This window comes from Drosophila hydei, unplaced genomic scaffold, assembly GCF_003285905.1.
Source record: "Drosophila hydei strain 15085-1641.00,03,60 unplaced genomic scaffold, DhydRS2 tig00008114-arrow-pilon, whole genome shotgun sequence".
Classification (NCBI taxonomy): domain Eukaryota; kingdom Metazoa; phylum Arthropoda; class Insecta; order Diptera; family Drosophilidae; genus Drosophila; species Drosophila hydei.
The window spans coordinates 10,977,519-11,048,462 of NW_022045827.1; the positions used below are offsets into that span (position 1 = coordinate 10,977,519).

General features: G+C 39.7%; 7 protein-coding genes across 8 annotated transcripts in view; 4 read left to right on the plus strand and 3 right to left on the minus strand.

The window, feature by feature from the left end:
- The first annotated feature begins 17,737 nt into the window (after positions 1–17,737).
- On the plus strand, positions 17,738–19,328 carry LOC111603775 (odorant receptor 33c). The gene is made up of 2 exons (XM_023321510.2): positions 17,738–18,468; positions 18,851–19,328. The coding sequence occupies exons 1-2, from the start codon at positions 17,738–17,740 to the stop codon at positions 19,272–19,274; spliced, it is 1,155 nt and encodes a 384-aa protein (XP_023177278.2). The 3' UTR covers positions 19,275–19,328.
- A 4,964-nt stretch (positions 19,329–24,292) lies between these two features.
- On the plus strand, positions 24,293–26,693 carry LOC111603756 (trichohyalin). The gene is made up of 2 exons (XM_023321486.2): positions 24,293–24,399; positions 24,926–26,693. The coding sequence occupies exons 1-2, from the start codon at positions 24,391–24,393 to the stop codon at positions 26,345–26,347; spliced, it is 1,431 nt and encodes a 476-aa protein (XP_023177254.2). The 5' UTR covers positions 24,293–24,390; the 3' UTR covers positions 26,348–26,693.
- Positions 26,694–28,465: 1,772 nt separating this feature from the next.
- LOC111603768 lies at positions 28,466–29,570 on the plus strand. Its single transcript, XM_023321502.2, has one exon. It carries the CDS (start codon positions 28,546–28,548, stop codon positions 29,368–29,370), a length of 825 nt encoding a protein of 274 aa, XP_023177270.2. The 5' UTR covers positions 28,466–28,545; the 3' UTR covers positions 29,371–29,570.
- Positions 29,571–56,995: 27,425 nt separating this feature from the next.
- On the plus strand, positions 56,996–64,254 carry LOC111603770 (protein-glucosylgalactosylhydroxylysine glucosidase). The gene is made up of 6 exons (XM_030224563.1): positions 56,996–57,056; positions 61,845–62,201; positions 62,287–62,974; positions 63,063–63,572; positions 63,630–64,120; positions 64,178–64,254. Exons 1-6 carry the CDS (start codon positions 56,996–56,998, stop codon positions 64,240–64,242), a joined length of 2,172 nt encoding a protein of 723 aa, XP_030080423.1. The 3' UTR covers positions 64,243–64,254.
- Positions 64,255–64,611: 357 nt separating this feature from the next.
- LOC111603771 (U4/U6.U5 tri-snRNP-associated protein 1) lies at positions 64,612–68,489 on the minus strand. The gene is made up of 6 exons (XM_023321506.2): positions 68,135–68,489; positions 66,763–67,796; positions 66,152–66,699; positions 65,317–66,087; positions 65,036–65,261; positions 64,612–64,976 (listed from the first exon to the last, which is right to left on the minus strand). The coding sequence occupies exons 1-6, from the start codon at positions 68,376–68,378 to the stop codon at positions 64,821–64,823; spliced, it is 2,979 nt and encodes a 992-aa protein (XP_023177274.2). The 5' UTR covers positions 68,379–68,489; the 3' UTR covers positions 64,612–64,820.
- A 241-nt stretch (positions 68,490–68,730) lies between these two features.
- On the minus strand, positions 68,731–70,496 carry LOC111603757 (polycomb protein esc). The gene is made up of 4 exons (XM_023321487.2): positions 70,471–70,496; positions 69,960–70,288; positions 69,710–69,905; positions 68,731–69,655 (listed from the first exon to the last, which is right to left on the minus strand). The coding sequence occupies exons 2-4, from the start codon at positions 70,235–70,237 to the stop codon at positions 68,759–68,761; spliced, it is 1,371 nt and encodes a 456-aa protein (XP_023177255.2). The 5' UTR covers positions 70,238–70,288; positions 70,471–70,496; the 3' UTR covers positions 68,731–68,758.
- Positions 70,497–70,602: 106 nt separating this feature from the next.
- The window catches only part of LOC111603765 (augmin complex subunit dgt2), a 986-nt gene continuing 644 nt past the window's right edge, over positions 70,603–70,944 (minus strand). For both annotated transcript variants that reach the window (XM_023321498.2, XM_023321499.2), the window contains exon 2: positions 70,603–70,944. This exon is cut by the window's right edge. In XM_023321498.2, coding sequence (XP_023177266.2) covers positions 70,659–70,944 — 286 coding nt within the window. In that variant the 3' untranslated portion in view covers positions 70,603–70,658.

Consider the following 70,944-nt stretch of genomic DNA (forward strand, 5'->3'; position numbering starts at 1 on the left):
CTCTGAACCCTTTTTATACCCTATGCGAACGGCAAGGGAGTATAATGTGTGGGTGCACACATAAGGGAAACAATAAACCGAAATAAATATATATTTGGATTAAAAGTGTTTTACTTCTCTTACTGTGCATAGAAAGCACTTAGATATAGGGTACATCGTAGTCAAGCACATCGTAGACAAGCTTCCATGTTTATTGTGCCCAAGGGAGCGCACACCTAAGCCAATGTGAATTTCACATAAATTATGTCAATCGTTGCCAATTTGTTGGGCATTATTGAGCCCAGCTGAATTGCTAGGTGAATGTCCTTGAGGCGTCAGCTTGCCCAACTCTCAACCTCATAATGCAAGAGACTGAAAATGTTTGTCTAAATTTTTTTGCTCTCTGTGGTATTTCTTAAATTAATTACTTTTTTTGTCTCCTGCGTCACGTGGCAACTGTTTAATTATGCACGTGTTGGCGGTGGCTGTAGCCCAAAAAACTTAACTCATAATCTATGCGAGCGAAGCTCGGGCAAACTTTGTGTGCCACACCCACACACGGAAGGTTACAGCTACATATTAGAGCATTCTCACACGAGACTCTTTGTTATATATGCTAAAATCTAACGAAGAACTTTAAATGAATTTTATACCCCACAAGTGCTCAGACACTGGGGATGAGTAGCAAGACAGAGACTGAAAGCCAATAAATCAATGACACATACTATGGTTGCTCTTGGCGACGCCCACTGGAGAAAAAGTTCAAGGCCATAATCCCACTTGATGCCGCCACAAATATGCCAATCATGTCATACATAATGCATGGCTTGGACAGAGCTGGAGAGAGGAGGCTAACTAAAGACTCTGAGTGTTAAATGCGCAGCAAATTGTCAGCGCATTGTCCAACAACAGGTTAGTGTCTAATATTTCGTGCTTTTTATTTATATATAAAGAAATATCTATGTTTTTTGTGCGCTGCTATCGCTAGCCAATTAGAAACTGGCAACAGCTCGTGGGACCAGTCAAAAACTTTTCCCATTAACCAAGAACTTGGAATATATTTATGTATAGAGAGTGACAAGGAGAGAGGCAAAAAGGAAAACAAAATTTTGTGACACGCAAATTAAATAATAACAAACTCTAATTGAGTTCTAGCTGAATGATTTTAAATATTAAAGATAATCCCCTTTTATATTTAATTGCGTTTCGGCTGCTCGAAAAGACAAGAAGCCATTCTTGGGCATTTAACTTATTAAATTTTAAAGCAACTTTATCAGGAAATAATAATATTTGTTGAATTGAATTTACAATAGTTTCATTTAAAATCTCATTGCATATTTCAACAACTAAATATTATTGAACTATAGCTGTCGAAAGTAGTATTACTCATATTTGGTCAATCTATGTAAATAATATTAATGGTTGGACGAGTTAGGACTGGCTACGTAGATGGGGAAAAGCTTGTTTCTTTAGCTTAGCTCTTAGTGTGGCTTGTCTTAATTTATGCTACAACAAAAATAGATATTTTCTATTTTTAAGTGAAAATACCTGTTTAGGTCAATCAGCAAGACAGTAAGTAAACCTCGTAACAACCTTATTTATAGCAGTGGTTACTTAAGGAAAAAGTCTTCTCCAGTCATTCACTTCTGCGTTTCTGAAGCTAACTTTAGTCGGCGACAAAAATCGAAACTGAAACTTGATGAATCTATTCCATTATTGACAATTTGAAGTAGCAAATGAGCGTCAACTACTGATGGAGGCGCCGCCATTTGATTGGTTTCTTTGCCTGTAGCCTTTCAGCTGGAAATCAAAAAGACATTGACAGCAATCAGTTAGAGGAAAAACAATTAATGAAATACAATGGCGTCCATAAAACGGATTGAGGCTCAAAACGGCAAAGGCTGAGATTCTTACGGAACGGGACGAACACAAAGGGGCCCGTTGCTAACTAACTTGGGCCACCAACTTCCACTGCCACTTCGTGTCTCTGACATTATAAATAATGCAGGCAATCGATTTATTGACTGATTCACATTTTGTTTGTACTGAAATAAGAACACAAACACCAAATACCAAAGTAAATGAGCAGCAGAATGGACAGCATACAGCTCCGGCCCAAAAAGCATGCGGCAATAAAACGAGTCAACAGACGTCACGGAAAAATATTCACTGAGCCCCAAGGCAAGGCTACGGGACAAGAAATGACCATTTTATGAAGTGTTTAATGGATGTTAAGTATGTGTGCTTGTGTGTGAATCGTTCTATACGTGTATGTGTGTGTGTGTGTGCCTGTGGCCTTGTTGTGCGTGAATGCGGCATTATCTATAGAACATTTGGTTGACTACATTTCTGTGCCCAGCTGAACATAGTTTCGGGAATTGAGTTGGGTTTTCTGCTTTTGCTATTGTCTTGGCATAATTACAGACCTATTGACTTGGGTTTCTATTTTTCAACTCATTCCTGCCGAGTATTTACAATCTCAAATGCATTTTGTTAATGTTCCAGCTACCTTCTCGTAAAGCAAGGTGTAAATCACCAACCTTTTTGCTATTTAAGTGCTGGCAACAAGAAAAAAAAGCAAGAAACTTAAGCAATCCCATCAACTAAAAAGCATCTCAACATGTGTTCAGTGTGGAACACACACACACTCAAATATATGTGAGTGTGTGTGCATCTCATTTAAGATGGCAACTAAGGCAGTCGCTGCAAATGGCAGCACTTAAGTCCCCCGGCCAGAACGACAAGCGCATAAAAATGGAAATGAAATGCCAAAGCCGTGCGACAGGCGACGGGCGAGCGTTACGCCGCCACCATCCATCGAGCTAACCACATTCCATCCGTCTTTGTCCCCCAGAGGTATGCACTGGCAAATGACAAATCGCTACTGCGATGAGCTCAAAATTATTGCGGCTTGATTGCATTAGAGCCCATGAAAAGCGCTGATTTGTTTAACTAGACGAAGCCACGAACAATGGGGACATGGCCAACAATATCGACTAAGGTTACAGACACTGTGTCGGCCAAAACGGCAGCCCGGCAATTAATGGCGCCAACCCGAACAGAGAAGCAGCGCGACGAACCTCAAACAAAAAACTTGGCCAGACTGCGCTCAAACTTTCGACTTTTCTGTTTAGTTTGTAGCGTCAAGTGCAAAAGAAGTTAGTTTCTTACCAACTGTTTACATATTTCGACCTTAAATATTTTATTAATCATGCTGAGTAATGCAACTAGACATTTTACCATGCAAAGGCATAGATAAACAATGAGATGGATAGATATGGATGAAGTCAACCAGGCAGAGTAGTACATGGAGTTATTAAATTTTGCATGCTTAATAAGGTCATATAAATATTAAGTAACTGCAATGATAACCCCTCTACAGTATATCTGTTAGTTGAACACCTTTAAGTATAGCAGTCATACAGGTGCACATAAAAATGTAAGCCATACAGCTAGGTTGATGCCGGCATAGACCGCTTCCATACTCTTTACGCTGCTGTGCACTTTTCGGGGCGAATCGTAAGTGCCAAGCGGCAAGTGGCATAATAAGTGGCAACTTTGACGTGAATAGCCACCGAGCGAAAGGCCGAAACCTGAATTTGATGCAGTTGCCAGCACAACATGGCAATAAAAATATATGAGTATGTACATCAGGGTAAATGCGTGTGCTTGCTATTCACTTTAGAGATATGTTTACCGCGCATAAATGTGCGAAAGACTTAGCCGACTCGTTGCAGGCGCTAAGCCCACTTTGACCTACTTGATGCAGCCTGTGAACGCGTACGGGTGTGGGTGTGGGTGTGGGTGTGGGTGTGCAACAGCACTTCAAGCATATTATTCGCACAAAAATGTTGCTGGGCCAACGAGACGTCGGCGGCCTCAACTTGTTAGCCTCCTTTTCATGACGATGCATTACACGGACAATCAACGCCTCCTTAAAAGCTCTTCACGTCCATGGCGGCGCCATCGGAAGCGGCGAAGGCAAAATATTTAAGCTGAGCATCTCGGTGCATCCGCAGCCCGTTCCTTCTATCCCTCTAGGCAAGCACCCACATGAATTTTCAATTAAAAACGCTTTTACCATTCACACATTTAACATTTTTGCTGGTGTGAGCGGGCTTTGTTTTTGACAGCTTTCGCTTCTGCTGGCCTGGAAATTAACAACTCGTGAAATATGCCCCAAAATGTATGCTTTGCTTTTTCACATTTCACATTTGGACAGACCATCCCTCTCGACCTTGGCAACCGTCAAGCTCGTGACAACGTGACCCACGGCTGCAATTTAATCACCTAACAATAAAAATAATAAAGTGACGAAAAGGAAGCAGCAACTGCCGACGTCTTTTGTTGCCTTGTTAGCACCAACAACGTCCGCACTAATTGGCCGATTAATTAGTCAAAGTTGACATATTAATGGTATGGATTATTTCTTTGCAATGAAATGGATATAAAGCCAAGTTTTTTCACTATATTTCAACATATATTATGTGGCTTATAACTTGACAGCTACGTGCGCCCCAGCTGCAAGTACGCACAAATAGTTCCCCGTAGCTTCTTTCAATTTAATGAGCCTCTTAATATGCACGACACATGATGGCGGCAAGGCGTCATTACACGGTTCGCACAGGAGCCCCACGTACGCCCATCAACTGCAATTTTAAATTACTAATTTACGGCATATACGTTACGTAAAAGAGTGCGATTTAGTGCTGGGCTCTTAAGCAGCATTTCACTATTTTTCTAAAGTCTTTTTCCAAATTTTTAAATCTGTGAAACAGAAAAGTTTGAGCCGAGCTTCTGTTGTGCTAAAAAAGTTTCAGCTGAAAACAATTTTACACTTTTCGCTGAAATTTTCACCCGACTCAACTAAGGCAACTGCACAAATTTTAGCCACGAATCAATCAGTTGGAACAAACTATTGAAGACGTGCTCGAGTAAGTCAAAAGTTGCTCTTTCACAATTTCTGATTGATCTTGGAATAAGGAAAAGTATTAACTTTTATAGAAGTCAAATTCAGAATCGAGTCTTTTATGTCTTGCTCAATATAGTTGTTCAGTAAGTCGCACATAGCGAGCAATTGAGAGAAAAATCGAAAGTGAAATTGACAGCTATGCTAGGTTTTGAATGCATTTTCCAGGGCACTCACACAATTCAGTTTTCCTTTTCGAATTTGCAAGAAAAGATATTCAATGCGGGCTTTGCCCATAGTTTGGAGCGTGTCAAAAGTTTTGTGAGGCTGCCAAGGTCTGTGCTTAAACTATCATAAAATAATCACAATAAAAACTCAAAACTTTGCCGTAGCTGCAACAAACCCAGAATAAATCGAGAGCCACCAGGGCATGTATAGTTGGCATAGGCAGGCTCGAGGGTCTGGTATACATGCACAGTGGAAGACAAAAGCCTTAACTGAATGATGTGGGGCTCATACACAAAAATTTCGCTAGCTATTATTCAAGCGCTGCCAAAGTTCAGAGGCCAGCAGCGCCTGCGAGTGGCACACAGATTGGGCCAAAGCAAAGTTTGGCCCCAGATGTGCAGGTGATTAACACGAATCTTATGAATGCCAAATGCTAACTTCTGGGGCAGCTACCATTAATTAACACTCATCTGAAAAATTGTTTAGCTCTACTAATTAATTTTTAATAATTATCATTGGCCTTTGCCAAGAGTTTTCACGTCCTTACATTTGCTCAACTTCTATAGCAGCCATTCAAGTTGAATAATGAGCCGAGTAAAATTACCTTTACACGTGAAAACAACGCGCACAGTTTTAACTGGACCATTGCGCAAAAATAAACAAACAAAAAGCAGCAAAAACTAAAACTCAATGAAACAAGCAAACACTGAAAGAAATATTTCACTTTTTGTTCTCTGCACTGCGTATCTCTAGTTTTATTGGCAAGTTGAATAACTAAGTAAACAAACTTTACAGTACGCAAATAAAAACTAGAATTATATAATATATTAAATCAGAATTTTAATATATTCAATTAATTTCTTTAAAATATTCAATATTTTTTTAATATATTCAATTCAATGGATGTATGCTTTTTCGATTTTACATTTATTTTTAACTTTTCAAATATTCGAAATGCTGCTCTGTTTATTATTTTCGATTTGTATGTGTTAGTATTATTATTATTATTGTTCTCTGTGGTTATATATTAATTTATGTGTTTGCATTCTTATTGTATGATTTGTTCGTCTTTCTGCCTCTTTAGAATTTATCTTAGTTTGATAGAAATTAGTGTAGTTTCTCTTATATATATTTCATTCAAAATATTTTTTTTTATATTCCATATAAAAACAGGGAGCTGTCACTAGAAACCTTTGCGTCAAAAATATTTTAAACAATGTTAATTTATACAATATAGTTTTTTTTATATGTATGTTATACTTTGAAAATTATAAAAATCAATACTGAATAATTTAAAAATATTATATTTATTTAAATTCAACTTATTAAACATCTTCAAAATTTTTAAATATTTATTTATGATATACAAGTTTCAATAAGAATCTTGTTTCAACGTTTTTCTGAATTAAAAAGTAATCAATTATAATGTATGTCAAATACTTATAGTTGGCTTGGTTTTAGCAAAGGACCGCCTAGTTGGAACCTCGACAATATAAGAATATATAAAACAATTCATATTCGCCATTTGGCACTTACCCAGCTGTTAGTTTCCGGTCTTCGAATTGCGTTTTCGGTTCTATTACACTTCGTATGGATTTAACTTAAACTTTAGTTGTTTTGACTTTTTATTGTTAAGCAATAATTTGTGCACTTAATATGTTTTGTAAATTATTGAGGATTATATTGCTTGTGATAAATTTAGAGCTTCTCTGGAACAGGTAACGTTTACGTCAGTGGACTTCAATTGAGTCGACAGTGATTGAATTCAAGCGATCGTTAAATCAATTTTGTTGCAATTGCTTGTACAAAAAGCAGATGTAATTTTCACTGACATATCTGACGTATGCGTAATATTTAATAAGCAGTTCCCAAAGATACCATGTATCACTCATACGTCACGTTGTCAATTTGTTTTGCTCGTCGACAGATGTATCACATACACACACCCATACACACACAAACTCACGAGAGTGGGTGGAGCACAGCACGTGCACTTGACATTTAGTGTGACAGATCTCTCGCCCCTGCATTCCCTCCGTCTGCCTCACGCACTACTTCAGCAATAAACAATACAAAAATATAGAAGAAAAACAAAAGCGACAACTTTCAACAATACATTGAGAAATGTATAAAAATTCAAAACAGATAGCAATCAGTGACGTAATAGAAATTGCCTCGAGTTTAAGGTGTCAACATACACAAAAACTGTGGCACAGTGGACGTTATTTGTTGTACAAACGGAGGCTTTAAAAGCATTTGTATTAACTGAATTTTAAGTACAAAAACAACAATTATTGAGAAGCAATTGATACTTGAGATCCTTGGCTTATTTGTTAAGAAATCCTCTGATCTCAAAATTTTATCTGTGACTTGAGTCCTAATATGATTTTATCAAAAATATCACATGCAAACGTACTCATATTTGAGTCATAATATGTTTCCTAGTAAAATGAACAGGCACAAATTATAATCAGACAAAGCGGGCAAAATTAGAAGGAAATTTGATTTTCCACATCGAATGTTTATGAGCAAATGTAAATAAAATTCTATGCATTTGCGATTTCCCATCATTGTATTCAATGGAAAGTTATGCATATATAAGTGAGGAAAAAAGACGTAATCTACTATATTCTTTGCATAATAATTTTGAGCTCGGCAGTCATCATTCGATGTTGGCATTTCCTGTGTCACTGTGCGTGCTGTCGTTGCGTGCCTAAAATGTCATTTTCTTGTCCTTGGTAGCAATTGTCAAGTGCGCGCGTCAGGATGCTTCCCCATGTCGCTCCCTCCACACAACATTCCGCTGGTGATATCGTGCGAAAAGCGCAGCTGGGTACGTCGTGCTTAGCTCAAGTGCCATTGCCAATCAATGGAAGTGAAGTGTCCAAAATGCCAAGCACAATGGCGACAATAGCGCGGCTAAAACGCACTTGCCAACTTCCTGTCCAGTCAGTTAACCTAATGACCGGCATTCATGGGCCTTGCTCTGGTCTTTTCGGCGTTTGTTTTTTATGCCTTCTTCAGTTCAATACTTGCTCTTTTTATGCCCTTTGCATGGCCAGCGTTTTTTGTCATTCATTATAACTTGAGATAATGTTTCAATTGCCGAAATAGAAATACTTATAGTGGTTTGGTCAGAAATACTGTAGCGAGGACACGTCAGCTGAGTAGTGGTGGTATTTTTTATTAGCTACGTGGCAAAGGCGCTTGCTCTAAAATAAAAACATATTTTCAACTCGAAATACTGTCAAGTTATGTCAGGAATGAAAAATTATTGCATAAATTAATTACGAGTACAGTCCACAGAACGTGCAGGCAGGCAGTCAGCCAGTCAGCCATTCAGGCAGCTAGAAAAGCAGTTGGGCAGAATGTAGAGCCTATATCCTTGCCACGACGACGATGACGGCGGCAAATAATTGAGCACGTGCCACAGGGCATAGGCAGCCCCAGTGCCACTAGTCAGCGCAGACAGCACACGCCGCGTATACGTAATATGACCTGATACGCCTTGATGTGTGTCTATATGTATGTACATATATGTACAAATATGAGAACATGCAATTAATAACATGTACCCAAACTGGAAAGCTTGACGTTAAGGTTTTTCTCGAATTGCTAGAACATCAAATTTAATTTTCAAATCAGGCAACCGTATGAAAGAAGGCAGCGCTAATTTGATGATGGCCTATGCGCTGTAATTGAATGGTGCTAATCAGGAGCTTAAGCAAATTTCGAGGAATTTTAATTTACAATTTCTAAAAACATAATACAAGGGTCGGCTCATTTTACGTTCGATAAACTTGGGTGTTTATTTTAAGATATTTTTTCTAATGGGATATCATTTCTACTCAATGAAACGGAAGGTAAAGTATAAAAGTCGCAAAATTGATTCGAAAATGGCAGGAAGCAAATGTTAGACTTACATATTTCTAATTCCATTCGATGCACAAATGTAAGAAATAATATTTAACTATTTAGCAGATTATATTACGCATACGTCAGGTGTGCCGCGATTTCTTATAATAAATAAATTGGCTGACACTCAAGTGATTATTTAAAAAGTATTTAATTTTGATGAACTTTGATGATTTGTTTCATTTCTGATTCAATACTTTTTTTGTTATTTTTAGTTTTATTTCACTTTTGTTTTTTACGGTATTTATTGTGTTTGCTTTCGTTGTGTGCTGGCCTAACCTTTAGAGGTGGGTTGATGGCGGTTGATTTTAAAAATAGCTGCCGTTGTCAAGGACAAGTTATGGTTAACTTGGAAGCCGTATAAGCGGCTAGCATTGCTGCAAGGCGATTCGCCAGCACAACAAAGAAATAATAACAAAAAACAAAAAGTTTATTTTTGTTTTTCGTATTTACGTTATTTTCTTTTATTTTTTTTTTTGTAATTGTTTTTGTTGTTGGCTTTGCTGTTCTCAATTAAAATTCATTTGGCTAAAGAAATTCAAATCAAAGCCAAGTTTTTTTTGTTGCATCTTGTTGTTGTTTTTTGCTTTCTCGTGCTAGATTCAATGAGGACTCTTCTCTTGTGTCACACTCTCACACACACAGACACACACACACTCGCAGAGAACACAAACAATTTGATATTGTTGTTGCTCTCAACACGTTTCAATGTTTTTTTTTTTTTTAATTGATAGAATAGCAAGCGCTTTGTGTACCGTTAGCTGCGATGGCTTCCATACAACTGAAACTGAAACGGAACGTTTTGTCGACGCTGGCGGCCGCACCATGTGCTTCGAACATGTTGCAAGCGATAATTGTGTTGTGTTTTGGTTCGATGCCCGCCATGCGGCGTATGCGTAATGCCGCGTTGCAGTTCCTTCACTCTAGCTGCAGCCCATACAAATTGCCAATTTAACTGAAAACTGTATAGGCTGCCCATGCGGACATACATAGGTATATGCGCAGCTGTGATACGTAATTAATTGCTTGCTAACGAAAATTAAGTATACAATTTACTTACGGAATCCGCGTGCTTTTTATCCCTACAGCTTCTTGAGCTTGGAGGCCTTATAATATAAATAGCAAGATGCATAATATATACAAAAATATTTTTTTATATTGGTATTGCGTAATTGGCGCGATACAAAATTAGAAAACCAATAAACTCTTTATGCACATACCAGTTCGAAAGCACTATTTTGCTGTAGATTATTCGAACATTCTCAGAATAAAATCTGACCATATAAACTTATTGTATAGCTCATTCTTAATGCAAAATATATACTAATTTGTAGAGAAAATATATTTCTTCATGAATCACAATAATATGATGACATACTATTTCTTGTATATCAAACCAGCCATTTGTAAGGCTCGCTTCAATCGATAAGAAATATTTCGAATTGGCTGAGTTGGGTATCAAGTTTAGTTGGCCCTACTTTAGCTTCGGCTGCTGTTCGAATGAGAGAAAAAAAACAGTTCACGTGCTATGAATTTCAAATGACTAGCGTAACTAAAGGGCACATATCCATAATTTAAGTGGGAACTGATAAGATTTTCGCCTATATATAAAAACCTCCCGAACATAGAATCTTCAATCAGAGCCATAAAAAGAAAAACCGAATTAACGTTCTTTATTGACAGTTGGCTTTCCGAGTTTGAGTCTAAAAGTAAAATAAAATTTTGCAACTTGCTTACAATTGTTTAATCACATATTTAAGTGAATACAGAATTTATTTATATTTTTGGGATTTAATGTAATTTTATTAATTCAATTTGCTCAACGTGTGTTCCTACGACCGTGCCTCAATTTTTAATTTTTCTCGATAATCATCAGCACTCGAGCCTTTTGTCTGGCCTCAGTCGAACCCTTAATTAAAGCAAGCAGCTCCATGAAATGCTGCTCAGTTCGATAGAATTTTGCAAGCACGGCGTATGAACAGAAAACTGGAACAGGACATAGGCGAGCTCCTTATCCTTGCCAAGTCACCGAGCAGCATTCTTGGCTGACACGTAAAATATGCCAAGCTGAAGGGAATTTTGTGGCATTGCTGGCATAGCTGGCAGTGTGTAAAATGAGCGATAAGCGAGCGAAAGCGGCAGCCAAGCGACAGAACCTTTTGCCCGCTCCCATATACGAAGTGCGGCACAGCACCGTCTGCAGTTTATGCGTGCTGTAGTAGTTAATAAAGCGCAAACGGAAGACCACAAGGCACTGTCACAGCAGCAGCAACACCAGCAGCAACACCAGCAGTAACAGCAGCAACACCAGCAACTGGCTTCTGCCAGGCAGCGAACAATCAATTTCACGTCAATTGGTTCATATTTTATGGGCTAAGCTGAGTGGGAACAGGATGGGAGAGCCAAGGACGAGTACTGAAACTCGTTGCTTGCGACTTAATGACCGCACTTGTGGCCAAGCGTTAAGGTTATAGTTCAAAAAGCGCTAAACTGGAAGTCGCTACTGCTGAGGCTGCTGCTGCCACACAGCCACAAAATTGAAGTAGTGTTGACTAATATAGATGCAACGCAAATGCTTGACCTATAATATTTTGTGGTTAACCAGCAGGAAGCTGGACCTAGCACTACCCAGCGAACACCATCGCAACGTTATGACATATTGATCTGCATTAAAACTTAATCATGCTACTGCCCTAAGCAGCTTGTTACGCATACAACGGGTCTGTACTGGACAAGTCTGTCAACCGTGCCAAAAGAGAGGGAGAATTTCAAATTGGATGTTGTTGAAATGCACAGCCATAACTATTATTATTGATTTACGTAACTAGTGTAATTTAATCAGCTTAAAATAATAGGCCAACTTAAGCTGTCTAAGCTACACATGCGTAGACTCTTATGTATCTTAGGCCAATGGAGCTCAATAGACAGTGAACCAATTGTAGCCGCTGTATGAATCCGCATTGAAGTGGATACGGAAAAGTTAATTTGCTGTTTACATACCAAACTGTATTGCTAAATTAGAATGAGTTAATCAGGCTTGAAGCACTGTCAACGTTGCTGAGGTAACCATTAGAATGTTATCTTATATCGTAAATAATATTATGGACATAGCTTCAAAATAGAGCTAGAAACAAAGGAGAGTCTTTGGCTTATTACAATTTATTTTCTTAATAATATTAAAAATATTTTTTATATACAATATTTGGAACATTGCATTTTAATATCTGATGTATTGCAGTCAGTCATATGAGTAAATAACGCAGTTGACTGACTGCTACGCTTTGCCTTAAGGTCAAAATTTCAAAGTTCCCAAAAGCTGTTGATTTTTATAGTTGCTGATAAAAAAGTTTGCAATTAGTTTCAGCTGTTAAAAGTGTTGTAAAACACTGATTGCTACATCTTAAATCATTTTTTGCTCAGGTAAACAGTAAACAACAAACGATTACAGTTCATACGTACTTAAAATATTTAAATTTTAACGCTGTAATAATATAATAAAATTGCACACAATTATTTAAGCTAAATACCCTAACTTTAACATATGCCTAACTTTATTCTATAGTCAATACTCAATACAATAGTTGGCATACTTTTGTATAACATGACAAAATGTTGTCTGCCAAGCGTTGCGTTTTATGTAAAATTGAAACCGGAAACAGCGCCCAAGCGCCAGCCGAGGCGGTCCGATCACAACAAAGGGTGAAGTCGGCTATGTGGGCAGGACAACTGCGTCATTGTAGCATTTGATTGATTGCCCTAAGGCCTAACATGGCGCCAGATATGTATAGTTATAGCTACATGATGCCCCTCGAGCAACCATGGCGTATGCGTAATGTGATACAGAACAAATATGCTGAGCCCGTGACCGCCATTGCTTTCCGGCAAACAGCTGTCTGTTCACCATTTCCTCCTAGCGGCCGGACTGCCAGCCAATTAATTTGCATCCTTTTACAGCAGTTCGCTTTCAGGTGCAGCAAGGCGGCGACAGTTTTCTGCTCTTGTATGTTTTAATCTTTTATTATACTAAATATATGCGAAAGACAAGAAATATACACTTAATGTGTATAAACATTCAAATTGTGTAACATAAGAAAAAAAGAATTGTTTAAGCTTCATAAATTTGTTATTCTTTAAAGATATTATCTATGCATCTATTCACTCAACCTCAACTTTTTTCGTGTTAAATATTTCTTCAAATATACAGTCGAGCTGCCATTCGTGGACTATATTTATTCGAAAACAATTAGCCGTAGATCTCTAGACATATAATTACAACTATCTGTATAGGATATACAAGCGTCGTGGCGCCAGTGAGCAGGTTTCTTTCATATTGCGAGCTGTTTTAAGTGACTTTTTCGCAGCAATTTTTGTGCATTCTAACGAGTGGCATTTTTATCATTTTGTTTACGCCCTTCGCCTTTGTTTTTAGGGTCGCTCTAGATGCTGCTGCTAATGAGCGTTTTTGACTCAAGTGTGTGTGAAGGCCAAAAGGGCTGCTTCTCGCGACTTGGTGGGACCGTCCATTAGGCTAATGGCAACTGACAAGTTTTACAAATTAGAATCACATGCGCATAGTACATGCGGTATTCTGATATTTAAGTTTATCGTTTTATTTTCACTAGTACTCTTCTAGTTTGAGTCGTAAACCGCACTTCGAGTCGAGTCGGTTCGATTCTAGGCGCGCCGCAGTGCACTATACAAATCGTTCAACACTTGGCAGCACTTAAACGCGGATAACCACATGATAAAATTAGACGATTAGCCACTGGCACGACCACAAGCACTCACACACACACACATACACCCGACACCCAACACCCATATCTCGCAACACACACACACACACGCTCTCGCATATATGTTCATATACTCAAAAGCAGACCGTGGCCAGACTAAATAAACAGCACAGCTGGCGAGACATTAAAGTTGTTATTGCTGCTTTCCCCTTTGCCACATGCCCCACGCTCGAAGCATGCCCCAAGCCTGGCGAAATAATCTATAAAAAATTGCGCTGTTGAGTTTTTCTCTGTGCGCTGTTCTTGAAAATCACTAATAAAAAATCGTTTGAAATTTGTTGAACATAACATAACCGAAAGGCATAAAGTGATAAGCCAATAATTACCTAACAGCTTGGGCCAACCGAACCGTAAACAAATATAAAGAGGGGGAATTTTCTGCTCGCTGATAATCTTTAGGTTAAAGAAAACTTTCAAATATCTTAGCATTTTGTTTTCTAGAACAAGATTTTTACAAGTATTCAACAATCTTGTGCTCTCTCAATTTTATATTTTGATTTGTATCTTATGGATACATTTAGAAGATTTAATATATGAGCATGGATAACCCTTAGAACTCAAATGCCAAGCAGTTTATAGATTCATTTGCATATCTTAGTTTTTAGCTAGAACTCCTAGTAGCTATAACTAGAGCAGGGCAACCGCAGAGTAAAGTGCGTCGCGTTACTTTGTTGAGCAAGCGGAATTTTTATAGTTTTCTTTTCTATGCCATTTCCATCAACTTGCTTGTGAGCAGAAGAGTTGCACAAAACAAAAAATATTCTGCTAAAGAAATCCTTTTTCAAGTCATTCATGAAGTGAAAACTATTTTAGGTGTGCAGCAATGTTCATCTTGCTGCTCGTGCGTATATCTATATGAATTCAAAGTATTTCGCCGCTATTAAATCTAGAATCTAGAACTCGCACTCGTGTGAACAATGCGCAAATAAAAAATATATTATATATCTACGCCTACAACTTGTGCTAAATTAAACAAATCATATTCCATACTCAGTTGTAGAGAGAGGAAGAGATCACGAGATTACTAATATATAAAAATATGAGCGTACTTTGATAACTTGATTATTCTCCAAAATAAAAAAATTTCTTTTGTAATAAAATAATTTAAAATATTTGTCACTTCCCTAGTTAAATTTAATTTTTAAAAAATTGACTACATTTTTCTTGCATATTTCCTGTGAAACATAAAACATTGGGGCGATTTCAGAAAATATTCGTTGCATTTATTTCTTTTGCGAACTGTCAACGAGGTCCGTTTTATGGTACAATTTATAGCTGCGCATTACATTTTTCTGGGTCTGGGGCTGGCGCTGGGCAAGTTGAATCACATTGTTTTAGGTTTACTGCAACCGCAGAGCAGCAGCTAAGCCAGCTAAACCTATCCACACGACTTTATGCACTGAACACGATAAAAGTTGTGCGCTCTATGAGAATTCAATTCAAGCATTGAAAATTCAGCTGGGTTAAATCTACGGAAGGGGCAGGGCGGAAGCAGCGTGTAAATATTCCCACAATTCTAACGAAATTTTAATTGTTTACTTTGGCACACAGCTAGTGATGTATCGATGATGATGTCGAGAAGCGAAATTAGTTCGATTTTAATTCAAGAAGTGTAATAAAAAAAGGCATTTACTATGAGCTTAATATTGAGCAGAAAACGTATACAGAGAGCAGCAGCCAGGCCAGAGACAGGGCTCTCCTGTTAGAGGGAATCAAACAGAATGAAATGCTTATAAATTACAATGCAAACAACACGACAAGTTGAAATTGCAAACTTGCTTATCGCTTGAATAGACAGCGGAAGGAGGAGGAAAAGCAGAAGCAACTGTTAGGTTAACCGTGAAACCTCACAGATGTGCTCGAACTCCGGCTTCACACTGGTTCCAGCTGCGATTTGATAAATTTGAAAACTGTCAGTTGTCTGATAAAATGTTACTTTTCGGGGCTGTTCTCTTTGGCAAGTTGATGTTCTCGGCCACGCGTAACTTGGCCCTTGGCACCGTGCGGCAGCAGAAATTAAATTACATTCTGCACACAGTTGTGATTTTCATTAATTTAGTGTAAATATAACACATATACCAGGCTATGTATACAAAAAAAGTTCCAAATCAAATAACTTTTTGTGCCAACTTTTATGCCGGAAACCACAAACAAAAATCGATTCGAAAAAGAAAGCACTAAAAGTTTGTTTCAGCTGCTGCTCCTACGCTCTTGCCCTAATACCTTAAATGTTATTATAGCAGAGTGTATAAAACGACAGATCTATGGAGTATATCATACCATAGCTGCTAGAATATTTAAACTCTCTTAAATCTTTCCATATCTTTGCATATTTTAAAGCGAATATTTTTCTTTAAATAGTTTACAGGGTATCGGATTGCTGGTGCTCTTTTCTACAAACGTGTCTCCTTAATTCGTTTTCCGTTTTGTATTCACTTTTGTCACGGATGCTCATTTCGGCATTACGTATACGAAGCGTGAGACGCTTGCTATGAACTTTTGTCGTAATGTTTTGACTGACGGCCAACAGCAAAACTGCCAAAGATTCTGCGAAAAAAGTGCTTAGGGAGCGAAGAGAAAAGAGATTTAGCTGCTGGCAACAGCGCCTGGCTGCAGTCAGCTAAAGTAAAGTAAGCATAAAATGCTCTTGCATCATCCGGGCTTCAGTTAGCTAGGCTGCCGTCAAGCCGGAACTAGCTTCCTCCATCAGCTAAACAATGTTGTTCCTGTCGCCTTTGTCTACAATATTTGCATGCACTGTTACCGATGCGACCATAAAAACAAGACCTTGAAAGTGGCAGAAGCGAACAACAGACAAAGTAGAAGTAAGTGTCGCTGGGCATACTTTCGCACGACAATATAAACGTGCTCTGAGACCAATACTTATCGCATGCAGCAGAACGGAATGTCTAAATGTTAATTTCAAACTTTTAGCTGCTTCCATAGACCGCAAATTAAAAAAGCTGCAACAACTTAGTTAATGGCAGTCGAATTACATTGTATGACACTCATTATGGCTCTAGCTCTATGCATTATTCAGTGCTCTCTGCTTGGCAGCGCGACAGCTGTCGACTACTTAATGTGCTCTGAATATGAATAGTTTGCGGTTTCAGCTGCTCGAAAAACGGAAGGATACTACAGTAATCGCTATTAAGTTGTACCTAGTAATTTGCTTTTCAATTGAAATACACTAAGACGGAACTCAGCTACTAAATACTAACTTCTAATAAAAGAATATTTTTTAATTTAAAAATAAAGTTCAGTTCTTCAAGTAGCATATTCATGTTAAAGAATCTTAAAGATAGAAATTACAGTTGCAATATCGTTTGAGTAATCTAAAGAGATAATTCCATTCTGGCTTAAGACTGAGATTCAATGTCCTACAATAAAGTGTAGTCTAGTTAGTTACTTAAACCAGTTTGCCTTAGTAAATAACTGAATGCAGTAGCTGAAATACATAGAATGTCTCGAGAGTATCTCTGACTAGAGGAGTTCGATTTTTGTAATATTATTATATAATAATATTTATGCAATCTAATAATATTAAGTAATTTTTCATATTTTTCCATTAACGCTAAATTAAAATGCACTAAAAATGTTTAAAACTTATCAGCTTGAAGACAATTTTAATATAATTTTAATTATTCTTATTTATCAAAGTGTATTTTGTATTCGTATATTTTTACCCGATTTACTTAAGTGTGACCTCAATAATCGCTCAGAGTTCGCTCCTAATAAAAAATATCCGATTGGCTGTTTGAATTTGCATACTAACTTGGCTCAGCTGCACGTTTAATGGCTGTCATTAGAGAAATTAATGAAAACGCATGGAAAGCATTTAAAAGTCACTTAGTGCGAAGTCCATAAAAGCTGTCATGCAGACGACTTATTCTGCTGAACGTCTCCCAACATGGTCATTGACAGTACGCGCGCCTATCGTCCGTTGTGGCGCTGCTTTCGACTGCTGGCACCGACGTTCTTTGGCGCCAGGTCACGTGCGGTTTATGTCTATATGGTGTTAATGCATTTGCTGATTACAGTGCTTTTCCCGATTCATCTGCTGCTGGGGCTGCTGCTGCCGACGACGACGCCGGTCCAGCTCTTCCAGAATTTAACAATGAGCATCGTCTGCTTGTCGTGCAGCTTGAAGCATGTCATGCAAATCTGGCAACTTCCACACATGTTGGAGATTGAGACAGCTCTCAGGCAGCTGGATGATTGTGTGCAGAGCGAAGAAGAACATCATTACTATCAGAATACGCTACAGAGACGAGTGAGCCGATTTACCCGCTGCATTTATGCAACTTATACCTTTGTCTACGTGCTCAATGTTCCTATTGCAATCCTGACTCTACTGGCTGAGCCCCGCGAATTACTTTACGAGGCCTGGTTGCCATTCGACTGGCGACGTGGTGGCCTGCACTACTACTTGGCCTTTGGCTACCAGTACCTGAGCATGGTGGCAGAGTGTTGTCAGGGCCTGACAAACGACATTTATACCCCGCTCACATTGTGCAATGTTAGCGCTCACATACATCTCTTTGGCATACGTATGTCACGTCTGGGATATAGCAAAACACCCGAAGGTCAAACAAATCAGCAACTACGTTTATATTTCGAGGACTTCAAGCTGCTGATGAGGTGAGTCGTCTGCCAAGTCGTATACTTCAAAGCTTAGGCTTCAAGCTAATGGAATAGCTGTCCTCATAAGCAATCAGTCAATCAATTAGGATAAGAAGTTTTGCATACACATATTTTACACTAATCAAATAGACTAGTGAAAGTCTGACTCCGCGACACCCGAAACCTTGCGCAGAACTTCTTTTCAATCACTCAAACTTGACAACTTGGCTGGACAGACAGACTTGACTAGACTCAATCCATCGGCCTGGCCAACAATATTTATACTTTATGATATCTGCCAAAAAACATAGATTGAGATTAAGAAGCACAAATGCTTTTTACACCATTTTCTATTTTCTATTTTCTATTTTCTGTTTTCACTAATTGTTATTTTTTTCAGAGTTTACCAACTTACCCGAGAGGTTATCAGTCCCATACAACTCATACAAATAGTGTTCTGTGGCGTGAGCATGTGCATCATTGTCTCTTATATGATTTTCTATGTGCGGGACGCAACCTCCTTTTTCTACCATATCGTGCTCTTGGCCGTTGTCTGTTTGCAGCTCTTTCCCAGCTGCTACTTTGCCAGCGTTGTGGCCGAGGAAACGGATCAGCTGCCCTATGCTGTTTTCTCAGGCAATTGGTATGAGCAGTCGAGGGGGTACCGACGCAACGTGGTCATCTTTACCCAATTAACTTTGAGACTGGCTAACCGACCCATGATGGCTGGAGGATTGATAACACTTAATTTGAATACCTTCTTTGCTACGCTCAAAATGGCCTATTCGCTGTTCGCGGTCATTGCTCGTGTAAAGATTAATTAAAGTCTTCAATTGTGTTTACCTCGAGCGGTCTTGCCTCTGTGGCTGTTATTGATCTCTACGGCTGGCTGGCATAAATATTTTCACGATTTTATTTTCATATTTTCCACACGATTCCCACACCAAAGAAGCAATTGTAACAAATGAAATTCACTAATTGCCTCGTCCCAATGCGCAAATAAACAGTTGCTGTGCTTTCAATTGTTTTCTTTCAATTTGTTCTGTTTCGTTTTAACAATTTACTCTCGAACATTAAAGCAGATGAAATGTTTACGTAAGAGCAATGCTAATTGTATTTCGTGTTATTTTCATTTTTTTATTTTCTTTATAGTCTGAAGTATCGAGAAAACCGATAAACGGGGTATAACATGGCTGGGCAAATTTATGTAGCCGGCAAAAAAGAAAAACTATGATCAATTATGGAATTATTGATAAACTCAATTTCATATTAATTACTTAATTTCTATATTTAAGTAAGCATTAAGGTCTACAGGGTATTCCTTGCTCCATCAACCCACTGCAGCTCTTACCTTTTGCACCTGTTCAGCACTCGCTTGCAGTGAATACAAAGTAATTGTAAGGCGTAGCCATAGCAATTCAGATCGTTTCACGCCTTATAGCTTTGCAGATCAATGATTCCCAATTGCTGATTAATATACTACAAGCAAGTTTATAGTTTATATTACATCAAACTTATTTAACTGCAGTGCTATAAAAGTGCAAAGTCAACTCATAAACAATTCGTCAAGGGGATTAGCAAGAGGAATGTTTTAGCTGAACATCAGAGTGACAGAGTAACAATTAATGTATATATACATATATATAAATATATATATATATAAATATATATATATAAATATAAATATATATAAATATATATATATATATTTATATATATTTATATTTATTTATTTACTCTGCTTTTCGTCCTGATTAAGAACGAATATACTTTATGTGGTCTGCCACGCCTCCTTCTGCCTGCTTTCCCATTTTGAATGAGTTCAGGGTATAAAAATAATAATATTCTTACATACGTATCACATATCTAAGCTTACCTAGTTTAGACGGCAACTTGACGTTGGGTGCTGGGTATCTGCTATCATATCACTCCCGAGTAATTATTACCTTTTGAATTTTCATGATTTATTGCAATTGCATCCCGAACGGATGCTATATATATAAACTGCAGCCAAACATTGGGTCACAGGATGCAAAATTTGTCTGTTCGCAATGCGAAAATTGCAATTTGTATGCCTGAACGCTTCTTGTGCATGTAATGAACAGAAATAGCGAGTGTAAAATGAAAGCTGTCAAAAAACCAAGAAAACATTCCGAATCGAGATTGAAATGAGAAAAATAAATGCAAGCTTTAAAATATATATTTTACTTATTTATAGGCGCAGTTGGGTACTCCTAAATGGAAAACGGAGTGAAAGAACGAAATAGCAAAAGCACAGAAATGGAAATGGAAATGGAAATGGAAACTGTGACTAGCTTTGACTCTAACCAAAGAGCCGTGCTCAGCAACTGGCTTTTGGTAGCATTAAACGCGAATATTGCGTATACGCGCTGTGGCGAGGTGGCGGGGTGGAAAGTGCAAAAACGTACAATGCCTGCCACGTTCAACATAGGCGCGATGCTCGAGGTGATTTAACTTTTCTGCTTGCCATTCATTTATTTCCTTTTCAATGGCACAAAGCACACAGAAGGCAAAAATATTGTTGGCATACTTTTGCAAGTGCTTCCTGTCGCATATCCTGTCGGTCTCTGTGTGTGTGTGTTTTTGTTTGCCTGTGTATTTATTTTAACTTTTGGTATTTTGTACGCGAGCCGTAGAGATTTCATAACAAAATAGCAAACTAAAACAAAAACGCCAAAGCACACAGAAATATGAAAAATAAATTGAAACAGCCAACCGGAATTGTCTATGCCAACTATCCCAATCTCGGTTCGTGTCTGTCAAAAATGAACGCAGGCCAACTCAATCAGCGCAGGACGAATTCGTGACACCAGTGAACCGCCAGCGATAGCCAAACATTTGCCAGCTAGCCACAGATTGAATTGCTTTCACTTTGCTCCCAAATTGTTTGCGAAATTGTAAAACGTTTTCGACCCCAAAGGGCCATCAGGGCGACCACGCAATAGCCTGGTCAAAACTCTCTCATCCCGCCAACACTTCTATGTTTGACACACATTTATATTATGAACATTGCTGCATATAAGTATATATCGCACAAACAACCTGGGGACTCACTAGAACAAAAATGAGTTCAAATCTGAGCTTGATGCTGTGTATATAAGGCAGAGTCATTAAGGCTAATAAATAAATTCTAAAGCAAAAATGTATTATATTTGTTTAATAAAGAAAAACGGATTACCTAATATAACTTTTGCAATTTAACAAATTATTTATTCAATTTATTAGTTTTCTGCTTAACAATATATTTGATATAATTTGTTTACTACTTTTCAAAGTAAAATTATTGAAATTAACGTAGAATTTACTGCTGTCTATATTATATCCTTTACAGTCCTAGAGCTATGCTTGCAATGGATTAATTTATAAATGATAAACTAACCCATTGGGATCTGATATTTTTCTGTTTTTTGACTGTGAACAAAAGTTTTAATGTGTTGGACAAAGAAATTGAAAGTTGTTCGCTTACCACAATTTGATTAAATTGTTATGCTAAATTAACAAAGGTAAACTAAATACGATCAAATATACTTAGTTATATTTAAAAAAAAATTTTAACTCACATATTTTTAATTTTAATATTAATTGCCTGAAGTAAAAGTTTGTAAAACGTTCTCATAAAAGCTCTGCGAGGCACAATATCTTTTTGTTTATTAATTTATTTGGCTGCACTTGCACTGCAAATATTTGTATGCAGTATTAAAAGTGAAAAGCGTAATTGTGATTAATTATTCATGAAGCGATTTAAGCAGCACGTTAATTAAACAGAAATATCAGAAATATTAATACTCGTGTGTCCAGCCCTTATCACAACAGGCGAAAATGATGACTTTTTCACACATCAGCTAATTGTAATTGATGACTTAATGAATATTAATACTGAATGACTAATTGGTAGCTGGCGAGCGGCGAACGGCGAACGGCAATTGTTCCAGATTGCTAAAAAATTAGTTTAACCATTTTTAATTAACGCTGTGGCGCACTAAACTGAAAATAGCTGTAAGGTTTCGCATTTTATGCGCTCCCAAATTCAGTGCATGTCGTTCAATCCATTCAGAACTCAATTACGTCGCGGTGGGGCACTCAATTTTCCACAGCGAGAGAAACGAAATGTAACGAAACGAAAAGGGAAAAGCGCGCATCAAGCTGAAATCGAGGGACGAGCAGGCACTGTCCAACAATAACAACCCATGCTGGTGTCCTATCCTGCTCTTGGCTCTATGTCATGTTTGGGCATGGCACTGGTGCCTAAAAGTATGCACCGGCTAAAATAACAAGCGCACACACAGAGCGCCTCGCTGGGACACAATGCCTCTTCTTGTATTTCGGTCATGCATGAAATTTTTTACTTTCCAGCCAGTTGGCCACTTGCTCGTTGCTCTCCCATGTATTCATTTGTTGTCGCTTTTTTCTATCTATATTCTATACCCATTCAAAATGGTTGCAGGGTGAGAGCAGTCGCAAAGGCTATGCAAATGATCGAAACACTGCAAGCTATTGGAGTTTACAATTTTAAAAGGAATAAATATTCCATTTGACATTTGAAATATATTTGTGTTAAGCGAGGCCAGTAATAATAATACAGGATATTTCCTGGTCGAGCACACTTGACTCTAGAGTCTGGCTTGTTTTTCTTTCTTATTTGAGTGAAGTTTCCTTTTTGTTTTTGGTTTCGTTTTTCAGCGCATGCTGCTGCCGTTTTTATATTCCACGCATTGCTAGTACAGATGTTGACATTGTTGTTGTTGCTGCTGCTGTTGTTGTTGTTGTTGATGCTACAGCTGCTAAAGCTTTCAGGCATTCAGTGTCGCACCTAAATCATATTGACTGCGCACTGCCCATGCAGAAAACCGTAGACCGCAGCAATAGAGAGGCTTACCAATGTGCTTTATAATCCAAGTGGAGCCTCTCAAAATTGGATGGTTAATTAAGATTGTTAGCCACAGACTGCAGTTGCAGTGTGTGATAACTTTTGTGATGCTAGTTGACAGTATAGGAGAGTGTATAAATTCAGCATTCATAGAAGAACGAGCGAAGTCACATTTAAACTTGAGTTTATAATACTTATAAAGAGCATATGTAGCTTATAGAATCAAGCATATATTTTACTATGCTCCACAAACAGAGGCTTAGTTAACGCTGCAGCTCCGACTTAGTCAAAGTATTAAACATTTCATTACACCTTATTTTGCATTGATAGTTCCTTAAGTTATATATCTTATTTTTGGTTCTGACTTTTGTCTTGAGTTCCATATCCCTAGACAAATTAGTTAAGATAATTATTTTAATGGTTTTATGCTTCGTTGCAGCCGCATTAAGCTGCAAGTTTGTTGCAGCTGCAGCTTAAAGCCTATCGAATTACATTTTGCCTTTGCTCATTGTCTCTTTTTCAGTCTCTGTCGTAGCCCATTTGCAATTGAAGCGGCTGCTGCTGCTGGAAGTTGGCAAAGTTTTGTAATTTGTAATTTGTTCGGGCAGCAGCAGCAGCAACAGAGTTGGCCTATTTCAGCTTCTCTCCTGGCCAATTTGCTATTTCTGCACGCATTTCGTTTCTATTTTGATAAGCCATTCGGCTGCACACATTTTGTGGGCCGTTTGGGTGACAGCTTTTGACCAACTGGCCCAAAAGTGAATGCTGTGTTGCAGCTTTGTAGCTCAGGCAGGCGTATCACCGACTGGCAAGGTCATTTGTAACCTTAACTAAACAAATTTGAAAGCCTCTACGCGTATCAAGTGTGGGCTGGTTCTTGCAAAGGGCCAGCTTATTCTGCCGCATGTATAAAACGGGCAATTGCTGCCAGGTATGGCATCAGTAGCCCACGTGCCACAGCAAGCAAGCGAGTAGCAGCTTCTACCAACTACACACGACAACCACAAGCAAAAAGCCAGCCAACTAGTCCTACACTAATCACGTCACCAAACATGAAACGGGTAAGTTATAGAAACGGGGCTCGGCCATAAATTTTGGGCCAGTCGATTGCCTGCGGTGCTTTGGAAAACGCATTTCAGCACTGACAGGCCATAAATCAGGATAAGCCAAAATTCAAAAGGATAAAACTCTCAAACATATTACGAATTTTGTATAGGCATCGTGAATGACATTGAGTGCTTTATGCCTTGTACATCGCAGCACAGATTCACTTAACATGACGGCTGACAAGCCATTCGGCTTTTGTAAACAACTTTTTATTGCCTGCGACTATAGGCAATCTACAAGCAATGCTAGGCAGTAAAATTAGCAGCCAAACACATGAGTAGAGCATTTCGCAGTCGTCAATAGTATTTGAGAATAAAACAGGGCATAAAAACGAAGACATTTCAAGCCAATTTGAAGAGGACTTCCTAAATAGTTATAGATTTACGATGGCAGCGTTTAGAAATGATAACAAATCCATGATGCCATTAGGCTCTGGCCATGTATATTTATTAGCTTGTCATGTTTTGCCTCTCCGTGCAGAGCTGCCTGTTGATTTGCGTTTGCCTGCTGACCTGCCATGTGGCTAATGCATCCTTTCTGCGACCGATCGAGCTCAGCCAGTTAGCCAAGTCATCGAGTCTCCAGCAGCAGCAGCAGCAGCAGCAGCTGCGGGATCTGGACAATGATGACACCAATTTGGATGAGCCGACGACAATTTTGCCCAACTCCAGTGAGGATTACGACAGCCGTCCACAGTATACCTTCGCCTACGATGTGCGCGACACGCTGACCGGCGATGAGAAGCGACAGGAGGAGAAGCGCGATGGCGATTTGGTAAAGGGTCAATACTCGCTCGTCGAACCCGACGGCACGCGACGTATTGTGGACTATACGGCGGATGATGCCAGCGGTTTCAATGCAATCGTGTCAAAGCAGCGCCTTGACGAGCGACTGAGCACGGCACAAGCATCAGCCTCCTCTGCCTCGTCCTCCTCCTCTCGCTACAATAGCATCGAAGAGCTGCAGTCACGCCTGACAGCCCAGGCCATTGCCGAAGCGCAGGCGCTAGCCGACGCTCAGCAACAATCGCAACTGCAACTAGAAGCACAGGCACGACTTGAAGCTGAGAGCCAAGCGCGTCTGCAGTCTAAGCAGCTCATGGAGCAATTCCAGCAACAAGTGCAGCAAACCGCTCAGCTGCGCCAACAGCAGGAGCAACAGCGTCAGCAGCAGGAGCAGCAGCTGCGCGAGTTGCAGCGTCTGCAGGAGCAAAGGGATCGTGAGCAGCGGGAGCGTGAGCAGCGGGAGCGTGAGCTGAGAGATCGTGAGCAGCGGGAGCGTGAGCTGAGAGATCGCGAGCAGAGGGAACGTGAGCAGCGCGAGCAGGAGCGTCGTCAGCAACAGGAACGTCGTCTGAACCAGAATCAAAACCAAAATCAGAATCGTCTGCTGGAGCGTCTCAATGGCCAGCAGCAGAATTTGCTGTTGTCCAACTCCAATCAGCTGCTGGGTCAGAGTGTCCAGGCCAGCGTTGTCTCGCATCCCCCCACGTTGATCTCTCGCTTGCCGTCGCTAAGCTCCGGCAACCTTCTGCTGACTGGGGAGCGTGAGCGCGATTTGGATGCCTGGCGCCAGCTGCCCAGCTCACGTCTAAACATCGAGCGCAACGCACAGTCCGTGATCTTGTCGCAGCCATCCAGTGCCTCGGTGCAGGCTCAACTCATTGGCTCACCTTTGCTGCTCAATTCGGCCAATCTAAATGGCTTGATTACCACGCGCCTCAATGGCAATGCGGCACGCGCCGGCGCTGCCATCAGCTGGTCTCAGGGACGTCGCATTGACAACGAGCTGTGGCAACAACTGGATCGACTCGACGAGAACGACATTCGCCGAGCCGACGACCAGCGCCTCGAGACCGAAGAGCTGCGCTCCATCAGCAGCAACCGCCGCGCCAAGTGGTAAACACCTTGCCCGACCACAGGCCAAACTTCAACTGAACTCAACGCTTAAAGGACCTCAACGATCAACTGCAACGGAACTCGATTATGCTTAGAACTTAACCTTATGTGTAACTTGTGTTATGTTAGTCTTACGTGGGATATGGTTACTTTCCTATTTACTCAATTTCCTTAACAGCAAACTTTGCCAGAAACTAACCCAATCAAGCTCAAGTTTTCTGCATATCTCCAACTAACTCTAGCCATAAGCCTAATTGTTTTGTACAACTTTTGTAGTTAACTGCATTGTCAAACTTACTAAAAAAAGGAAAAATAGTTAATAAAAATAGCCAACGCACAGTGTGTGAAGAAACGGACTAAGCTGTGACTTTATTGAGTTCAAGGTGCAACGACAACAGGTCGTCCATGATATCCTTGGCCAGTTGACCGCTTGCTCCTCTCCTGGACTCCGACACGGCTGCCCATAAACCTTGAACAACATTCCTAAAGCCCAGCAAGTGCCAACAATTTTTTAATAACAACATAGCAAGCTTAGTTATACGACGAACAAGTGTGCAGCAAAAGTTGATCTATCTTCCAGCCATGAAGTTTACGCTAGACACTTACAAAATAAACTCACACACACAGAGGTTGGGACGGTGGGCGAAGAGAACTTGTTAATGGCATTTTATAAAAACAATAAAAAAACAACTTTGTAGTGAATTAGTAAGCTTCAAAATTGTTTAAAACACACACAAAATATACTTGCAGCATAAAACGTGGCTATGATAGAGCACAAAGTAACAATATTGACACAGGTAAAAATAAAAAAATATTTTTCGTTCATAAATTTAAATATTATAATAAAATTCCATTCATTTTTCTAGCCAACTTAATTTAACTCTTTTTAAACTTATAAAAAAGTCATTTTAATTGTACTTCAGCTGCAGCTAAAACATTGAGAGATTGCGATAACTTGCTACGGCTTGGCAGGCCACATAAAGACTTTAAGGTAAAGTAATATTTATTAAAAGTTTAGCTTAACTATTTAAAAAGTCGCCCAAAGGCAGCCGATCTTTGGCTGCCAGCTGTCGGCCAGAAGGCGGCTTGATAAAAATCACTTAAAAGTTCATCAGGAGGCGAGCTGCAGCTGCTTGTCGGCAGCTCGCTTGGCTGACAGCTCACGGAAACTAAACAAAACGATTCTTTTCAGTTAGCTGCAAGTGTCATTGCCACATTCAGCAGATTGTAAAGCCAAAGCCAACTGCTCGGACTACTCTTGACTTTGTCTTTGCCTCTACACTGCTTAGCTGCCCTCTCAAATATCTGCAAATTGCATCTGAATGCTGACATCACAGCTTAGAGCAAGAAATGTGCTTTGTCCTGGAGTGATCTGGGGAAGGATTGCCACTACCCAAGTCTCCCAGTTGCTAAGAGCCCAATATATATTCCAGCTTAAGTGAAAGTTGCCTTGCATTGAAGATTATACAATGTATTAAGCCCAAATATACATATATCATATGGAAATATAACTATTATCTATTAGAATAAGAATGAGAGTAGAATGAAGAGAAATGGTTTAACGAGTCGAAAATTACAATTTATTTATCTAATTGAAAGCATTATGCTCAAGCAATTCAGCTATTGCAGCTTCTTTTAGTTTTTAAATTAAGGAAAAAAATACAGAAAGTTAAAGTGATATAAATAACAATAAATGTTCTATGATTTGCAAACAGTAAGGGTAAACATTTTTACTGAGCGCAGAATGCGCCATCTATTGAAAATTTTCATTTACTTGCTCTCCTAACCGTCTATTATATACTCACCAATTAACACTCTAGCGCAGACACGCACACAAAATGGTTCATTTACTCGAAATGGTAACAGTTAGCAAAGCCACACACCCTTCAATTTAAGTCTGTGCACAACTCAAACATGTTAAGCGGCAACTTGTTCGACTGTTCAATTAAGTTCTTAAATTTATGGAAAAAATATTAAAATCAATAAAAGAACACTGTACATATGTTTCTCAAACTATACTATGTCCTATGTTTAATTCTACCGCTTCTTTAGCTATAACCTCTGTACTAATATAAATAATTTTATCATATTATGCTTAGTTTTATTAATCAGTACATCAAAGGTGACTTTGCCCAATATTTCTATGTGCCTATTTATATATTTCAATTCTTTAAGTAGATTTTTAATTTTGTAAGCGAAAAGATGCTTAGATTTTTGATAGCACCACGTTCACTACGTTTTCTAAGCAGCAAATCTTCGAGGAATAAAATTGATCAGAACAACAAACTAAGCAATAAGCCCTCAAATACTCCACGCCCGCCAAAAGATCCGCCCGATGAAGGCTATGAGCCGGGTAAGGTTGAACATGATATGATCGAAATACCGGAGTTCATAAAGGCAAAAGCCTACCGGCAATTCAGTGGACCTAACGAGATTCTTGGTCCTGGAGCGGGCCTCAACCAGGTGTACAAGAATGGCTTTTACTTCGGCTACCATCGTTTCAGCTTTGTGGAGCTGCAGAATCAGGCGTTGAAGTTGCGAGACGAGCGTCGTGAAAACTGCGGTGTTCAAGCGTCAACGGAGGACAATATTGAGGATGAAGAGCGTGACGATTGCCTGGACTCGATACAGCAACAGGAGGTCGAATGCGATAAACAGCTTGCCGCTCAGGCAAAGGAGAAGAAAAAGACTGAAGAGAAGAATGTGAATAATGGGAACGAGTTGGCAAATATATGCGAAATATTCAATCAGAAATCAAAAGTAGGAAAGTCACTTGAATCGCACATCGCAAAACTCTTGTCCTTTTGTGAACTTAAGCAGACGGACAATTCCTACAAGGCATTCGACTGCCAAGAAATGGTCAAAGAAGCTGTGCAGAAGGCTGAGCAAAATGCGATCGCAAAACACTTGAATCAAATAAATGAGTCAAAGAAAGCGGATGCCAAAGAACGTGAAACGATCACAGATAAAGAAACTGACAAAGATTCGGCAGAATGTGAAAAAGATAAAGGCGATAAAAATTCATAAATAAGTCCATCTACCCGAGAAGAGAACCAAAAATATACCAAAGACACACAGCGCTACAGTAGCAGGCTGGGTGGGAGTCTTTGCTATACTGGTACAGCGACGTCACAAACCCTTAGCTTAGACATAAATGCAACTGTTCTCAAACTGTGATACACAAATAAATTGTGGCTATTTGGCCCTTGACTTCATGGCTCTTCTGCTCTTCAAAATTTGACTTGTTAATAAATAGTAGAATTTTTGCATTCAATCAATTGATATGCCATAACGGAAACAAGCAAACGGGGTTGCTGCACAATTTCAGGGACAAGCGAAGCGAACAAATCGAAAGCATTGCCCCACTACACGAGCTGTCTCTGTGGACCTACATATGTATGTGTATGAATTCAGGTATGTAGTCAGGTATGAGCACTCTCAGCTCGTCATCTGCTCGGTCATTCATTTCGCATGCAATGCCTTTTTGAATTGTGTTGCTGAATTGATCTCTATGAACCGATAGCGAGAGTCATCACGTGTTTTTAGCTTGCTAATTAGTTGGAAATCCCCCAAAGTGGAAAGTCAAAGAGAGAGAGAGAGAGAGAGAGGAGATAAGAAAAAAGAGAGAGGGCAAAAGAGCTATCAAGTGAACATTAAATTAATTGTATGACTTTTTCTGATTATTTATTATTTAGTTTGATTTGCCTTTCATATTTTATTGGTAACAAATTCCCTAAGTGTTATTTGAGTAGAGCTGTAACAAAATGAACTTATTAGAATGGAAATTGTGAAATGTTTATGTAGACTAAGTCAAATGTTTATATGAGCTTTTTGCCATATCTAAAGTCTAACGCTAAAAATGTTATATATTTCTGTATAGCAGCTCCACTGGGCGTATGTAAACGGAATAAAGCTATATCTTCCAAAGCGCACATTAGATCAATTGACTAGTATTAACACAAGGGAAAACAAATAACTTTTGAAGCGACAAACCAAAAAATGTTTTTTTATTAACTTCAATCAGTTTTTATTGAAATTACAAAATAAATTTGAATAAATCAAACATTTCTCAGTTCTGAGACTTACTCCCTTTTTATCATCTTATTTCTGATATACCCTACGGCATGCCTCGTGGGCTAAAGAGTTAGCAAAAGTGCACTAAACCAAATAGAAGCGACCAGTTGGCTAATACGACACGCCTCGTTTTGAAGGCATTTAAGCTGAAAATTGCTTCTAAAATATTTGCATAGTTCCGTCCACAGTCGCAGTTGAAGTTGGTCTCTGCCAATACAGATCTTAGCCAGCTGCATTGATGCGTCTAAAAAGTTAACTCCAAATGTTTACACAGAGTCCATAAATGTTGTCCCACTCTTGCCTAGCTGTGTGCCTCTCTGTCTCCGTCTCTGTCTCTCGCTAGCCGGCAAGTAAATGCCTCTAATTTCGGGAATAACGACAAGTTGTCTTTTGTCATGGCCCACGGATGTCTTGGGCATTGTAATTCTGGCTGTTGTTGCTGCAACCGAGACTCTGTGCCTCATCATCATTTGCAAAGGAGTTGGACTGCTGGCGGCAGGTTTGCCAGCAGCAGCTGCCGCACTTGGCATCGACTGCAACTGCAACTACATCAGCCACAGCCACAGCAACAGTTTAGCTGCGCTTTATTTGTGCAGCTTTTAGCTACGTTAAAGAATTTCCTTTTGTTTTTATTTGCCGCTTCGTAATCGAGGCTCATAGATCAACAAAACGAAGCGTGCTATTCCTTGTCTCTCTCTCTCTCTATATCTCTATCTCTCTCCCTCTCTCTCTGTCTTACTCTACAGGCATCTCTTTAATGTCTTGCTATAATTTACATAATTTAGCTAAGACGTCAATCAGAGTGCGACCCGCTGTTGACTGTGTGAACTGCCGCAATTCTCATGGCAAATGGCGCCGCATTCCAGCAAAGAGGAAAAACTCTCGACGCACAGCTGCGTCCCCGCCAGAAGTGCCACCCACGCAAGAACCCCAGCGGTCAGGCCGTGTTATGGACAAATCTGGAGCGCGATTCCAAATGGCCAACAGCTCAGCAATTGCCACAATTCCCACAGTCTTAAGCTCGCGTTTTTTTGGACTTGATTACAAGTTTTTCTTTTCTTTGCCTTTCGATCTTGCTGTATCTCGGCCCATGGGCCATTCAAATTGTGCAGCTCATTTTCGCAACTGATTAAAGGTAATTTTCTAAATTTTCATAGCACATTGTGACACTAACAACGAGCAGCCCGCATTCGGCTGGCAATTTGGCTTGTCGTCATTTAATGACTTCACTCAGAGCAGCAGCAACTTAGCTTGGCATATTTCTAAGCCTCTAGTCAGGCTCTCCCTCCAGCTGCCAGTTGGCTGAAAAACTGTGCAGTTCTTGAATTGCTGTTCACAATATGTCCGCAATCAATTCTATATCAATTCTGGTGTAAAGATGGAAGATCTTTATAAGAAAGACTTGAGGCTTATGTTGCCTATATACTGCAGGAGTTTAAGGTCTGCCATGAGAGACAGATGACTTCATTCAGACGACTGAAACTACTGCCTTGCTGGGTACTGCCTTCACAGATACAGTAATCGGATAGAAACTACATAAAATCTACTGTTTCTATTCCTATTTCATTCTTCTTGGTCGACTGCTGGCTGCTTACGTAATTGATATTCAGCTCGTAATTGGAAGTTTTTGGAAGTGATTGACTTTGAATTTATCAAATGCAAAATACAAATGTAGTAATATGAAACGTACTCTACAGGCCTTGCTGCTGTGAATGTAAATCAAATTGATACGTTCGTTTATTCGTTGTTAAAGGTGTCTCATGTATTATTGCAATTGGCTGGCAAACAGGAAATGCTGCTACCTGCACTTCCGAGATCGTCCAAGTGGAACGTGGAATTCTCTGGAGCTAGTGCTGTTGGCGGACAAGTGCAGAGTTCTCGTCATCGAAGAGCTCGTGCAGGAATTTGCTTGTATTCCGTGTGTGGCGTCTGCAACGAAATTTGCAAGAAAATTTATGCATGAATTCAGTGAAGCGTTCAGTGGACAAACCTGACGGCTTCACTTGAACCCTAGATAGTCGCTAGAGACACCCTCGTGTCAGGCACTGTTCTGTGGTTTGCAACAAGAGCAACCCTGCAGCAACTGCGGCTCCCATGGCACTGCGCTCTCTCACACATAGATGCGGGTATTTTAGTAATGCGCTGTAATTTGTTGGTCGCTTGCCAACTTGTTGACGAACTGCGCCTCATTCAGTTGGCATACTTAGTACAAAAAGGAAAAAAGTTAATTATCTTTTTTCTTCTGGTTGTTCTGTTTTGTTCTCTCTCTCTCTCTCTCTCTCTCTCTCTCTCTCTTGGCTTTTTCTTTCTTTCTTTTTTTGTAACTGCTACGCTGGGCTATTATCCATGGTTGGGGCCTAGCCATGGTACTTTGTGTTCTTTTCTCACTCCAAGCTCTGCGGCTGCTTTTTTTATCCAGTTGTTGTTGCTGCTGCCACCGTTCCATCCGCTCGCTTTAGTTGAAGTTCATTGAACTATTAATTGTAGCAATGCCGCTGTCCAACTGCGGCCAGTGTGAAAGGTGATTTTTCAAGGCTGACACGTCCGGCGCTCTGAAAGGTTCCCAAGGCCCGAAACAAACGCTGTAAAGTTCTTAAAGGTTTAGTGTTCTTTTAAGTTCTATCTTTCTATTATTTTTGCTCTCTCTTAAATTTACAATCGGTATTTATGAATTAGATTGTTGAGCCCAGGTGCTAATGAGCGTAGACAACAAAAACAATAATTCATTTCCCACAATGAAGCACGGCTTATCACGACAAAACAGCTAACCAATTTATTGCAGCTTGAGCCTGTTACCAACTGACAAAAAACTGGCCACGGTTTGTTTCATATCACGCACGTAGAAAAAAATATATAAACCCGTTTACAATTTTTTAGTTGTTTTTTACGGCTCAATTAACACAATTAGGAATACGGCGAAAAGCTTTCAGTTGTTGGACGTAATATCCCGCACCATAGATGCCACTAAGAGATCACGGGCGTGTTATAAAAACCCCGTGAATTCTTCCAGTGCCATTAACTGTGCCGAGATGCAGAACAAGCCAGCATTTCACTAACATTTACTTACCTGCCAGTACTTTCGTTTCGCTCAATTGAAAGATCTAACCGAAGTCTTTCGCAGATATGGAACCTGGGAAACGTTTAGCTACTCACCCGTTGTTGGCTGGAAACAGGACCAGCCTACAGAAGCTTTGTTAGATTTACATATCTATCCCACGTTGAGGCCGCTAACTGTTCACCTGTGCTGCTGCCTGATAAGGCGTCGCTGCTTTGATCTATCCCACGATTTAATCAAAAACGCAAATTATTTTATTTTATTTAGCCGCGCGCAGCTCGCGGAAGTTGTTGGCAGGAAAGGGGCCAAAAATGCGTGGGAAATACAAGTTCCCACCTAGGCATTGCATGTTAGTAGCTGTAGCTGTAGCTGTAGCTGTTGCTGATGCTAAAGTTGAGGCCTCTTTGGGCGCTGCGGTTGGCCTCATAATTCGCTGTGAAAATCATTTTGCGGCTTTGCCGCTGCGTGCTGCATAAAATTACAATTCAATTTGGGAAGAAAACACAATACGTATGAGATGAGATCTAAAAGAAATCAAAAAAAGTCCAATTAAAAAAGTTCACTATGCGCGACGAGCCAATTAAGTGGTGCATTTCAAGCAATTCTTGGGGAAAATGCGGCTGAGCGACGTTTCGGGCAGGCTAATTGAGTTAATGCAACCAAATTGTAACATCGACGACGAATTACAAATAACCTTTGGCCTCTGACTGCAATGTTAAACTTTAACTCTTGGGAAAAACGTAGACTCAAATTAGTCACGAAGAAAGCGGAGCGACGCGACGAGATGGCAAATTGTAATCAAGTTTGTTGCCTAAGTCTTTCATTTCGTTGCGGCCAATTTATGCAAATGTCGAAATGCCGAATGCTGCTCCACTTCATGTAATTGCCACTTCTCTTTTTTTTGGCTTTTTGTGCACGCTGCTTATCAGGCAACGGTAAATCAGTATGTCAGTCAGTCAGTTAGGTAGCTAGCCAGGCTCATTGACATGCCGGGCATGCAGCGTGAGGCGACAGCCATCAATCAAAAAGCGCTGCAATCAAATCAACAGCCGAGCAAATAAATACAAACAAAAAGAAGACGTAGACAAAAAAACAGTTAAAAATCAACAGCTGCTGTTTTGGCGAGTTTGCAACGTAATCGCGTGTCTCTGTCTGCGTCGGCCTGGTCCCCGGCTGGTCGCAGCACGATCTCGACATGATTTTTAACGACAAATTTACGCGCTTAATCTCTGGCCCCAGCAATAATCATCGTCAGCCAAACCGACAACAAAATATGCAAATGTGAGCGGCGTCTGTTTTTACATCTCTCTGCCTCGGCAACTGCCACTGCCACCACCACTGCCCGCGCCGTCCACAACGCTCGACAGACGATTTTCGCATCCGCGCGCGCATCTCATCGCATCATTAGCGCCAACACTTGATGCTGTTGTCCGACTGTCCGAGCATCTCTTTAATGTTTAAGTGCGTTTTTCATTAATTGAAATGGTCAATTTGTTGCCAGCAAGAGATAAGAGTCATTTGTAGTCCGCAGCCTCTCATTGATACTTACTAGGTTGTCCAACTTGCTCACAATTCTACTTCTCTCTGTCTCCCGCTGCCTCGCACACTCTCTGTCTCTCTCTATCTCTCTCTCTCTCTCTCTCTCTGTTTGATCAGTCCGTTGAGTTGTCTATGCTGCCAGTCGCCCTACATGGCCAGCACTTTACTGCCTGTCGCCGTTCACTGGCGCCAGTTGCTGTTGCGAAGATCTGCAGCTGCCTCAGCACACTCATTCATCACGGCCAAAGCAAAAGCTTCAACGACAAACCCATAAATATTAATAGAAATGCTTCAAAGAAAAAACTCGTATATCTTAACGAACTTAATATACACTGAAAATATACATTCTATATTTTGAATTATTATTTAAAAAAATAAGAACCTTCACCCACAAAGTTGGCAAATTCAATTCAAATATATAATATAAAATGTATTTCTTATTTATGTATTTTTAAAAAATATTCAACATATTTCTAATTCTAATTTAAGAATTTTTTAACTTTTAGTCTCTAGTTTTTGCTGGCAAAATTAAAAATTGAAATACTTTAGGCTAGTCAAATGTCTTTATGAGCCATGAAAATGGAATTTCTGAATTAATTTTACATTAATCAATTTTATAAATATTTTGAATATTTTTCAACTATCAAAAATCCGTAAAAATATAAGAAATTTACTATTGAAACCATTAGATTATTTATTAATCATAATAGCAACTATGACTTATTTATAAAAAACTGATTTCAAGTTATCAACGCACATGAAATATTTTCTATTAGCTGGCTTTGTGGCAATATTAAATCACCCGTTGGCAAAGAGTAGAAGTGGAAAATAAAACTAGAAATGAAAAAGTAGAGAAAAACTAGTCATGGTCTTGACCATGTCATGGCACAGGAATTGAACGGTAAGCGTCGGAAATTCGATGCATCGTATATGGCCAAAGGTAACAGTAACAACTGTTTATCGTTTATCTAGCGGCCTTTTTAAGCAAATTGCAGTCAAATGCCGCACGGAATCAGAGACCAGTTCTAATTGTCTGCAATGACAATGCAAACAGAGGCAGGTAAAGAATGAGATGAGATTGAAGACACGATTAAAGAAGCCCCTTACGCAGCCTTAACGGTAAGAACACGCGCTGCTCGAGTCCAAGTATATAACGTGTACATGCATACATATACATTCGAGACAATCCACAAGCAGCAACCACATTAACGAGGCAACTTCAGCTTTAGCTACAACTCTGGACTCGGAGCCAATTGGCATTTCAATCACGCATCAATCTGGCACGTTTTTATGATGCAGATCACAGGCAGCAAAATCACAAACAGCAACAACATCGAAATGTTGAGTATGACGAACTGGACACAGCACGCGGCATCCACATTAAATGCAGCTGCAATGGACGCATGCCCCCTGTCCGTGCCCGAGCCGATTTCTCATTCCCCACTGCTGTTGTTGTTGTTGCAGCCTTATGAAAATGAAATTTTTATTGGTCGGTTATATTTTCGTTACATTTCGTGGATTGTTATAAATTTCATTGATAATTGCCATATATATATATTGATGGCATGATTATGTGCATGATTGTCTGATTGTTGTTGCACAGTCGTTGATGTTGTTGCTACGTGCGTGGCATATGCACTGCAAACCTCATTTTTTTTCCATTTTTTGCGCAAATTGTTTTCAACGAAAATTGTTGGCTGCGTAACAGACTGAACATGAGAAATACTCAGTTCATATTTGATATAGGTCAGCTGCTAGGCAACGGACGAATAAAGGCATTTTTAGAAAGGATTCTCAGTTAAGATATGTATTTAGTTGGGATAGCTTTCAATTAAGCGAAGTGACCAAGCAAGACTGATACTAGATTTCCCCAATATGTGTGAGTGTAGTTGAGTTCACTCTTTTAGATCTGAAGCCAACGACCAGACGAGGATTAAAACTTTAAGGAAAGCATCCAAGAGTCTGCAGTCGAAGCAGTCAAAAGAATCAACATAATATATTTAATTTTAATTACATTGCAACTATTTCTTATTGATGATGTGATCTGGTAAGAAACAAAAACTCAGTCAGAGAGCTTTAATTGCGTTTATTTGATATCGTTCTGCAATTATTTTCACTTTTATCATGAGAAACTTAAACAATTGCGAATTCGTGACGAATCTTTTGCCCAAAATCTCCGACTACACACAAGCTGACTCTTTCCAAAACCATAAATTATACGTATGTAAACCGAAAACAACAAATATCTATGATTTGTGACATTGTCGAGGAACTGTTATGCCAGTTGCCTGTTGTTGCCATATGGAAAGCTGGTAACGAAAATGTCCTAATGCGAGAACTCACGGCTAAATAAAAAATCTCGCTGGCCATATCTGAAGTTGAAGACCAAGGCAAACAAGCGCTCAATATGCAAATGGCCTGCACTCAGCAAAGAGCCAGCTCGCAACGGCAACAAGCTGGTCCGCAAGCCGGGCTTGCATGAGCTCTTATCATGCCATGTGCATTCGGCAGGCTATCAAAAATAATTGACAACTAAATGCACATTGAAAATGTCGTGTGGCGTGAAAAAGACGCATTTAATGTGCCGCAGTTGTCATTTGACAAAATCGTTTGGCTCTGATAAGATACTCGAAACGAGTCGTTGACTTGGACCCGCTCCTCATTTATAATTTTTCTTTTTGTATGTAGCGTGGGCTGCCTTCTTTCTTGTTTTGTTTTTTTTTTTTTTGTTATTTTCTTCTGTGTTTTTTGGTCATGAGAGCGTGCGCCCACACCAAGTGCTTCAAGTTCGTTGGCTGACTCTATTTGCCTGCCTGCCTGACTGGCTGGCTGGCTCTGGCAACAATTGCGACGCATTTTGTTTCGGCCATGATTCATTGGGCAGCGTAAGAGCCTAGCTTTGAGCCAGCTACTGAGCGGGCTGTGAGCGACTGGCACGACCACCGCAATTACATCCGGTAATTTAATGTAATTTTATATTTCATTTCAATCACATGCGATATCTTGCCCCGGCCACGACGCCACTTTCGACTCTAGACTTGTTAGCATTTCAGTTGAAAAAGATAAATATACCTCGTATAGTAATCATGCCTCTCTCACTCTCTGTCTCCGTCTCTGTCTCAGTCTCGATCTGGAGGACCACTAACTGCTTTTTTAGTTTTGTCGCCTGTCTTTTGTTTAATTATAGTTTTATTACGAGTATTAATTAAATTCGAATCTTTAAGCGGCTCCTTTGATAAGCCTGCAAACAAAATGATTTATTACTTAATTTAACTGTCGAAAAGTAATCCAACTGCTTATTCAACTGCAGGTAAACGTAAACTTGGCTGCTATTCTACAACTTGGCACTATGCGCATTCCTAAAATAAGAAACACAAAGCATAGGCTTTGTTAGCAGCTCACCAAAGTAGATTCCTCTGCGACTCGGCCTGTTTTTTTATGATTAATTGCTTTGACGTTCTAACAATAACCAAAATAGTTTTTTCTTTGTTTTTACAAACGGTTTTTGTATCTATAATTTTTTTAAATATTTTGTTAATTAGAATTTTTGTTTTGTATGAGACCATTAAACTCACTCGCCAGCATGGCAAATGGCCCAAAGAATAATAAGCGGCAATTAACAAAAATCAAACAAAAATTTCAGAAAGGAAAAAGCGAATGGAAACCCAAACTAATAACAGAAAACTGTTAGAAAGAGGCGTTGCTCAATGGTTTAAAAACGCATTTGTGTTTTTTTTTCTGTTTCTGTCTCTATGTTTTTGCCCCTTAATTATGCAACAACTCGTGTGGCTTTGATGGGCCACCCTTGAACCATTTGATAAATTAGTCTTGCCAGCCAGCAAAGGTCAGGTCCATAGTTTGACGGGGTCGACTAGATGTGCTCGTGTAACTGTGTGTGTCAGTCATTGTCAAAGAGCTGGCATTGTTTCTTTTTTGTTTTGACTAAACATCAATCTGGCCTGCCAGCTAGACTGCCTCTGCATCTACTTGAGTTGTGCTGCGTATCAACTTACCCAACAGGAAGCATGCGCTAGCCTTCCAGCAAATATGCAGATCGGTTCCATGATTGACAAGTTCAGGATGCAGTCAACAATCGGTCCAGCCACATTTCATTCTGCAAAGAGACGAGAACATAATACATACGACATAAGTATCAATGGAATTCATGTTAATGTCAACAATGCAAGTTGCTTTGCAAGAGGGTTGCTCAAAGAATAGTTATAAAGTACTGTGTAGGCTGCAACTTAATATTGGATATATATATATATGTGTTATATAAGGATATGTATACATATATGTGCGTATGAATATGTATTTAAATTTAATCTGCTCTGTTCAAAAATACTCTAAATATTTTCGAATTTATTTTATTTAAGTTTTACATATTTCAAATCTATAAATCATTTTCTTAGCTTGCCTATTTACTGCCAATGGTCAATTGTCAAAGGAAAGCCATCAATTGCAATTGATTGTTATTTATTTGTAAGTATGTTTTGTATACTGATTTATGCTATGCGAAACCACTTTGCCGTCATTTAATAGAGCTAATGCTTTGGCTTTACATTAGAGGCAGGAAACAAAGAGGCAAACGAAAAAAAAGCTGCCGCAATAAGTCTAAGGCTGACTAACTCGAGCTGGGCCTGTTTGTGAGCTGAGCTATGTGGTCAGCCTGAGAGCTAAGTAGAGCCTGCTTTAGGCCGAGGCACATTTACAGGCAACAGGCAACAGGCAAAAGAGTTGGTTCATAGGGTGGCTGGTTGGATTGCATTTGACAATCGGCCCGGTTAGCTGGATTGGTTTGAGCGAATGGAATGTTGTTTGCAGTTTTGCAGCTGCAAACACTTGGCGTAGTAGCATAACTGCTGTTACTCGGAACTTGCCACACATGCCACAATTAAATGCCTGGCATAGCTCTGTTTCAACTAGCTGTCACAGGCGCAGAATTGCATTTGCTTAGGTGTCGTCAGATGTCGCCACAGGCGCCGCTTAAAGTCATTGCTTAAATGAATGAATATAAAGCGAGTTGCCCAGCAAGCGTATGATAAACTGACAGCCTTATGACAGCATTACGCAAATTGACAACCCAGACGCTAAGCAGCCAAAGAAGACATCGAGCCGCCGCAGCGAAGATGACTCCAACCAGCCGAGAGCCAGTCAGCCAGCCAAGCAGCCGATTGGCTTAATAAAATGATATATTAAATGCGATTAAAACGCGGCAAAAGGCGACGAAGACAGCAGCAGCAACAACAACAACAACAACAACAGCAGCAGCAGCAACAGGAGAAAAAGGAGACGTTGCAATAAATATATTGGAACAGCTTCTTGATTCTGCGTTGTGGCAGCAAACGAAAACTTGTATCGCTCTCTGGGCTCAGGCCGTGGCACGCTGATAAAAGTGTTCATTAATTTAATGCGCTGGACGCATAATTAAATGCGTGTTGGTCCTGGTTGCACCCGTAATGACATTAAATATGTTTAAACAAGCATAAATAAATACACGAGGCAACTGAAGCAGGTTTCCCCGTTGCGGACAACTTAGTTAGCTGTGCTGATGTTTTAATCAGGGCGTGTATTTTAAAGGCGCTGACCCAGGCGCATGTTGCACAACTAGTTAAATTAATGATGCAACATAAAGCCAGATCGCAGCCAGCAGCTGGCAAAAGCTCAGCACCAAACTGGAATTTGGATGCAAAAGATTTACGACAATTGGCAGCTCGACTCTGGAGCTGCCTTCAATTGAGCCTTTTTTTTTTGGGAGACCAAGCGATAAATTGTAAAGTTAATCGCTTGTCAAAGTTTTCGCGGGCACATTTATCTCCGCACACAGGGCACAGGCATGGGCACGGGCACAGGTACAGGCACAGGAGCTGCTACTGATGCCAACAGCTGATAAGTAATAGTTACGAATTTATAGACCGAGTCATAGAGCTAGTACAAGCCGAGCCACTAAAATCTAACTACTGAATGTTCTGCCTTCTGCCTTCTGCCTTATGGCTGCTGCTGAGGCTATAAAATACGTTTGGTTTATGTTCACTTCGGAGCTTATCATTTGCTCATTTGATTGATAAAGCCCCATAAAAGCTCCCGAAACTGGTTTCAGCTTAAGTGATTGGTCAAGGTTAAAGAATGAGAACTCCTTGCCTTTCTAAGATTTATTTATTTGAAAGTCACAACTCATAGCTGTAGCTGTAGTAAGCCAATCGAAAGAAACGGAATTAGAATTCATTTTTATAACTAACTTTAAATTTAATATCGCATACAAAACGAATTTCAATTTCGAAATACATTTGCCTATCATTGACTCATAGTTGCTAAAGTACTTTAAACCAGAACCCTTAAGCACACATAAATTGATGACATATTAGTAAAAAGGTTATAGAATAATAAAACTCATCACTGAGTCACAGCCTAAGTCAACTGAAACTTCCAGTATCAATATACACATAGATAAAGACAGAGGCCGTTGATAAGGAACACTCTGGCAATACAACTTACTTAAAACATCAAATAATTTAGTCTGCTGAGTCGCGTAATTACAGTTGTTGCTGTTGCTGTTGATACTTTTCAGCCTTCATTGTTCATTGATGTTGTTGCTTGAAATTGAACGCGAACGGCCAACAACTATTGTGCATTTCATGAATTGGAAACGCGAATTTTTCGTTATTTTTATCCATTGTTTACTGCATATCTATAGAAAATGTCATTCAAGTCGCCAGCAGTTTGACAAATTGTCAACTGATATGGGAAATGTGTAGCCCGGCAGCAGTTGGCAGACAGACGGCAACAGCGGCAACTGCCAATACAACATACAACATTCAAAAGTGCCTTGGGTCTCACGTGTAAACATGTGTAGATTTATGTGTGTCGCCAGCCCTACTGTTTGCCTCCCCGTCTCGCACACAAAGTCTTCTTTGCATATGCATAAGTAACGGCGGGCCAGAGTCTAGGTTTTGCTCTTGTTTACCTGCGGTTATTTTTTTATTGTCTGCTGTGTCTGTTGTGTCTGCTGTGTCTGCTGTGTGGCAATTTCTCAAGTTCAGTTCACACGCTTTCACTGATTGTGAATACATACGTCAATGTGAATCTTACGATTTAGTTGCTATTCCGTTTGTCGCTTTAATAGATAACACCCGTCTGCCATGCATAATTAGTTTGGTTAATAAAACGCGCACGCATCAATGGACTAAATCTAGCTATGGACTTGAAAATGCTTTGGCGGCACACTCCAACAAATTGCTGCTAATGAGGCGCACCAAATGCTGCACTGCTCCACTCCCGCGATCAGCCTTTTTGTCTTTTAATTAAACCCATAAACAGAACTCTCAGCTACCCGACTTGCTTGCCAATTGTCGGCTTCAGAAAAAAAGGACTCTGGGGAAAATGCATAAATGCTGCCGCTTTTACTATAAGGAAATATATCTTTTTTTTGAAACATGCTACGATTGGAATTAAGAGTAAATTGTACTGAAGTGGAAATAATTAGAACAATTTACCGAAATTCCAAATCATTATATTTTCTATATACATGTAATGTATACTTTTCCAATTGTGATAAAAAAGAGTTTGTGACGATTCTTATATGCTTACCCATTTATAAAGGCTAAGAGTAAGGCCACATTAGTTAGACACTCTGACTTAAGACCCGATAGTAAGCCCTGTTTAGTTGCTCACCACATATGAATAGCTAAGAGCTTCTTCTGTCAACTTGTAATAGGCTAGCTAAAATACCAAAGCGCGGTTAATCCGAGGAAGCTGCTGCATCGGCAGCGAAAATTATGATTTAACGCAAGTTTTGTAATTAATCTTGACAAATAAAGCAAGCTGCAATGCCATTTTTTCCACGTAAACACCCTCAATATGCTATCCCAAGCCCATTACGCCTGCGTCGTTTCGAAGGAGTTAACTTTTAATGCTGTGCCAAGACTTTGTATTTATCTTCATGCACAGTTTTTACATGCATAAATCTTGGCGGCACTTTCAGGCCCAAGTTCATAGCATGTATGGGCGGCGGGGAGGCGGGGACTCACTGTTCTGACTCGTCTGCTAGCCAGCTTGGCGTGGCATGCAGCAGCGGTCCCTGGCCCCTGGCTGACTGCCTGCCTGCCTGCCTGCTTGCAACATCATCATCATTATCCTTCATTATTATTTATGAAGTTTCTGTAGAGTTTCACAAAACCGGTTATGCGTGAAACCTTTCAAGTATTTCATAATTGTGCCAAGTTATGCACAAATGCACAATTTCGTTGTTATTTTTTGTATTTTTTTGACTGTTATTAAATTATTGCATTTTAAATGCGTACATTTTGAGCGGAAGAAATTTAAAGAGAGCGAAGTGGAGCGGAAGTAGCAGAAAGCACAAGAGAGTGACCTTTATGAGGTGCTGCCTGCTGAATGCTGGCTGGATCTTAATTATATGTATGTTGGCAACTCACGACGCTGATGAACAGTAGCAATTATTTGCCAGACCGCCACTCAACACTCATCATCCACACACACAGAGGCACTCCATCACATACACAGGTGATGATATATAGTCATATTACGTATACGCCGCGTACAGCCACTGCTATAACTAATTGCCACGAGAGTCAAAGTCAAAGCCGCACTTCGCATGCTGTAGCCGAAGCTGGAATTGGGAGCGCAGCGTTACTTGAAGCTGTCATTAACTTGGCAGCCCGGCGACGTCTGAGTGCCAATGCAATGCCTGGTCAAACGGGCCAACATCATAATCTCCGCTAGCAGCAGCTTACACAGATATTATATCTGTTTTTGCTGTAGTATCACTGTATTTCTCTTTTCTCTTTTATGCTGTGTAAGCAAAGCTGATGATGCTGCTGCTGCTGCTGTTGCTGCTGCTGCTGCTACTTCTGCTATTTTCTTCTTCTTCATTTTGTTTCGTTTTTTTTGTTATATTTTTTATTGTTGCTCTTGATTTGCCTTTCATTTCTAATCTGATTTGAAAAGAGTTTGAAACCTTTTTTCCGCTCTTAGAGGTTTTTTTTTGGTTTGTTTGCTTACACAATGCGTTAAAGTGGACGACACGTTTCGATATTTGATGTACGTATATACATAGATTGCTCAAATATAACACAAAAGAACCTGTTATATAGTATACCCCGTAATACATTTTTAGAAGTATTTTTTCTGATCGAACAATGTTTTTTTTTCAAATCGCATCGACAAGTATATCTTCATCTTTAGTCGCAATTGCTTTTTCGCCTTTTGCCCACAGCTACACAGCTACACCTTTTCTATGAGTACAGGGTATACAACAAAATCGAAATATAAAAACGTGACTGTTGTGAAAAAGTCGTGTATGTTATATTATTATCTGTGTATGTGTCGAGTAAATGACAGTGGATGCCCACCAACAACAGCCACAATTGATATTGCTACAACAACAGCAATAAGATAAAAGTATTTACTCTAAACAATGCGTTGCCAACGCTTTAAATAACAATGAGAACGACTCGACTTCTATTGTTTGACTTTGGCTAATTTTGAGAAACTCCTGGTTAATAACTAAAGCAACACACACAGACTATATCTGTATTTTGCCCCTACACCTTGCCTCACTAGCGCACACATGCTCGTTGTCTTTTTTTCTGGCTCAGAGCTTATAATTTATAGTTATGTGTGTCGTATTGTCAGCGTATTTGTATTGCCAGTCTGACACTGTTCTCGCTTAACATCCATCTTTATTAAGTCTTAACACAACTGACTGTATTCCGGGCTCTGAGCTTTCAAACGTCAGAAACCTGCTGCTGCTAATGTTGTCAACAGCTTTTTGAACTCTCAAAAAGTTTGTTTCTTTAAGATCAATATTCATTTATGAGTTTTTATCTGAAATATATAAATGTTTATTTATATTTATATGTTGATAAATTGTATTTTTTTATTACTGTATAATATTATGATTTTTATTTTTTTTTCTATTTTTTATAGGAAATTAATGAACGTTTTGAATTCAACTTCCCTTCATACTTTTGGAAATAAAAGCTTGATTAAAGTCGAGTTACATTTCAGCTGTAGCTTCACTCTATATCGCTGTAGCTTAAAACTCATTAAAGTCTTTAAGTCTTGGCCACCTCAAGCCTTATATTACGCTGTAAACTGAGTATGGAATTAAATGCCCTCGTCCATATATTTCAAATGAAAAATTTGTGTAAACTGTGAAAAGAAACTATATATATTCTTTAAAACCTCCTGAAAACTGCAATAATTATAATTAAAATTTTCATTATATTTGAAATCATTTTTAGTACAGCAAAGTTAATCTTAGCTTACATTTGGCTGCTTTGAAATTAATCGTTTTTACTTCAGTGAAAAACTAATCAATACATGGAATAACAAAATTGTCTGATACAATTCGGCTTTTTTGAAGTTCCCCTTTCTCTCAAAAGGAAAAAGAAAAAACTACGCCCATGTACATATTTAGACTGCAGCCGCCTCACAGCAGTAATTTCTGGCTGTCGGCCAATGCATCTAGCTCCATCTCTGCCTGAAGCACGTGGGTGGGTGCAGCCAGGTTTAACATCCTAAAGAGAACAACAGCAACAGCCACAGCAACAGCAAAAACATATAAATTTGTGTTACGTTAGGTTTTAAGGCAAGGCAACGGCACGGAGTCGCAGGAACTGCCCACTCGGGTGGCTGTGGCCGTTAACGTTTAATCGCAAGTGCTCAAAATATTCGACGCTTAATCAATTAACTAACATAATTTCGTGCAAAAGTAATTAACTGCCCCGCTGCGATCGGCACCGACAAATGTTCGCTGTCAGGAGCGTTTAGTGTCATTCATTTTGCGACCAAGCGGCGCCCACTTGCAACTGGAGAACTTGTTTTTGTTTTTGTTTCTTTTTCGTTCATCCTTAAGCCATGCTGCACGTATTGAGCCTGATTTTATTGCTGGGGCTTTGGCTGTCAGCAGTTTCTAGTTTTGAGAGTTCAAAGATCGTCGCCAAAATTTCCGCGTTGCTGAGATCAAAAATCAATACATAATTCTTTTGACATGCCAATCGCACATTTGTGGCATGCAACAGCAGCGGTGGCAGCAGCACAACAACAACGACAACATGTTTGCGCGACTCATTCTGATAAAAAGAAGAAACAAACTGCAACGCAGACGTTGAGAGAGCTGGAAGCTGGTGAATGTAGCAGAAACAAAACGACGACAAGCAGCCAACAGGCAACAGTTGCAACCGTTCGAGCTGCACCTTAAAACTTACAGCAACAAAAGCAACAAAATATAAAAAAAAACTGACAGTGCCGAGTCGAGAGTCGACTTGGCGATCAGGAAAAAGTGAAATCTGCTAGAATTGATCTGGGGAGTCGTCGTCGTGTGTATGTGGCTCGAAACTGGTTTACACATCTGGAGAGGAAGTACGAGCAAGAAGCAGCGTGACTAGGCAGCGGCTTTGTGCTGCGACCTCTGCAGTCACCAGGCAGCGCCTTTCATTCGCTGTCAGCATCAATTGAAGCAGCCGGCAAGCCACCGCCCCCTCCCCGCCCAAGATATATGAGCAGCGTTATGTTGTGACTACTGCCCGCTGTGCACCTGTGACTGAGCCAGAAACTGCGAATGCAACAGCAACAGCAACAGCAACAGCGAATGGAGACTTCGACTTCAAACTTGGCAACTGTAAGCTGACTGCCAGCATGATGATGAGCAGGCGAAATGTGTTTTTAAATGATGCCATTTGTTGTTTGCGTGAATGCAACCAGTAGCCAGTAAGCCCTTTTTCCCAATTGGTTGGCTATTGGCTATTAGAAATTGGCCACAACGACGCTGCTTGTGGCCAACGGCGATCATTAACGCTAAGGGTTGGCGGCGCTTTGAACAGCATTTTACAACTTCTGTAGAAAAAGTGACAACAACACAAACAAGATACGAAAACCTAAAAAGGTCAGCTACCGTCAGCATAAAAAAGTGTAAGAGCAAACAAACATAGGTAAAAATAAAAATTAAATAAAACATAAAATGTGAATAAGAGAGAGAGAGAGGGGGAGAGGGAGTGTTGTGTTTGCCATGCCCTGCCCCGTCCGGTGCCGTTCCAGGAAGCGCTACATTTCCAGAAGTGCTCGACATGCCAAAACACAATCCAACTGACAAGGCACTTGGTGGCCAACTATACCTGAGCTGTTGCATTCAACCCAATAAAAAAGCCAACAAAAAACGCTAAACTGGTCAGCAGTGCCCAGAACAAAAAGAGCCAATATAAAGATTAAAAAACTCAACTAAAATAATTATATATAAAAATTGTAAAAAAGCCAACTTTAAATAACTTAACTGTCTCAGAAATTATATTTGGATCATGCAGGCTGAATAAATATAATATATATATATATATATATATATATATATATAAGATGTATGTTATAACACAGAAATATATATTTCCAAAAATAGCGAACCTATACTATTTAAAAGCCTTAGTCGATTACTTTAAGGAAAAACAATTTCTTTTTTCTGATGCCATTTAAGCGTTTTGCAGCTCATTATTATCTGTAATTTATTTAATTTACAAACTTTTTTCTTATCCTTGTAAGCCAGCTCATTGTCGGTGGCAAGTTAACATTCTTAAGTAGCGATCGTGCACGAAGCAAAGCGCTCTCGAAATTGTTGACGTGTGCAAGTGCCTGATAAAAGAAACCTTTGAGTTGAACTTAAAGTTGGAGTTGGAGTTGAAGTTGAAGCTTAAATGCCTCGTAGACTTTCAGATGATGCGGCTCCAGCAGCGACTGCTGCTGCTGCTTGACCCGCTGGCAATTATCACAACTCCGCTTAGTTGAACTGAACTGGTGGCAGATTCACACGACTCGTTGCCTGGTTAAGTGTAGTAAGTTTGACTACAATTAGACATGCGCAGCTGCTGCCACCAACGGAGGCAACGAATGCGATTGCAACTGCGTTTGCAGCTAAGAGTGAGCTGGGCTGTTGGGTCTCTTGGGTTCTTGGGCTCTTAGGAGGGGTCTGTTGACCCCTCCTACGAGAGAGACAGTGTTAGCAATGTGTTTGCCTGATGGATTGTCGGAGGCTTAAGGCCTGAAGACGCTCTCCGTGTCTCTCGCCTGTCGCTCTCTGATGGTGCTGGTGGTGGGCACATCACTTGGGCTCAAGACACAAATCACGCACTTTTATTTGCCAGAGTCAGATCGGACCGTACCGGAGTGGAGCGGATGAGGCGGCCTTTTAAGGCTGCTTGGCATGAGTTTGCAAATTGTTGTTGTTGCTGTTCGGGTTTCCTGCTGCAACTTTATGGCTGTGGCAAGCCGTAGCTGTAGCTGTAGCTGTAGCTGTAGCTGTAGCAGCAGCAGCAACAACTGTGGCGATAGCTCTGGGTCATTTTAGGAGCGTTCGAGTCAAGGCAAATGCAACCTGAAACCTGCAGGAGCTCTTGCCAGTATATGTGTATGTCTGTGTGTGTGTGTGCAATGTGCAGGAGGTGTCCCAAACAGCAATGAGTTTTTTTGGTATTTTTATTCATTCTCGTTGTACTGACTTCACAAAACCAGTTACTGACTCCACTGACTGCTCCTGAGGCATGCTGTAATTGATATTGCAACAGTGTATGTGTGCGTGTGTGTATATATATATATATATATATATATATATATGCAGGTGTGTATGTGTGTCTCTGTTGAGCCGAGTACAAGTTTCAAGCACACACGTGTTGCTAATGAGACATAACTCCACATCAGCATTGAACATCAAAATCCGCACAAACACACACAGCACTGATAACCTAATAAAGTCATAGCAATTAAGCCCAAAGAACCTGTGACTACACGCCAGCAGTGACAACAACAACAACACACTCTGCGAGTACAACTTGTTTGCCAAATCCAAAAAGTTGCCTAAAATGATGTCACTTATTATTAAAGCTACAAACCCGCTCAGTGCCGAGAATTTGCCGATGTGTCGAACAGCTCCAAAGTTGCCTTTTATTATACATTTTCCGCCTGCTTTAACTCTTTTTTTGTGTTGGCTTTGTTTGTAATTTTTTTTATTTGGGCCCGTTTACCTTTTGTGTGGGCTACAAAAATAATTTTTTGAAAAATCATTTTTTTAATCGTGTATTGACTTGTTTAAGGCGCCGCTAAATGTTTATGCTTCAAATTATGTGAAATGATTGAGCACAAAGTCTATGCGAAAGAAAGACATCTATTTTTTTTCAGCTCAGCTTGATTTTTGGGTAGTAACTATTCATCTACTTGGGCTGCCCACTAATGATTGTAAGCCTGCTATGAAAATATATGTTCTTTTCTATATAAATTCCATGTTATATGCAAGCTATTAGCTGAGGCTGCAAGAACTACTAAATCATTGAATAAATTTATTTATATATAATATATAAATATATTTATATTCATAACAAATATGTTTTGTATAAACAAATTTTGGATTTTCTAAGGCACGAATCAATCATATAACTAGGATAGTAATAAGATATAAAGGTAAAGGTGCACAACTCCTATACGAATCAATTATAAACTAGGAGACCAAAGTTATATAAAAATTACATTGTAAACGAATTAAAAACTGCGAATAAAACTTATCTAGACATATAGTCATATTAATATATATAATATAATATAGTCATAAAGCTTCTAAGTAAATAGAATTTTTAAACTAAATAAATAAGAAATTTAAGCTTGAAACTTTCATATATATAATCATCTATCTATATGTCGGACTGTGTTTACGACAAAATGTTGAAGATAAATATATATATGTGATAAAAGTAAGCTCAGAAATACGTTTCACTCCACAATAATAATATAATATATTATAATACTAATAAAAAAACTTGTGAGTTCGTAGATTACTTTCAATATAAATTCATAGTTCTCCATAATTCTCTTTAACACTTTTATATATTTCACACAACCCTTGACTTTTTAACAACAAAAAAGTATAAAAAAATATCACCTGCTTTAAGGAAATAAAAACATATTATTTTAAGACTCACCTGAACTTTAGAGGCCAAGGATATGTTCGCAGCGTTGTTTTTTTATGACTCTAAGCTTGAACATTCTGTGTTTGCGTCCGGGTCTGACTTTATGATATATGTCTGTGCGTCTGTTTGCATGGCTCTTCACTATTTGATAGTTTAGACCTTTCAACCGCTGTTCGATTGTTGTGTTGCTCCTCTTTGCCGATTCGATAGGGTCTCTCCACGCTAATTTGTAGCTTGTCTCGCCTTGCTCGAGTCTCCGTCTCTGTCTCCGTCTCCATTTCATTTCGTACAAATTTGCAAGTGCTTACTAATAGAACGTTTTGTGTCGTGTTAATGAATTCGAGAGTTTTATTGACACTGCGCCGTTTCGCCGTTGACGTTGCGCATTTTTTCTTAATTGTTGTTGCTTTGCAGTTATTTATTATTGTATTTTTTTAAAGTTTTTTTTTTGTAAATTTTTCCTTTTTTGTTCAGTTTTTTTTTGTAATTTTTGTACGCCACGTTTCTGTGGCTTTTTTTCTAATTTTCTATTGTATTATCAGTTTATCTAACACTTTGCTGTGCTATCTATTGCTCTGTCTCTCAGCGATAGTCCGTGTTGTTGTTGTGCACTGTGACTGTGCGACTGTTTGCTGAAGCCCCAAACTGCGCGCGCCGCTCGCTGACGGTGCACTGATCGGATCGGCACAAACGTGGCCAACACGACAGGTAACCAAAAGCAACGTACACAAAAAACGCGCCACCAACAAAAGCAGCAGCAGCAGCAACAACAACAACACAGACAGTATACAAGGTAAGACTGAGCTACTGCCCTGAGTCACTGGCCAACTCTCTCTCGCTCTCTTTCTCTCTCTGTCTGAAACTCTTGTAGAGTTTGACTCTGGTCACACTGTTTGGCGATATTGAGGCAGAACGCGACGTTGTTCGCTTGCGTTCCATATTGCGACTTGGCTGTCTGCGTTCATGGCACGGGGTTTTTGTAACCTCGCCGCGGTGCTAGCTACGCTACTCTCCAACAGCTGTTATGCTTATCTCACTTGCTCATGGCGCGCTCAGTGAAGCGTATTAGCACAGGTGTAATTACTTGTTTCGTTGTGTACAGCTAGCCGTCTTGCTTACTCAAGGCGCTCTCACGTCCACGATCAACCCATCTCATTCTCTACCTCGCTCTCTCTCCCTCTATCTCTGTCTTTCTCCGTCTGCCGCTCAGGTCAATTGCAATGATCATTAGCTCGGGCGCTCTGCTTCTGACTCCAGTTTCGTTAGCCAAATTGCCGCCCCCTCCCTTTGGCCTATCTAGCACTACCTGGGCCAGATATTGCTTAAGACCTGCGTTTCCGAATTTTCGCTAGAATTTAAAGTTGTTGCTTGTATGTCGCCTCGACTTGACCCGATACCATGTGAACCTCTTGACGCAAGTACATCACTTCCGCTGTAAGCCACTGCTCCCAGCTGTAATTTAGAGTGCAACGTCCATCGCTTTGAGCAATCTTCTTAACAACTCCCTTATTAGAAGGCCAGAGGAACTAACTTCCAATAGACTTATACGCATATCATACGTAGCAATTGCAATCGGAAGTTGGCACTTGTTGACAGCCACGCGACGGCCACCTCAGGCACTAATTGTGCATTGCGCTGATGATCGTTCAGCATCATCCTGGGCATCGATTGAACCTTCCAATGACCGCTACTTCCGCCCAGGCCAGCTCAGTTCAGCTCAGCTCAGCACAGTGCCAGTCGCAGCCTCAGCCTCAGCTCGTGCTGGCAGCTGCATTCATGTGGAAACAGCTCGCTACTGTTACATTGATTGTAGCTGGGTGCTCTATGCTTTGATTTGGTTAGAAAATCATTCGCCATTTTTCATAGCTATGCTGTGTCTGTTTAACGGAAGCAACCGTTAGACGATCTGTGTTACCGGTGACCGGTGACTAAATGCAATTAGTTGCAGCAACAAACTGCAGCTGTTACCGCTGCGGCTAACAAACTTTTGATTCTGCGGTTTTTTCCAACGCTTAGCTTTCCATTTGGCTTAACATCAGCAGAGCTAAGTAATCGAGAAATAATTTATATACTTGTGCCGTAATGCATTCGCCAAACTCTCAATAAAGCTCCTTAGTTCTTATAGTTGTATTAGTTCTAATTGTAAAGTTTTTATTAATAGCTTGAATACGCCCATAGCTAGAGCGATACATTCGCTTTGCTTTACTCTTAAGAAAAGAAGAAAAAGTTACGATTTTTATTTAAGGCACATTCATATCAAATAAACTGAATGTAAATAAATTGATTTTTTCCAAGTTCATTTCTTACCAAATTAAACTATTTTACCTCTCCAAACGATCAAATAAGTAGTACACACATTTTCTTAGCATTTTTTTTAAATTATAAATTATAATTGTTCTCTTATTAGTTTTGCTACATAGCAGCTGCAAGCCGAAATAAAAAACTTATTAGCCTAACATTTCTTATTAAAGTGCTTAAGTCAAATAGAATTGATTGTAATTACAGCTTTTAGTATTTTGAATAAAGGAAGAAGATATATATAAAAATATATTTAAAAGTGCAGATAGTAGAATCATAGAAAATATTGAATTAAATTATTATACTAAAATATTGTAAACTAAAGCGATTTCTGAAATATCTAATTTTATTTTAAGATTTCCATTTCTACAGATATAAACTCTAAGCACATATCCAACAAATATATTCGATATATACAAAAATTTTGTAATTTTAGCTTTGAAAATTTCAGATTAACTTGTATGGAAATAGACAGAAAATTTGCTTGAAATATGACCAATATTATATGTAAGTCGATTTGACAGCTTATACTGATCCAGTATATTATATATTCACTTAATAAACAATAAAAAATACAATAACATTATTTATTTGCAATATGATTTAATGAACTTCTAAAATATATCGTCATAGTGCGAGTTGTATTTTATTACATTATTTAAGTGTAAATTACAGAAACTATTATGAGTTTTTATTAAAATATTAATTTAAAAATAAAATGATTATGACAAGGCTTTCTATTGCTTGGTATACAAATTTCGATTGTGTACTAATTTCACAATTTATTTCCATTAAAAATTGACGTCTTAAACTTTCATTTATAGCATCTGATAATGCCAGCAATCGAAGTATTGTTGCTGTTAATCTATATAGTTAGTTAGTTTAGATCGATGTGAACAATTATAAGTAAAACCTGCATTTTAGTTAGACAGCAGGCAATTGCTGTTCATCATGAGTACATACATATACTATAATAATGTCATGGTAGCCAAGTTCTATACATTTTGTATTCGGAGCTCATGCGTTTTTTATATTTTTACTATTATTTTTTTTCCATTGTCATCGAACCGTGACGATGAGTTGTTTTTGTGTGTTATATGTTATGTACCTGTGCCTAGAGCTACTGCCACTGTCTAACCCCCCGTTTGATGATCTAACTGTAGGCCATGCGATAATGCTTTATAGCTCTGCGTTTCGCTTTATAGGGGTGAGCAGCCGTGTGCTATCAGCGCCTGCATGACAGACCCTACCGAAAAAAAAATAGAATAAAATAAAAAGAAATTGTAAATACCACAAACCCACCTTGAAAAAGTCGGCGCACAGTAGTCAGATCCGTACGGTGGCAAAGGAAACTAAGGGATAATTAATTATGCCGTGGGTGCTGCTGCTGCTGGTGTTGGTGACATTTGGCAGCTTGGCTTGATAAGGAAATGACGCGGCAACAAAAAAAAAACGATCCATAGAGAAAATTTCTAAATACTGCTTATAAGATCTATTTCCAGTTTATATACAACTGCGGAAGCATTTTCTATTATCTCAGCACTTTTTGCTCCAATTTTGTATACAGATACATGATCTAAATGTATATATACAAATACGATACGTTTCTGCTTATAACATGACTCAGAGTTAGCCCCAAGCGACGCGACGATTTCTTTCGACCGAATTGTGCAATTTTATTTTGTTCGCTTTTGTTATTGTTTTGTTGCATTAGTTGCAATTATTGGCCAAAAAAACAATTGCAAATTGCATTTTGGGAAAGCTGCAACTATTTCAAAGTATTTATTTCGGGTGAAAGTTGCAACATATGGTGCAACTACAACAGCAACAACAGCTGGTGCTTCAGTCCTGTGTTCTGTTTACCAGCAAATGCACAACTAACGAGCTTTCACCATAACAGGAAAATCATTTCCAGCACTTCCCGAAACTTGCTAAACTAACGGATGTGCAAGACCTAAGAACAGGGCTGGTGGCCGGGGGCCCAGCGTCTCAGGTCAGAAGTAATTGACCGCCCAGCAAGCCCCAAAAACCAAAAAAAGAAAACAGGCCTACTCTTAATGTAGAGTTAGCACGGCAGTAGCTGCTACGATCTCCGACAAAATAATAATAAAAGCCTAAGAACAAGCTAAAGAAAACAGTACTCAAAAATACAAAAAAAAAACAACAACAAAACGAAATACTAGAAACAATAATAATAATAATAATCCACATGTATGACCATTTTGACTTTTAAGTGAAGTCATCAAAAACAGAATTCTGTGAAACTTTTGCCGCTGCCCGGCATAAAACCCAAAATATAAAATAAATATATAAGAAAAAGCAAAAAAGAAGAAAAGACACAAGGGGGGACTTCTTAATTACTAGGGGCCGCAAAAGCGCTGCGTTTAGGGTCAGTTTCTTGTTTGTACTATTGGCCTCATCATAATTACAGGGCAGTTCTTGCCTCCATAAGCCAGACGGGGCCAATGTGATATGTCGCGCTCTATTGCCAACTCACTAACTGTCCGACCGTCCGACTGTCCGACTGTCCCTCGGTTCCTGTTATGAGCCGACAATTATTTTACGACCAACAACATAATATTTTCAGTGATCTCTAAATGGGTTCCAGCCTTTTCTGTTTTCTGATACACTTGCACATGGGGTATTATAATATTACCACGAAATGTGTAACACATAAAAGAAAGATGTGCTTATCAAGAAAACTGCATCAAGGCCAGAGCTGATAAAGCAATATTCATCTATTCGCTGAGTTGGCTGTATCTTACAGGCAAATCATCTTTGAGTTTTTGTCTTACGTAAAATTTCAGATCAGTTTTACTATATCTTTATCAGATTTCGTATGAACGGACGGATACTTCTAGATCGTCCCATTTATTGATTCTGATCAAATCATTCACCTACCTGTTAAATACACTTTAACCAAAACATTATTCCCTGAATTTCCATTTTCAGTTCATTCAGGGCATTGTCTATTTAACTCTTTGCCTGCAAGGGTATTCAAACAAAAGTATGCTGAGGTCAACTATTAGTTCATGTTTTCGTTTCATTTTTTATATTTTTGGTAAGTTTTATGTCAAATTCTAGTTTAGTGGCCAACGTTACGGCTGGCTGCCCTAATAGTCTAGAATGGCGAAATATTGTTTTCTTTATTATTTTTTTGCAGTGACCAGCAAAAGCGTCACCTAAAAAATGTTCTGGAAATGCGTTAAGTTTCAACTACAATTGTAACGATAATTTTCCACCTTTTAGGCAATTGTAGAATTGCAGCTTGAAGAAGTCTTTGGGCAGGTCAAAGCCGGCATGAAGCATGGAAAACTCAGCGAAGCAGAAAATACAAAGGCAAAAGTAGCAACAGGTCCACATACGATTTATACAGAGGTCCGCTAGTTACCGGGGGCCCTACGAGTATGATAATAATTCAGACGCTTATCTCTCAAACATGCAATATGGCTGAACGGGTGGCTGCCTCAACACAGTCGACGGCTCTTGAAAACATTTTCCGTTGCCTGCAAATGGAAAATTGTGAAAAGCTATGTGCTAAACACGAAGCATGCAACAACTGGGTACAGTTACTGCAAAAAGTCTCGAGCCACATTCTTAGTTTATATTATTATTTGCAACAGACTTTATACTCGTTCATAAAGAGAAAGATACACTTTGTATTTGGCTAGATGGAGGCTTGAAAGAGACTTGTAGAATAATCAAATGCTAAAAATGACGCACATCAATTTCGAGGATATTTCAAACACCAAAGCAACCACAGATTAAACACAAGCTGCTTTATACTATGCTAGTGCGGAGGTTTCATTTTAAAAGACATTATGCTTATAAATAACACGATAGAAAGAAACTACTCCGACTTAGAATATTAAACAGAAGTTGATATTGAAGAAAGCGGAATCATTCCCTGATACTCGTATATCCAGGGGAAAACTGTGAACAGAAAGAAAATTAAATGGTGGAGTAGATTCTTAAGTTAAGATTTTGAAACTCCTTAAGTTGCAATATAGATTATTTATTATATTTGTTTATTAAATTTCAATTTTCGAACAAGTTAGGCTTAGTCTTTTAACCCGCCAATAGCAAATCCATATCGATGCAGATACTGCACATAAATGTCAAATTCTAATTGAGCAAAATGTAAGCTATTTACAAGAAAAGTGCCTTTATCTGCATTGATTCGGCTCTTGTTTAATTATTTCAAACTCTGGACAAAACATTTTTAAGCCAACTTCATTCACTGTGGAGTGAACTGTCTGCTGAACGCTAGATGGCGCCACGCCAGTCGTTTCAATTAAGTTGCAATAACAACTCTATTATTGTCCAATAAGCCAATATCAATTAACGTCATCGACTTTCCAGCTGCGCGGAGAACTGCATCCGAAGATGACGTGAGATATGAAACGCTCTAAAAACAATAAAAGCCTGAAGAAAAAAATCAATTTTCCACTGGCAAAAGGCAACGGCTGCTGGTTGCTGCTGATGCGTAAACGTGTTGAGGTTGAAAATATTGTTGTTGCTATCGATTGTTGTTGGATTGTTGTCTGTGCAGGCTCACACCTTAAATGGTGGCAAGACCAAATGCTTCTGCTGCCGCTGTTGCTGACAAGCTCGAGTAACTCAAGAGCCTGTGATTATCTGTGCAAAGAAGCGAGAAATATTTATGTACTGATGGCTGGCCGCAATCATTGATGAGGATACTGCTGCTGCTGCTGCTGCGGCCAATATGAATGGTACCAATAGTGATCTTATCTTAGCTGGCTATGGCTATGGCTACTGGCCACTGGGTATTGATATTTTCCAAGGCATAGGCCACGCAATCTTGCCACAAATGTTGCTGATGGTTACTTGCGTAGCAGGAAGCACGCTTTATAGTTACAAAAGTATCTTATGAAAATTCATAAGCACAAAAAGAACAACGCCACAAATCTGTGGAGGGGTCGCTAGATAGCTACCATTGCTGCTGCTGCTGCTGTTGCTGCTGCTTAGCCAAGCAACAGGTGTAATAATTGAAACCGCCGCATGGAAAACGCTAATCACGCTCCGACTGCTCCGGCTGCTCGCGACTGTCAAGCAAATTATGAGCCAGGCGCGGCCCGAAGCTACCCATCATCTACTGCTGTTAGTTCTATTCTATGGTTGCTGTTTGCGGTTCCGCTCACAGCTTTGGCATTAACTCAAGCAGCAGCTGTAAAATTACAGCAATGCCCGCTACCTTAACGTTTGTCCCAAAATACAAAATAACTCATACGCCGATTAGCACGCACTTTCAACTGTTGGTAACTTCGCCTGTATGTCCTGGCTGAGCTGTTTCCCACGCTCCTGCTGCTGACCTGGACCTACCTTAATTAGCGGCCGGCCAACCGTTGCCATTTGTCACACCTGTGCGTCGCGGCTGCCACTTTTCGGTGGTTGCTTCCCAAATGACTTACGCATTTCAAATATTTTCACTAAATTTACATATCAATCGCCCCAAAAGCTGCGCCTCATGCTGATAATTATCTACAGTGAGCAGCCGTATGAGTACGAATAGCCACATGAGTGCCTGTGTGTACTCTGTCGCCTGTAATTGAATTGAAGAGCAGCCGGCCAGAGGTCACAGACGTTGCACATATGCAGCTAAATTATCAAAGACTGCGCTTCCAACACCAAACAACATAATTGTGTTTGCCTGCAAAAAATTATAGTCTGAGCTTTATGAATTTTCTTAGCTACAATTCTTTTCTTTCCATACCATATACTTTTACTTATAGAATTACTTTTCTTAAAACTTGTCTCGCACTTTTTTATTAGGCTAAAAGTACAAACAAGTTGATTGCCTGAAAATTACTATTGGCTTGCCTTATCATTTTGAATGCTAATGCGTTATTTGCGACAGTAAAGAGGTCATACAGTAAGCCCAACCTTACACACTCACCTCACACGAAATATTAATATAATATAACACAAATTATATATACTAAAATTTGATTAAAATATAAAGTTCAGTTCAGTTCAGTTCAGTAATGCAAAGTCAACACATAAGAATTCTGATTATATGATATCAGATTTCAAGATATAAGTAATGTTTGTAATGAAAATGGCCAATTTAGTGGACCTGTTGCACAGTGTTATTTACGCGATCAGAGAACGCGTGAGCTTAGCGAAGTCAGCGGCGACTCGGGCAGAGCCACCTGTGCGCAGACTGCACACAAAATAATGCAAATTATCGTCTGGAATTGCACGAATGGTCAAGTGCATGCAGATGTGTAAATGGAGATACTGCCGCCGCTCAGCTCATAATTGAGTTGCAAATACATCGTCGCTGCTGTTAGGCGGTGTCGATGGCTTTGCTCTATCTGGTGGTCGCGCTGTGGTCTTGAGCTACGTTCCCAGGCTACTGCAATTTAAGAAAAAAAACTGAAAACAGAAAACTGAAAACCCATTCAAATACGCCCTTTTACAGATAATCATCATAATTATCTTGCAACAATAAATAAATTCAACTATATATATATATATATATATATATATATATATATATATATATATCTAAGCAAATTACAACAATTAGGCAAAGTTACGCGCTCCCAGCAAAGTTGAGCAAAGGCCCCCGCCCTCCCAAAAAGTATATGATTGCTACCAACTTAATGGCAGATATATATATAAATATATATATATAGCTTAAGATTTTTACATTGTACAATTTACTATCTAAAACACAAGAAGCATAATTTTCACACGCGTTTCATTTTTGGGTGCACACACACAAATTAGGCAGAAAAACATTCAGAGACCCAAAGCCGAAAAAAAAGACCAGCAAAGGCTTGAGCTAAGTTTGCTTTATGCGAGGGCTGTATGTACAGTTTATAACAATAGTGTACAACACTTGATCTATAAAAGTAATACCGTTTATTATTTTTGTTTCTATTCTAACTACAATCGAGAAGACTTATAAATAGGACTTGAACTGTTTCCTAAATGTTTTTAACACAAATTTGAAATCACAATCACATGAAGATATTTTTGGATTCAAACTCTATCTAAATCAAAGACTGACTATTCGATTAGCCGCTAAAGGATGCTGTTTAAGCAAGGCCAGTATACAAAACCAATCCTATTTATATTCCTATTCCTATTACAATTTTAATTCAAATAAGAAAATAAATAAAAATCTTCTCTTGAGCCAGCCTAAAGATAGCTTCTTTAAGTACGTAAACAAAATGTTAGCAAAATGCTTAGACGAATCTACCTCCACTGGAAGCCACTAGGTATTTTTACTCTCAAGTAAAGCTCACCTAACGGAATGTTGGACAATCTATAAATAATTAAATTTAATTAATAAAACCTTAGCAAATATTATATAGTTTTATTAATGTTTTCACTTATTCGCAATAGTTAATATTTCTAATTTAATAATAAATTTGTCAACTTCCGTTTTAGCTGTCGAAAAGTTGCATAGCGCACCTCGCATCTGCGATTATTATTGTAAGCATTGTTAAAATGATTGTAGCAGGGCTGTTGGTGTTAGTGGTGTTGCGTGGTGCGGCGACGACGACTAAGCCCATGCCCAATGCCTCAAAAGCGGAAACTCATTGGCAACGCTTCGTTGCGTAAATTTCTCAACGCGACTTTTCGGGCAACAGGTTACAAAAAAGGCACAAAACACTGCAAAAAACAAACCAAAATCTGACGGCAAAACCACCAACAAAATGGCCGGCGACTAGACAACAAAAACAGCAACAACAACTAATGCAAAAATAACAAATAAAATAAAAAGAGAAGCAAATATTTTAATATTTCAGTTACGCTTCGGCGAGCTACGACATCATGATAGGCAGGCTCTGCATAGGCATCTTCAAATATAACCAACAACATGAGCATTTCAAATTGCCAGAGCGAGACAGCTAGCTTTACAAAAGAAGGAGACAAAATGTATGTGTTGTGTGGGGGGAAGTAAAGCCGCAAAACAAAGGGTAAATCACAGACCCCATAGATCTGCGCCAGATTCGAATCTCGTGCCAAGCTACCACAAAGCGGCCAAAGACAAGCAACAACAACAACAACGATGACTGTACCTGCTGACTACTACTACTATGTAGCCCGAACACCTGAGCATTTCTTTATGGATCTTGAGCAGAAAACCTATCGCGGCGTAACGTCATTAAAATTAGGCTACAACAGCAGCATAAGTTAAGACGTAAGGGTTCCCTATTGCTACCAGACCCCCTGCTCGGCTACCAAATCATGAGTCCATATCGAGTATAGAGAGCTAGTTGTACCTGTTGCTCGTGCCATAGCTATAGGCTGTTCTATTGGTTACGCTTCGCTGTCGGGGCAAAGATGGCATAGGCGTCGTCGCATCTGATTTTGAATAGTGTGTACTACATGAAAGCATCCATGGCTATATGGTTTCTGCTTCTACGAGCCTCAAAGCTTCGTTGCATGTGTGGATTCTCACGTAATTAGCGCCAACAACAATGCCATATAATTAGCCCAGCTGCAAAGAATACTTACTAAGAATTATGCATAGCACAAAAAAAAAATAAGGAATTGAGCATATGGGAAAGAGAAAAAAAATATTGTTATAGAATATAAAATACGCAGGTGCTCGCTGGGTGCCTAGGCCACCCCAGAGCCCAGCAACTGTTGTTGAAGATGTTTCAGATGAGCCAGCTGTGATAGTTAGTTAACCGTTTAATGACTTTTCTTTTGAGCGTCGTCTGATGCCATTGGAAGATTTCCCATAATTGTCTCCATTCAAGATCACATCTTTCGCTGTGCATCGCGCCTAATCTTTGGTCTAATTATCTGCAATTTTCCTACCTCTCTTACGGCCTCTGCCTTTCTCTCTTTTATTCGCTCTTGATCTACAATAAATGTAGAGTATATGAAGCTTCATCAATCTAGTTTATGTTTATCATATAGAAATATAATAAAATTGTATAAGACAATAATAAAATTGACTTCAATTTCAATTCAATTTCTCTGTGCAGCTGATAAGAGAGCATCACAATGAGATGAGCAAATTCTGCTCTCGTTTAGATTAGCGCTTATCAATCGGCTTAAACACATTTCAGTATTGCTTGAGCTGTCTCAGACTTTGGATCAAAGTCAACGGAATATGTTGAAATTATGCTTCGTTTTTATTATCAGTTTAATCGGGAGCGTCGCTTCAGATACAGCCGATAATTACATTCTAAGAACACAAAGGTAAATATATATAAAAATCTTTTGTTATTGTCGAAACAATTATTAAAATTATTTATATTAAATATGAAGTATATAAAACAAGAAGTGGTGAAACTGTAAGAACATTTTGTTTTTTTAAATGTAAGTAAATTTAAAAAATATTTTATTGCCACTCTACTTCACGTTCAGATTCAGCACATTAAAAAACTTTCTTTTCTTTTTTTTGATTCACGTTCTTAAACTAAAATATAATATTCATTTTAACATTTATAAATATTATATATATATTTTTTTTGTTTTTCTTTAGTTTTTTAGATCAGTTTCTAAACTAAAATTTTGTTTCCTTAAAAAACTTTAATAAAAATACAATATATACATTATCTATACACACAGCCTGCCCGCAGATCTCAACTTTATGCCTAGCCTATCGAATGGACATCTAGGCTATACGGTATTTGGCAATGCCGTGTTCATGAATGGCGTATACAATGGTGCTGGCGGGGATAGCAGACGTGCTCGTATTCCCAACTGGATAAATATAACTGCCGAATTGTGTAATCCAACTGGTTGCCAAATAAGCAATGATTTCACTGATATCAGCTATGAGATGGATCTGCGTGGCGGCTACTTTCGATATAAGAAAAATTACGAATCTCTGGGCTTAACACTGGAGCAACGCACCTATCCACATAGATACTATAACAGGGCACTGATATATGAAGTGTTAGCTTACAGACAGACAAGTGTTGCTTTAACTCATGGTGAGTTTGAATATAGAAACTGCAATTAATATTTCTGAAGTTTTAAAAATAAGTTAAAATTTTATATATTTATATATATACCCAGACACGCAGTATCTAAAGCTAAGCCAACAGCCTGGCAATGCTAGCGACGCCTTCAATTTCGTAGTGCTCAACAATGGCAGCGTTGCTTTAGAAGATTATCGCCTTCTGCGCGGAGTCACTAAAGTTGTGGAGCTAAAAGAATTCCAACCGAATCCTCATGAAATTTACGTGCTCTTTAGTGAATCATTGGAGCAGCCACTTATACTGAATTGGCCCACGTGGCAGACGGAGCTGCGCCATCGAATCATTATTTGCATCGATCGTCAGCAAAGTGTAGTCCGCAAGGAGCTGCAGGATATGCTCCAGCTAACTCCAGCTGCATTGTTGCAAAGTCATGTTGATGCATGGACCGACTTTTGGGATAAACAGTTCTCGATTGAAATCATTGGCAATGCATTAGAATTGTCGCGCATCGTCAATGCGGGCATCTTCTACATGGCCAGCTCCTTGCCAACGCTGAGCAGCAATCAGGCGAATGGGCCCTACTATGGGCAAAGTCCTACGGGCTTGGCACGTGGCAATTTGGACGCAGACTATGAGGGTCATAACTTTTGGGATACGGAAATTTGGATGTTGCCCGTAATAACGCAGTTTAACTTTGAGTTTGCCAAACAGTTGCTCGACTATCGCTACAATCATCTGAAAGGCGCCAGATATAATGCTCAAGCAATGGGCAACCAAGGCGCAAGGTAAGTTGGGTTGATTCTAGCAAAATTATTATAGAAGTCAATAAAACATCGAAGCAAGTTTTTTACGTTCTGAATTCACATCTTTTAGATTTCCCTGGGAGAGCGCCTTCACTGGCACTGAGGTGATCAATCCCTGCTGTCTGGAGATTGCTCAACAGGAAATACACATATCGCCAGATATATCCTTTGGCCTGCAGAAGTTCTTTGCCCAGTCGAATGACTACGCTTGGCTATGCCAGCGGGCATGGCCCATAGCTGCTGAGGTGGCGGAGTTTCTGGTCAGTCGCTCAACATGTGAAGAGACTTGTCACTTTTATAATATCATGGGACCGGACGAGGATCACAGCAATGTGGATGACAACGTCTATACGAATGCAGTAGCGAAAATTGCATTAGACTTTGCCGTTTGGGCGGGCAGTAATTGCAGCAATAGCAGCGCTGAGCTATTCGAGAAATGGCAGCAGCTCAGGGACAAGCTAATCATCTTACACGATGTCAAGCTGGATTATCATCCACAGCATTCGGGCTACAAGCTGAACGAGACTGTGAAGCAGGCGGACACAATATTACTTGGATATCCATTGCAGTTCGATACCAGGTGAGTTACCATATAACTAGCTTCGCTTTAGCTAAGGAAACCTCAAAATCTCCGCAGCGCCACACACCTAAATGATTTGCAATATTATGCGAATGTTACACGTGCAAGTGGTCCAGCTATGACCTGGTCCATGTTTGCTGCCAATTATCTATCCACGAACCAGAGCTCGCGTGCCCATGAGTACTTTGCCCGTGGTTATCAAAACTATGTGCATAAGGAGTTCAAGGTGTGGAGCGAGGTGCCCATTGGCTATAAAGGCTCAGCCAATTTCCTAACTGGCATTGGTGGCTTTCTGCAATCGCTTATCTTTGGCTACGGCGGCCTTAGCTTTGCACGTGCCGGCGACACATCGCAGATGCAGCTCTCAACACCGAACGTGCCGCCCGAAGTACAGCAAGTGCTGATTAGATATATACAATTTGCCCAGAGCAAGTGTTTTTGGAGTTTTAAATACAACAGCTCCAATATGATCTGTACGGGTCCAGCGAATCAAAGCTTTGAACTTCTTCAGGGAAATCAACGCAAACTCTTGGGCAATAGGTTTAATGGTATGATCATTTGCATCAGTTAAGCTAACATCTGTCTAACTTTTGTACATCTTTTAGTGACTTTAAACAGAGGTGATGCGGCTATGTACATTAACGTGTTGAGTTCAGCAGTACGAGAATAACGACAGCAGGCAATATTTATGATAACCAGAAACTAGTTATATGAATATAATAAATATTATGTAATATTGTTATTATAAGAATAAATATAGTTATGAACTGATGGTAAATTTTCAATAGCTAAATATTTGATAAATATCTTATATATTTCACTTTTGACACTTCATCAGTTATCAGAAAATACTGTTTATTGCCCATAAATATTAAGTAATATTTTTTTATTTGTTAGTTGTCAAACATTCACAAGATCATGACATAGAAAACATAAGAATTCACAGTTTTATATTCCTTTAAGGAACGATCTCGAAACATTCTGTTTAACTTTAAAAACATCCTTAGAAACAAAAAAGAAATAGTATATTTATGGCTTTTTGAGTTTCGTTTAAGAATATAAGTTTATATTGTACTTTAGTAAAGTGTTAGGCTTTATTGAATGTGAAGCAAGTTGGGTAGTTAAGTGTATTGTATGGGTCTGAAATCTAACTTATGTGTGTATCAACTACAATAAGCATTTAGGTTGTGATTTTGGAAGTTACTATTGCATTTGGTTGTAGTCAGTGTTGGAACAGAATCCAACAGTTTACTTAAACTTAGATATTGAGGCGCCGCTAACGCCGGCGGTGGTTTTATTACTACCACTAAGCACCACATAGGGCGTCTTAGTTTCCTTCTGTTTCTGCTGCAGCATAGTTAATGTGCACAATGGCGTGTCCGTGGAACTCATGGTTTTCATTAACTGTAAAGATAAATAACATTAATTATTTGGTTCAATTGCTATCAAGAGGAAAAACATACGCCATCTTGCTCCATTTTTTTGAGACGCTTCTCAATCTTGTTCTTTCCTGGTCCCTTGCCATGGAACTTGTGCGACAAATAGCGGAAAGCCTCTTTGAGGTTCAGGATTCGACCATTGTCATCAATATAATCAAGTTTGACATTGGGTTTGAATGTTTCTTTGTCCTTGAAGTCCATAATAGGACCAGCGTGAAAACGATCTCGACGTCCGATCTTGTCATCCTCACTAGTAAGAAGAATATTCATTAAACTATAGAAATTACAAAAGATTATTCACTTACCCAGCAGCTTTATCTTCAATGGAGTAGTTCTTTGCCTGAAGATGCGCCATTTTCGTATTACTAGGTCGATTCTTCTCCTCCTTTTCCAAATAACCCTTCGATAAGGCCAAACGCAGCGCATTTGCCACACCAGCGCCCACATCAGGCTCCTCATCTAAGATAGCCCGCTCTTCGACATCATCGCCTAAATTATCTAAATCAGCGGGCTGCATTACTTCGTCGGGATTTACCGAATTCCATGTGCCATGACTTAACGCAGGCTCATCCATATTCGTATCCATGTGCTCATCCAAAGCTTCGTCTCTGTCGAAGTCCATCATATCATTGGAATCCTCATTACGATTACCAGCCATACCATAGGTGGGAATATCACCCAGCGTACGACAAAACTCTGCGGTGGCATTGAGCACAATATTACTGTCGGCAGTGCCAAGCACCATTTCGCCAGCGGCGCTAGTCTCATCAACTGGCTCTGGCTTAACGTTGTGCGTAATAGAGGCTACATCGATGGGGAGAGACTTTTGTATGAGGTTTTCCTTTTGCTTAAGCTTGCGAGCCTTCGACAGCACACGCTCCAAATCATCGTCGTCATTTTCCAGCTTGATTTCTGCCTTTACCTCATCTGTCATGCTAACATCTTCATTAGCATCACGGTGGCTTCTACTACGACTGCCCAAATTTGAGGAGCCCGGTAACTCATCGATTGGTTCCAAATCCTCCGCTTTTAGCTTCTGACGCAATTTCTTGATTTTTTTCTTTGGCTTCTTAAATCTAAAAGGAACAAAACCACAAAGTTAGTAGGAAGAATTTAATACAATTAATCACCGCAGCTTACGTCGCAAGCTCCTGAACACTGAATGTATCTGATGCCAATTTCAGATTCGTATCCTCCAACGTTTCCAAGCGTTTTCCAGCTAGTTTTGTCTTGATTTCCAACAGCTTGCGCCTGTGCTCACGTTCCTCTTCAACGTTTTCTCCAATTACAAAGTTCTTTCGCTTCTGGGGCTTACCCTCGAGATCCTCATTGTATTTCTCAAGTATGGATCGTTCAATTGGATTGCCTAGCTCATCGTATTGCTCTTCATATACATTATAGCCATAACTAAGGGGGTTAAGCTTTTTGTTGGATACATTTTTCTTGTATCTTTCATCATCAAGCATGTTGACATTGACCAAAGTGTCGCCATCTTCCTCATTGAGCACGTCCTGATCCTTGAGCGTTAATATAACTGTTCGACCCTCCCCAAAGTCATTCATATCATGCTCGACACGCAAACCCTTCAAATTGCGATCATTATAGGCCAGTTGACGAGCTTTCTGCTTCTCTTGCTCCATTATGTCGGCAACACCGAACGCCTCATCAAGTTCCTCTAGCTCTTTGGCCTAATGCAATAAAAAATTTACATTATTTCGATTTGCATGCTATTGATTTTATTGTGAACGTACCTTCCTCAGTGCCTCCTCACGTTCATTAACGACACGTTTGTTGCGATCAACCCATTTGGACACATTGTCCGTTTCTTCATCTGATTCGCCGAGTGTGCGAATGCGTGCCAAGCGCTCTTCTAGGAAACGTTTCTCTTTCCGCTGCTTAAGCTTTTCACGCAGTTTTTCGGCCTCCTTTTTCTCTTTAATATTATCGGCAGGCTTGTGCAAGAATTCGCCCCATTCGTCCTTGTATGAAGAGAGATCGGCACCAGTTTTTTTGCTGTCCTGTTGACTATCGCTGCTGGTAGATGGCGCTGCCTTGCTTGGCCCCGCGTCCACTTCAAGTGGCTTCAAGCCAAGCTTGGCACGCAACTTGTTTGTCTCTGCAATGGAAAGCACATCCCCAGCTCCGTTTTCCGGAATAGGCGAATGACTACGTGAGCGCACACGTTCACGTTCACGACCTGGCTCTCGTTCCCTACCACGCTTACGACCAGCGCTGTTGTCTCCCTTGGGTGAATGGGAACGTTGGCGGTGCACTTGATGTGGGGCTATTGGTGATTGTGAGCGAGAATTTCCACGCATACGTTCCCGCTCCTTTATTGCTCGCTTACGAGATTCGCGCTCACGTTCTATTTCACGCTCTCGTCGACGCTCACGCTCATAGTCCAAATGCTTGGATATTTGCGGTGGCGGCGGAGCTGTTATCTCATGATCTCGTTCTCGCGCTGATGGCTCACGCTCTCGACTAGGTGGCTCGCGATCTCGAAGATGTGTTTCCCGCTCTCGAACAGATAGCTCACGTTCTCGTGCAGACGGCTCACGTTCTCGTGCAGACGGCTCCCGCTCTCGTGCAGATGGCTCTCGCTCTCGTGCATACGGCTCCCTCTCTCGTGCAGATGGTTCCCGCTCTCGGACAAATACCTCGCGACCAGATGCATCCCGTACCAACGGCTCTCTTTCTCGAGTAGGCGCCTCTCGCTCTTTCACTGACAAGTCACGCACCTTCGCCTTAACAACTTGTTCGATCGGCACCTCCACACAGTCGGAACCTGTAAAATGAAATGTTTAAGCATAAATACAATTTCACAGTAAACTTTCTCTGCCCAATGGCTTGTCAATATAATTTTATTTTTCGTTGCATTTGTTGCCCTCTTTTCTCACACTCACAGTCTGTCTACCTGAAAGCAACAAATAAAGAGAAAAAAGAACAACAAGACTTTAGTGAGTTCAGATCACAAAAAGTGCAGCCCCAGAGCAATTGTGTGGCATATAGCATATACAATAAACCCAATAGAATATCGCTTTTCCTGTTCAAGTATTGCATGCCGGCCGTGCAGTTGCTCCTTTAATGGGGCTGCACAACTAGAAGTTACGCAGCGCCACTTACTGTCAGAATCCGACTCCTCCAGGGATATAACCTCACTAGGTCGCTCACGCTCCTTTTGCTTGTGATGCTTGTGTCGATGCTCCTTGTGTTTCTTGTGCTTGTGGTGTCTGTGTCGCGTCGATGTCGAGTCGTCCGTGAGATCCAGAGTAACATCATCATCCGTTGCACGTTGTCGTTCGCGTGAACGCGAGCGGTGACTGTGTTTCTTGTCCTTTTTGTGTTTTTTTCCAGACGATGAACCCATTTTTAATAATTTATTGAAACTTTTGTCAGCTTAAGAAATTTTATAAACGTTTTCGCTGTATTCTTTTTTGTTATGCTTTGCAAATTTTCCAACACTGCAGCAATGAGTCTGCGCAGCAAATCTATCGTACAATTAATTAACTATCGAATATTTTGATTTTTATTTGAGCACGAGAATTAACGAATATCAACTGTCTGGCAACACAAACAGGAAGTATTTCTAGCGGGCATTTTCAAATTATAAAAACCGATATACATCAAAATCTTTATTTTAAATAAATGCATATATATTATGTACATATAAATACATGTACATAAATGTGTATATGTATAACTAAATATTGTAATGTGTATAATTACAAATTATATAGGATTTATAACTTAATTCACACGATCCCAGCGCCAAACTGTGCTGTCATCGCATACACAAATTAAAATGGAGCCATCCTTAGAGAATGAAGTTTGTCGAATGGTTGATGTGCACTTGGGATGCACAAGTTGACTGCATTTAGTCAAATTCGGATCATTGGAGTCCAGCTCCCACACAAAAGTTGTTCCCAGCTGATTGCCAAGTGCGAGCACTTTTTGCCATGCATTAAAAGCGAAGCGCACAAACCAAATCTCGCACATTTTATAATCGAAATGATGGAGAACTGTTGTCGAATCCTGAGGCTTAATCTCGTGACGCTGCGAAAACAACTTGCCCGGTTTCCAGCATACAATCGAGTTCTCACACGACTTGGAAAATATAAAGTCACCAAACCACTGAACGCAGTCAACATAGTTGCGATGAATGTCGCGAGTGGAGAAGTCGGGAAAGTGCTCCTTTATGGTGGGAAAGGGTGCTGTGTTTTTGCTAGCATTAAAGTTCGAGCTTAGCTCGATGGCTTCCTTAATGTCGGGCTTATTGAGTCGCCACAGCTTCAACGAATGATCCATGCCGCTGGACATAATGCGATCGCCCCGCAAATCAAAATCAATTGACAACACTTCGTCTCGATGACCCTCGACGCCGCCAAATACAGCGACACAAACATCCGTTTGAATATTCCACAAACGCAACGAGTGATCCTTGCTGCCCGAGAGCAAAAGCTGCGGCGAAATTGGATGAAATTTCAGTTCATTTATCGCATGTCCATGGCCAATGTAATTCTTCGAGCATTGATGTTTGATGATGTTGAAAATGCGTATAACGCCACGATAACCAGCTGCAGCTAAAACCGGGTCACCAGTTGTGGCATCATAAGACCAAGCGCAAGTATAGAAACTTTCATCGGTCTGTAAAATTGTAACAAATTTAATACAAATTTTACACAATTCGAACGAACTTACATCCGGATCTGCATAAACCTGCAGCAAACGTATGCTGTCTGCATCGCCAGACTCAACTTCCACATTATTCTTAACACATTCATAGATAGAGACACGATCTTTGCCCACGGTTGCAAACACAGCTTGACTCCTATCCAGATGGGGATTGAACTGAACGCCAAAGATTTGATGATTGTGGTCCTCGCGAACATGATAACTGCAGAAAAATAGTGTATTGAGAAAAGTAAATCAAGTACTTTGTCGACAGCACCTATATCTGTAAAGAGGCTGCACCATTTTTGGCGCCTTCGCTCGCCGGCACAATCTTCTTAGTTTTCGTGTATTTGGGGATTTGCTTTTGCTGCGGGTTGTTGTTGTAGTCGAGCTAAAGACGCTGCCCGAGTCCAGGGAGTGTGTGTCCTCAATATCGACAGTGGGTATGACAATTGGAGACGTGTTGGTTATTTGAGGTGATGATTCGTATGTTATGGCATCTCCACCATCTACTAAGTGTTCCTCTTTACTTTCGTTAGAACTATTTTCCGTCATTGCGCGACTCGCCGAATTGTTTACTTTTTTGCACTGACGCAGAGTTGCCACCTTGTTTGAAGAAAATTAGCAAACCAGTTCAAATAAAATACTGCATTGCAGTTTCGGCCAATTGGCACTTAGCAGATCATCAATATATTTGTGTTGTTTTCAAGGTAAACTTTATACCCAACTCCGGAGAGATTTGTTGCTTGTTTACCAACTATATTCATTTATTTATTACTCCACCTGACCTGGAACAATTCGACCTCATGACGCCAATCACGGGCATCATATTTTCATATTCATATTTTCTGTGCACTATTCTAGAGCTGCCACCTTGTCAAGAACGCCAAACTTGCCAATTTAAATATACTGCATTATTAAACTAATGTATACTTTATTAAATTTCCTTTTGTGCTTAATATATATAATATAATAGCTAACGACGTTCAGTCTGATTTGCCCTCAGCAGTTCGTCAATATACTTGTCCACTTCTTCGTGTGCTTTTAAACTGTGATCTGTGCGCGAGAATATCTCGTTTATGAGGTACATACGCAGCAAGTCCGCCTTTGTCTGTAGTAGTTGCGCCTGCGCTTGCTGTAATTTTAGCTCGTGTCCCAGGAGTGGACCCATCTTCAATTCTGCAGCCTCCATCATAAGCACACACTTTTGATGGTGCATGTGCACCAATTTCTCCAAGCAATCACGTTGTTCCTTTTGCATT

Bases quoted from the DNA above. Each gene is read 5' to 3' on its own strand.
- LOC111603771 (XM_023321506.2), bottom strand. From the start codon at position 68,378: ATGGGTTCATCGTCTGGAAAAAAACACAAAAAGGACAAGAAACACAGT. The intron at 66,088-66,151 runs GTAAGCTGCGGT...TGTTCCTTTTAG, and splicing joins AGTGTTCAGGAGCTTGCGAC to ATTTAAGAAGCCAAAGAAAA. The intron at 64,977-65,035 runs GTATGTTTTTCC...TTATCTTTACAG, and splicing joins AAAAAATGGAGCAAGATGGC to TTAATGAAAACCATGAGTTC.
- LOC111603775 (XM_023321510.2), top strand. From the start codon at position 17,738: ATGGTCATTGACAGTACGCGCGCCTATCGTCCGTTGTGGCGCTGCTTT. The intron at 18,469-18,850 runs GTGAGTCGTCTG...TATTTTTTTCAG, and splicing joins GACTTCAAGCTGCTGATGAG to AGTTTACCAACTTACCCGAG.
- LOC111603768 (XM_023321502.2), top strand. From the start codon at position 28,546: ATGCTTAGATTTTTGATAGCACCACGTTCACTACGTTTTCTAAGCAGC.
- LOC111603757 (XM_023321487.2), bottom strand. From the start codon at position 70,237: ATGACGGAAAATAGTTCTAACGAAAGTAAAGAGGAACACTTAGTAGAT. The intron at 69,906-69,959 runs GTGCTGTCGACA...ATTTTTCTGCAG, and splicing joins CAGCCTCTTTACAGATATAG to TTATCATGTTCGCGAGGACC. The intron at 69,656-69,709 runs GTAAGTTCGTTC...ACAATTTTACAG, and splicing joins AGGTTTATGCAGATCCGGAT to ACCGATGAAAGTTTCTATAC.
- LOC111603770 (XM_030224563.1), top strand. From the start codon at position 56,996: ATGAATGGTACCAATAGTGATCTTATCTTAGCTGGCTATGGCTATGGC. The intron at 63,573-63,629 runs GTGAGTTACCAT...AAATCTCCGCAG, and splicing joins CCATTGCAGTTCGATACCAG to CGCCACACACCTAAATGATT. The intron at 64,121-64,177 runs GTATGATCATTT...TACATCTTTTAG, and splicing joins CTTGGGCAATAGGTTTAATG to TGACTTTAAACAGAGGTGAT.